The sequence below is a fragment of the Hirsutella rhossiliensis genome (assembly GCF_020360975.1).
Source record: "Hirsutella rhossiliensis strain HR02 chromosome Unknown scaffold00002, whole genome shotgun sequence".
In the NCBI taxonomy this organism is placed as follows: Eukaryota; Fungi; Ascomycota; class Sordariomycetes; order Hypocreales; family Ophiocordycipitaceae; genus Hirsutella; species Hirsutella rhossiliensis.
The window spans coordinates 294682-359549 of record NW_025408668.1 but is presented as its reverse complement, the minus strand read 5'-3'; the positions used below and the strand labels follow the sequence as shown (position 1 = coordinate 359549).

At 51.4% G+C, this 64868-nt stretch overlaps 9 protein-coding genes across 9 annotated transcripts; 2 read left to right on the top strand and 7 right to left on the bottom strand.

Annotated features, from left to right (window-relative positions):
• Positions 1-1805: 1805 nt before the first annotated feature.
• HRG_01592 (integrase core domain-containing protein) lies at positions 1806-4696 on the bottom strand (the record flags this gene model as incomplete). The annotated part of the gene is made up of 7 exons (XM_044860063.1): positions 1806-3143; positions 3538-3794; positions 3865-4096; positions 4190-4215; positions 4273-4429; positions 4472-4524; positions 4591-4696. 7 exons carry the CDS (start codon positions 4694-4696, stop codon positions 1806-1808), a joined length of 2169 nt encoding a protein of 722 aa, XP_044723696.1.
• A 3368-nt stretch (positions 4697-8064) lies between these two features.
• Positions 8065-11780, bottom strand: HRG_01591 (PIF1 protein; the record flags this gene model as incomplete). The annotated part of the gene is made up of 10 exons (XM_044860062.1): positions 8065-8138; positions 8193-8665; positions 8811-8908; positions 9103-9873; positions 9956-10040; positions 10154-10486; positions 10547-10615; positions 11059-11063; positions 11122-11629; positions 11710-11780. The coding sequence occupies 10 exons, from the start codon at positions 11778-11780 to the stop codon at positions 8065-8067; spliced, it is 2487 nt and encodes an 828-aa protein (XP_044723695.1).
• A 6050-nt stretch (positions 11781-17830) lies between these two features.
• HRG_01590 (ATP-dependent DNA helicase PIF1) lies at positions 17831-22223 on the top strand (the record flags this gene model as incomplete). The annotated part of the gene is made up of 16 exons (XM_044860061.1): positions 17831-18235; positions 18278-18307; positions 18398-18504; positions 18601-18848; positions 18930-19000; positions 19043-19317; positions 19696-19841; positions 19938-20004; positions 20047-20305; positions 20358-20630; positions 21314-21375; positions 21424-21487; positions 21542-21747; positions 21814-21835; positions 21929-22085; positions 22138-22223. The coding sequence occupies 16 exons, from the start codon at positions 17831-17833 to the stop codon at positions 22221-22223; spliced, it is 2478 nt and encodes an 825-aa protein (XP_044723694.1).
• A 4361-nt stretch (positions 22224-26584) lies between these two features.
• HRG_01589 (MOZ/SAS family domain-containing protein) lies at positions 26585-27944 on the bottom strand (the record flags this gene model as incomplete). The annotated part of the gene is made up of 3 exons (XM_044860060.1): positions 26585-27052; positions 27124-27716; positions 27785-27944. 3 exons carry the CDS (start codon positions 27942-27944, stop codon positions 26585-26587), a joined length of 1221 nt encoding a protein of 406 aa, XP_044723693.1.
• A 1678-nt stretch (positions 27945-29622) lies between these two features.
• On the top strand, positions 29623-30667 carry HRG_01588 (uncharacterized protein; the record flags this gene model as incomplete). The annotated part of the gene is made up of 3 exons (XM_044860059.1): positions 29623-29988; positions 30351-30501; positions 30594-30667. 3 exons carry the CDS (start codon positions 29623-29625, stop codon positions 30665-30667), a joined length of 591 nt encoding a protein of 196 aa, XP_044723692.1.
• A 704-nt stretch (positions 30668-31371) lies between these two features.
• Positions 31372-32013, bottom strand: HRG_01587 (kinetochore sim4 complex subunit FTA2 domain-containing protein; the record flags this gene model as incomplete). Its single annotated transcript, XM_044860058.1, has 2 exons — positions 31372-31641; positions 31693-32013. The coding sequence occupies 2 exons, from the start codon at positions 32011-32013 to the stop codon at positions 31372-31374; spliced, it is 591 nt and encodes a 196-aa protein (XP_044723691.1).
• A 1786-nt stretch (positions 32014-33799) lies between these two features.
• Positions 33800-34622, bottom strand: HRG_01586 (uncharacterized protein; the record flags this gene model as incomplete). The annotated part of the gene is made up of 3 exons (XM_044860057.1): positions 33800-33823; positions 33903-34526; positions 34608-34622. The coding sequence occupies 3 exons, from the start codon at positions 34620-34622 to the stop codon at positions 33800-33802; spliced, it is 663 nt and encodes a 220-aa protein (XP_044723690.1).
• A 15847-nt stretch (positions 34623-50469) lies between these two features.
• On the bottom strand, positions 50470-54764 carry HRG_01585 (reverse transcriptase (RNA-dependent DNA polymerase) domain-containing protein; the record flags this gene model as incomplete). The annotated part of the gene is made up of 8 exons (XM_044860056.1): positions 50470-50694; positions 50948-51141; positions 51190-51619; positions 51686-51707; positions 51753-51814; positions 51939-52398; positions 52612-53234; positions 53502-54764. The coding sequence occupies 8 exons, from the start codon at positions 54762-54764 to the stop codon at positions 50470-50472; spliced, it is 3279 nt and encodes a 1092-aa protein (XP_044723689.1).
• Positions 54765-56090: 1326 nt separating this feature from the next.
• HRG_01584 (nucleoplasmin-like protein) lies at positions 56091-57909 on the bottom strand (the record flags this gene model as incomplete). Its single annotated transcript, XM_044860055.1, has 6 exons — positions 56091-56153; positions 56316-56404; positions 56450-56826; positions 56890-56962; positions 57389-57501; positions 57569-57909. 6 exons carry the CDS (start codon positions 57907-57909, stop codon positions 56091-56093), a joined length of 1056 nt encoding a protein of 351 aa, XP_044723688.1.
• Between the last annotated feature and the right edge of the window lie 6959 nt (positions 57910-64868).

Sequence of the window (64868 nt, the reverse complement as noted above, 5' to 3'; positions counted from 1 at the left end):
CTATCTAAAAGGGGGAGGAGGCCACGATGCTAGCTTTGTGGCCTCAGCCGTACACGTGACTGTGTACGTAAGCTAGGTAGATGAGTACAATAGACTAATACCATTCCCACATTACCCGTCAATACCCATCCATAACTTATATCAGACGCCTAATGCTCCATTATGATTTGGATGACAGTTTTATCCTTTTGAAGTCAAGTTCTTGCATCATTGCACCCTGCGCTTTCCCATCTAAATACTCAGGTCTACTCAGGTCAACAATCTCGGCTTTAAGCTTCAGCATCCGACATCTGATAAATTAGTTTGTTCGTACCCGGACTTCAGGCTGATGCAATCCGCCGAGGGCGCTGAGGAGCGGAAGCAGCGCAAGAAACTGCAAAACCGTCTTAACCAACGAGCACGGAGTAAGTGCGCGAGCTCTGAGTCCCCAGCTTAATGTATTGGCTGGTATTGAAATCGTCGATTCTAATCGTCGCAGGATCGCGGATAAGAGAACAAGAAACCCAAGCCAAAACAGACGACCCGCGCCCATATCAAGTAGACCGATGGCGCTACACCTATCAACACGCCGCCGATACCGATGGCGGTACGATATCTGCTCGATCCCACGAGCCGCATGACTCTACAGCAAAGTTTGCCCTAACTAACAGAAGCAAAGAGCCTGTCCCAACGAAAGCAGGGGAGCGGGACAACAAGGCCTGGCTCGACATCCTAGTGGCAGCTTGCCAGTTTAAGCCTTCCCCTACGCAGGATCATCTGTTACATCTGATTCACGTCAACGTACTGCGCGGCCTCTTTGATAACAAAGTTGTACTCCTGGGCCTTACTTCCTATCTCGCGAAATGTGACGGAACTGAGGGCTGCAGGTCATTCCTGCTGAACAAGCTTTCCTGGTCGTGCAGTCATCATGTCAACTGCGAGTGACCTTCCCAAGTCTCTTCGCCCGACGCGGTTACAGAATACCGTTATGCACGCGACATGTATCGATCTACTACCCTTTCCAAGTATTCGCGATAATCTGATCGAACAGGAGGGTCGCTTTAGCTGGGCAGAATTCGCTAACGACCTGGTTGGCCATCTTGTCGATCCTTCATGCTTTTCGGGACCCCAGTGCAAACAGAAGCCAAGCATTGCAGAAGAACCAGCGCCTTATTACGGGGACGAGGATGACCTCACTGCGAATCGGAATGGCATCATTGTGTGGGGTGCCCCCCATCGACCTGAAAGCTGGGAAGTTACCTCTGGTTTCCTGCGAAAATGGGGTTGGTCTCTAAAAGGCTGCCAAGAAATAATTGAGTCGACAAATCGTTGGAAAATATCTCGAGGAGAAGAGCCGCTTGTGAGGTCTACGTGTAAGGCGCACACACAACTAAACAGAGAGTGAGGAACGGGGGTCAATCATTCAATTCATTGATCTCTGACGAGCTCCATCAGGTGCTATGCAACCCTACTTTTATAACCACGAGAGGCCTCCCAGCCCCGTGCTTTTCCCTGGAAAAGTCACTCCAGCCAGTGGTTGGAATCAACCAGCCATCTACCGTGGTCAAGCACTTTAGGCGCGTGACAGGTTGCCCCTTCCTCCTGAAGAGTTCGTCCCGAACTCTTAAGTTCTTGTCAAGACAGACTGGTCGTAGTCCGCCAGAAACGCTTTATCCACAAAGTCGCTTCTGGACACCCAAGAGTTCTCTTCATCTCCATGTCTTTTCCATTTCACAAGATACCTCCGACGACTTTTCGGCCCTTGATGATCGAGAATCTTTTCAACGTCATAGGTAGACTCGGGTATAAACGGATGATCCTCAGGCTCAATAGGCTCTTGATTTCGAGTCCGATAGAGCTCCAAGCTGCTGACAGGCAAGACATTGTGAATCTTGACTGTTGAAGGCAGGCGTAGGCGGTAGGCTAGTTATGACCCCAACGACTTGGTCAATCTGGTATGGCCCGACGTACTTGTCAGTCAGCTTTTTGGTCGGACGTCTCAACGGAAGGTTCTTGGTGGAAATAAGGACCCAATCACCCTCCTCGAAGGACATTTGCTGTCGAGTCTTGTTATAGTGTCGCGCTTGTCGCTCCTGGGCTCTCGTGATAAGGAGGGCCGTACGTTCGTGAAGTTCTCTGAGGCCTCGGACTCGGTCCATGGCGCGAATGCTGAAGGTTTCGAGTTGTCCCTTGACATGACCCTTAGACCGTGGCTGATAGCCCATCAAAACCTCGGCTGGAGCTCCTTTCACCGTGTCATGGTATGAGGTGTTATACGTAAACTCCGCCAATGGCAACTTGTCCATCCAATCTGACTGCTCTTTGTTGCAGAAAGTCCGTAAGTACTGTTCGATCGTCTGGTTGACCCGCTCGGTTTGACCATCAGTCTGAGGATGAAAAGACGTGCTGAGGCGTCGCTTGCAATGAAGCAAATGGCAAAACGTGGCCCAGAAGTGCCCCGTAAATAGGCTCCCTCGATCGCTGACAATGCCATCAGGCATTCCATAATGCTTGAAGATTTCCCTCAGGAACACATCTGCCAAGCCATCACTGGATATGCGCGACGACACCGGAATGTATCGTGCGTAGCGGGTCAGGCGGTCGACCACGACCAGGATACTGGAGTAAATCTTCTTCTCACATCGGACCGGCGGGAGGTCCGTGATGAAGTCCATCGAAATCTCTTGCCACGGACGGCTTGGCGCCGGCAGTGGCGCTAGCAGCCCGTACGGCTTATGATGCCTCGGCTTTGCGAGCTGACATTCGCGGCAGGTAGAGACATAACGACGCACGTCTCGACGTAATCCGGGCCAGTAATACTGCACCTGAATCCGCTTGCAAGTCTTGGTTCCGCCTTGATGGCCGGCAACCTCATCGTCGTGAAACAGCACTAGGATCTCGTTTCTCAAGCCCACAGGCACGAAGATCTTCTCGCGGTAACACAACAGCCCCTCGTCATTGGTGCTCCAGACTTCTGACGAGAGCCCACCGGCGGTAGCGCTGTCAGGGACACTAACAAGCTGCTTCTGCTGGACAACAAAGGCGTCCCCTTGCTGTGCCGCCAGCAGGGCCTCTTGGAGTGACTCCTGTAACGCTGGTGCCGTTACAGCGGTGCCTCCTCCTGAGATGTCGTCCTCGACGTCCTCAAGACTCGTGCAACACGCCTGAGACGGTCGAGCTTAGCTCTTCCATCAGCGACAGGGACAGCCAGGTGCGACCTGGTCTGATCGCGTAATTCGACAGCCTGTCTAGAGTGCACACGGTCCCTACCCGCAGACTCACAGGGAAACAGCCGATCAATCTTTTCGAGGGCGACGGGGACAGCCGGTCGCGAACCGGACTGCTCGCCAAATCCGACAGCCTGTCTTGAACACGCACGGTCCCCTTCCGCGGGTTCACAGGGAAACAGCCGGTCAACATGTACAGGGCGACAGGGACAGCCGGTCGCGAACCGGACTGATCGCCAATACCAGCAGCCTGTCTTGAACACACACGGTCCCCTTCCGCAGGTTCACAGGGAAACAGCTGGGCAAACTTTTCAGGAATGACGGAACGCACGGATCTCGCAGCCCGGCCGTTCTCATCACCCTCGTGGTCCGGCCGTCTTGATAATCCATCCGCAGGATTCTTCAAGCCCGGTCGGTAAAGGATCTCAAAGTCAAAGCTGCACAACTGGTCCAGTGCATTCATCTGTCGATTGGTCAGCTTAGTTTTGGACATAAAGTACTTATGGTTCAGGTGGTCCGTCAAAACGGTGATCTTCTGCTCCGTATAGGCAAGGTAGTGGCGCCAATAGCGGAAAGCTTCTGTGATAGCTAGCAGTTCGCAGTCCGGGATTGCGTATCTTGTCTCTGCGTCCTGAAGCTTCCGCGAAAGGAACGCTACGGGGTGCCATCGATCGGTGTGCAGTTGAGAGATTATTGCTCCGATAGCGAACTGAGACGCATCCGTTTCGATTCGTATTGCCTTGGAAGGATCGAAGTGTCTGAGAACAGGCCCGTGTGAAGGCCGTCTTGAGATCTTCGAAAGCCCTCATTGCTTTTGGATCCAGCTTGAAGGGCTTCGATGCACCCTTGCGGAGACGATCGGTGAGCGGAGACACGATCTTGCTGTAGTTCTTGATAAAGCGGCGGTAGAACCCAGTAAACCCTAAGAAAACCTGTATGTCTTTTACAGAACGGGGTGCTGGCCATTCTGTGATAGCATGGACCCGTTCTTCTTCCATGTGGATTCCTTCTTCGTCGACCACGAACCCCAAGAAGGAGACTTTCTTCACCGAGAATTCGCATTTACTCAGATTGGCGTAAAGTCCGGCTTTTCGCAACCTTTGCAGGACGTCCTTGACATGACCTTCATGCTGTTCCGGGTCTTCACTGAAGATGAGGATGTCGTCCAAGTAGACAACACAGATGATGTCAACCAGGCCTTCCAGTGCATCGTTGATGTATTGCTGGAACGAGGCGGGAGCGTTGACCAGCCCAAATGGCATTACCTGGTATTCGTAATGGCCATAGTGGCACCTAAATGCTGTTTTCCACTCGTCCCCTTCGCGAATCCGGAGTCGGTGATATGCGTCTTTTAGGTCAAGCTTGGTGAAGACTTTAGCTCTACCCAGTCGGTCCAAGATCCCCGAGATCAATGGCAAAGCCGCTCGGTTCTTCTTGGTCACCTTATTCAACCCACGGTAGTCGACACATAACCGTAGTTTCCCTCCCATTTTAGGAACGAAGAGAATCGGAGAGCCTGCAGGACTGATTGATCGTCGGATCCATCCTTTCGCCTGGGCCGAAGCGATGTATTCGCGTAATACCGCGATCTCATGTTCTGACAGATTATAGATGGGTCCTGGAGGGGGTATTTGCCCATCCTCGAGGTCGATTGGATGGGAACGCCCTGAAAGAGGGGGTAACCTAGCAGCCTCTTCCTCCGAGAAGACGTCTGCCCAATCACGGTATGCTAAAGGCACTTCTGGCGGGGCTGCGTCTTCTAAAGGAGTCACCGCTTCGTTGTTGTTCTCGTGGATAAGGGGTATACCAAAGTGAGATTTCGCGAGACGCCTGATTTGTTTCGCGCCGCGGACGAACGATGTCCTTTGCGGGGGCGCAGCGAAAGCCCAGGTAAGGTGATCTGCCCTCTCCAGCAACAGACTGATATGTTTTAGCCAGGGTTTGCCCAGCCAAAGTCCTTCCTTGTCAGCTACAGATGAGACGAAGCAGAAGACCCGAAGAATTTTCTCGGTTCCCCAGCTATCCCTTGCCTTGAGCAAGACGTGGATAGTTCCTTTTGTGTCAATCCGGCTATGGTCTGCCGTTTCGGGTTCCTCAAACGTTGGTTCCACTCGCTGCCAATCACGTTGAGTGAGCAGCCTTGGAGATCAGGTTGTAGTGGCTGCCTTGATCAAGCAAAGCCAGCCATGTTTTGGACCACCGGCCATCCTGTCGCAACTGGTAGGGTATCCAGTTCTCACCGCTCTGAGACAGGAGCCGGTGTGGTTCCTAATCCTTATCCTCCGGTTCTTGTTGAATCCTTCGTATCCCATTGGCACCCGTAACCGGGTCGGAGTGACGGGCCGTAGTGTGTCTGCCGTCACCGCATCGTTTGCAATCAGGCTCGGTGCACTTTGGTCGTATGTGACCGGGCTTCCCGCATTTGAAACAGGCGCCAGGCTTCTCCTTCCTTGAAGATGCACCCTCTTCACCATTCGTTTCTGTCGACCTCGGATCACCGGCGCTACGGTCGGGTTGGTAACCCTTGTCATGGAAATCGTCGTCATACTTGTCACATGTAACTGGAAAGATGCCATGTATGTGAGGGTTATGGAGAGTCAATTGGCCTTGACCACTGCCCAAGTCAAGGGGACAAAGGTCCCAGTTATTTATATACACAAGAACGGTGCCCATGTAGGTTGGGACGCCTCCTCGGCTGGGGCGGAGTATCGCTTGACAATACTCATGGCCCTTTTCTACCAAGTCGTTCCACGATTTGGGGTAGTTTTGGGATCGAAAGAGATCCTTGATATCTTTGTTACAGCAGAAGAGAAACATCTCAATGCGTAGCCAGTCAGGAACAGTTTGAGGGAACTCGCTTTCAATCGCACGATATTGCCGAAAGAAGTCCCGGAATGACTGGCCGGGCTTTTGCTTAAGCTTGGTCAGGCTGGTGTATGCACTCCGGGTGCGACCTCGGGGATTGTTGATATTGCTCCAGAGCCAGTCCTCCATATCTCCCCACGTCATGTTTTCTTCACTTCCATCGAATTTGAGTCGCAGATTGTCTAGGAAATCCCTTCTCAACGTCTGGCTGAGATGGCCCGACGCTAGCCTGATTCTCCTCTGCTCATCCTGGTAGTGGCGGGGGTGCTCCCGAAACACCCACTGAAGGGTTCCGACAAAGGTAGAAAGCTCGGCTGCCGAAGTGCCCCGGAACTGTTGAATCTGTACCTGGTTTTTGTTCTTGGGCTCGTAAATGGGAGAGCGTTCCCGAATCCTTTGCCGCGGTGGTGGGCTATACTCTGGCGACCTGGACCGTCGTCGTGAGCCACGTTCGCCCGATTTTTCTAAGAGGGCGCTCAGGAGCTGCTGTATCTGCTCCCCTTGCCGCCGCGAATAGTCGATCTGCTGATCCAGCTGTTGCCGGATCTCTCCTAGTTCGGTTTGCGTTCCTGAGCTCCATTGAAGGCCACGTTGGAGGTGGTGGGTTCAGCCTGTTGCCCCACATTCTCACCCCGCTGGAGCCTACCATGCGACTCTTTCTTTTCTTCGCAGCTCTAGCCGCTGCGAGCTGATCTAGCCGTTTTTGTGTCATGATTTTTCTTCTGTTCGTCGTCGGCGAAGGTCTTGGTTCAGCCTCGCCGCTATCTGATGGAGATTCCGTTGCATCCGATTCCTCCACAGGGGGAACCTGCGCCGAAGATGGGAATGCTGTCTGTGATGCAGATTCCGCCACCTGAGATTGGTGCATGTGGCGCTCCACTGCTCTGGCCAGTTCTGGAGGAAGCTGCGATAAGTCCATGATTCAAGCCGGTCCCGTTCAACGGTCTCTGTGCCCTAAAGGAGAGAGATCAAACTGTAAGGCGCACACACAACTAAACAGAGAGTGAGGAACGGGGTCAATCATTCAATTCATTGATCTCTGACGAGCTCCATCAGGTGCTATGCAACCCTACTTTTATAACCACGAGAGGCCTCCCAGCCCCGTGCTTTTCCCTGGAAAAGTCACTCCAGCCAGTGGTTGGAATCAACCAGCCATCTACCGTGGTCAAGCACTTTAGGCGCGTGACACTACGTGAGCCTTACGCTGGCTTGTCATCGGGGTTGAATTGTGGGAGATCCAGGCGAACTTGGAGGCTTGAGGGCCAACGCACACCCTAAAATCATTTTTGACACTTCCATCGGAATCTACACCCTCGATTCGCCCTCGACGCGATGGCGCGCCGCGCTCAGAGCGTCGGAGGGGTGGACGAGGTGCCGATGGTGATCGACGGCGGCAAGAAAGGGTTGGTGTCGCATATCAAGCCTGCCTAGGATGATTATTCATGAAGTGGCGATGTTACTCGCAACGCCGCTGTTGCCTGCTAGGCAACCGATACTGCGTAATCACGCGACGGACCTTTCATTTGTGTATAAAGAGCTGCACAACTCCGTGCGTTCGTTCGTTCGCTTCTTGTTCTTCAGATAATTCTCATTCAATTGCCTGATGCCATCTCTGACCCATGTGGAGCCAAGATGTCTGACAGGCAGCGATGCCATCTCTTGACTGACGCACATCTTGAACGTAATGGAGGATGGGTTGCCATTTTTTGATACGCCGAGAAATTTTGCCTTGTTTTCTTATATTAAGAGGAATAAAATGTTCGTTCAAATGCTCGCAAGGAATAGAAGGCTCTTTTCATCCATGTTATACCGGTACATGTTTTAGGGCAGGGTGTCGAGTTTCTCCATTTTCGTGCGCGTCTTTCCTTGTCAGGTGTGAAAGGGGAGCCTCGCGCACTGAAGTTCAAGCTAAAAATAAACCTTACATTCAGACGCATAGGTAGGTTCTTTTCAGAAGATGCTCGTACCGTCGAATCACGTTCAATCTGGCTCATTACGGGTGCGTAGAATGATCCCCGAAGCCGGTCATCACCCTCCGCAACGCAGCTCGGCGATCGCTTTCCCGGACTGCGATTGTGGTTTGTACGCCTTGGATCATTCTCTCCCTTTCCCTCGACGCACTTATCTGCTGCGACTTGATAGCCTTGACCTGATCCTGCGGCGGTAGTGCGGCCCCGGAAAATACCCGCCCTGGCATGCTTATGCACCTCAACCCTTGTTCGGGAATCGCGATGGCCTCGAGCTCGGCCGTTGAGCAGAGCGCCGATTGCTGGAATCGACAGAGCTGCCGCATCATTGCCATGAGCTCCGGCGACTTGGCCGTCACCTGATTCGTGCCCACTGCGCCTCGGACGACGTCGATCAGGCGCGTTGCGTCTCCGATGTTGTTGGACCGATATGTCGCTGCAAATTCTGCGCCCGCCTCGCCTGTCTCGCCCTCCTCGACGTGGGCGACCGTGGAATCGCCATCGCCGGATGAGGCCGCCCATTGCTTGGCGTCGCGCTTTGCGTCTTCGGCTGATCGTCGAAGCAGCTGCACGTTGTCGACGAGACATGATATTCTCGGGCCAGCGCCTCGCGCCCGCTCCCAGATGCTATTGATCTCACCTGTTTCTTCGCACAGAAAGGACTCCCACGGCACAAATAGCGCAAGATGCTGCACGGCTGCCCTTTAAGGGGGAGGTGGGGGAGGTTAGCCACTCTGATGATGCCTGCCGGCAGGGCGGTTGCTATACACACCTCCGGTGGCACGACTCCTCGTCGTCGTTGTGGCCGAAGTCCTTGCTCAGGTAGCCATCGAGGCAGACGGTAGCATGCTTGCCCGGCCGCCTGAGCACCTGGACCCAGCGTCTCCTGGCGCCCATCCATCCTCGAAGGGCACCTCCCCAGGCCGCACAGCTCTCATCCTTACTGGTGCGTTTTAGTCTAACGAGCGATATGTAGTCGTATAAGCATAGCCCTCGCAGGAGCTCTCCCGGTGCTGGTACGCCTCAACGTGGGAGATCCTCAGGCCTGCTTCTTCGACAACGACCGACTCATTCAGAGCATCATCTATGGCCGCCGCGCCATTTGCTCGTCGGAGATACGGCCACCGTCGAAAGACTTCCCAGTACAGCAGAGATGTGTTCAGGTACGCCCAGGCGCTGCTGTTGGTGAACTCGGCCGGATATCCCAGAAGATGAGCAATGACCTCGACCTGAGACAGCTGACGCTCCGTGAACACACGATTCGCCACCCTCATCAAGAACTGTCGCGTCCTGTTCCCCTTGGCGGCGTCATCGCCAACAGCACCTCCACCGTCGTCCTGTCCTCCGTTGGCCGTGCCGTCACCCGTTGAGGCGGCCAGGAGGTCGGCCGCGGCCGCCACACGCTTCCACACCGGGTCCTCCACCTTCGTCGCGTAGTTCGTGACATAATACATAAGGGCCATGGTCTTGCGCTGCGTCGCAATGAAGGAAATGTCGTGGTTGTGCCGGAGCCCAACAGCGATAGCCTTGTTCCATCGATTGACCATGCTGTGAGTCCTCCGGATCTGCAACACCCCGTCTGCCGTGATGGCGGTCTTGTCGACCAACCTCCATGGAGACTTAAACCGGCATAGATTCCCTTTCCGCGCTCCTTTGCCCAAGGAATACTTGACACAGGTCGGGCTATGCGTGTGAACCTGTGTAGCGCCGGCACAGAAGTTGGCCTCCTCGTCAAATGCGGCCGAAAACTGCTCGGTGTTGTCCAGCAGGGAGGAAATATCGGACGTCACAGATCGCTCCGCTTGCACGGCGCAGAACCCTTCCTGATCCAGATCCTATCTTGCACGTCAGCCTGGCCCCGTTTGTCCATCGGACGAGCAATTCAGGTTCTCAGTGACACGTCTTAGCTATTCTTACCTCGGAGAAGACACTATCGACGTATCGTATGATTCGCTCGCGATACGCCGCCTGATCCTCCCCGTGGATGTCGGCAAGCATCGAGCTGAGATGCGCGTTTCCGTGCAACCAGAGCAAGCCGTGAACATGAAGCGCCCCTCGTTCGTTGGTCTCCACAGCGCCATACGGTAGTACTTGCCGATGCGCCCGAATACCGACTCTTCTCCGACCTTCACGTAATGATCGAAGAACAGCTTCATCTCCCGGTGGAAGAATACGGCGGCGCTCATCGGATCGGACATGGCCAGCCTTGTCCGCTTGTACGCACTCCCAAGGCCTTCTAGGAACTCCTCGGCCGCGCCGGGATCGCGTGTCCGATATGCCGCCAGTCGCAGCTTCACCGGGTTCGTAATGTCGTTTGGGTTGATGGTGAACCAGATGGCCGGAACGCCGTAGCCAACGATGAGCGACTGGATTTTCCGCCGCATATTGAGCCGAACCTCTCGACATGGGTTGCCGGTGGCCGTACAGCGAGAGGCTCCTGAGAAGCTCCTTCACGCCCTCATCGGTCGTCTTGCCCGAGCTCTCCAACTCGACCTCGCCGCCGCTAACCTTTGCGCGGTCATCGAGCGGGCAACGCGCTCGACCTTGCCGAAGTCCTTCCTCGCCACACTCAGCATGCTGACGCGGCGGTTCCTCGACCGCACCCCCATGTTGAAGACGAGAAATGCAAATATGTGGTGCAACGCAAACCGGCCACCATGGCGCCGGAGCACGATGTCGGCCCAAATCCGGAGGTTCAAGCTTCGGGAGGATACGATGTCTCCGCTGCCGCCCCTGCCTCAACAGCTCTACCGGTGCCTCGCAAGTTGGTAAGGGCCTTCCCGCCTCGGCTATGGCCTCTTCGGCCAGCCTTGGTCCCCAACGCCAAATGGGAACAGGGTCGGGAACGTTCTGGCGAAGAAGGACGTCTCAAAGGAGTCGGCAAACTCATCCCCGCGAGACTCGAATGTATGGCTCACTGCCATCGTCGCCACGCCCTCGACCCCACCGAGGATCCGACCCACGTTCTCGGGCCCGCGCGGCCGTCGTCGGCACCTGCGCCAACAGCGTCACAGGCAAACCGCAGCTTCTCGACATCCGCCACGTCTGGCGGTCCGTCCAGCAAACATGCCGGAAGACGTCACCTCGTTGATTGGTCGAACGTTCTGATCGGGGCTAGCACCAACTCCATCACGACCCGCGCCTTCTTCGTTGGGCCCGTGCCCTTCAGCCTCGCCTCCCGTTTCCTGCCTTTGCTTGAGCAGAGCGAAGAGTTCCTCGATCTCCACCGACCCCTCGTCGTCCATGGCGCGCTCCGTGGGCGGCACAACGTGCGCCGTCCGCGTTTTCTCCCATGCGGACGGCTCGTTCCGCTCCATGCGATCATACACCAAGGCCGGCACCCCGTCTATCGGGTCTCCCCAACTCTCCATCTCCGCCACGTCGATCTCGATCTCGGCGTAGTGGGGGTTGCTCCTCTTCAGCCAAACAAGAGCCCTCTCGACGACCCGCCGCCTCACCGACAAGAGACTCGACAGGTCGCTCGGTGCCGGCTTCTCCACGCCCTGCCACGAAACGTGGATCTCGTCCAGTGCTTGCAAAAGGGGGTGCGGGAGCACCTTGGTCGCCAGCTCCTGCACGTTGTTGGAAACACTGTGATGTGGCCCTTGACGTGCCTCGGATACCTCACGGCCTGCCTCTGCCCGCCCGGAATGCTATATCTCGTGACAAACCCATAGCAGGAGTTGAGCGAGACGAGCTTCTCTTCGACCAGCGTGAGTCCCTTGAGCTCGTCAGGGAACATGTGCTCACAGCCAAGGCGAGTGTGAAGATGGACCGCCGGCGACAGACTCCCGCGCGCCAGGCATCGGGCACACTCCGCACACACCGACACGGGCTCGCCTTCGGGAAAGCAGCTCCGGCATGAAAATGGTGAGCGGCCGCCCTCTGGCACGCAGCTTGACAGCCATTGATCCCATCTGATCTCCTCAGCTCTTTTCTCGTACGCTTGCGGTAGCTGTCATGCAGGTCCGTATCGGCAACGTGCTCGCATCGTGGAACGCCTGATAAAAATCCCGCACCGTCGACACCTTCCTGTCGTGCGGTATTGGCGTACACCACGTCTGATCGTTAGACAGCCTCTCCTTCATGGCGAAGTCTTCCTCCAAAAAACGCAGCACACTCGCCAGGTCTTCGGCCCGCAGCTCCCGACTCCTCTGCCTTCCGATTCCACTCCGAATCTGTTTTCTCGGGCGCTCGTCCGGACCAGGAAGACGTTTTCTCTTCTCCCGCCTCCGGGGCCGCCTCCGGGCCGCCTCCGATCCATGATTTCTTCTCTCCGTGGCTGATTCGCTTCTTCGCAAGCCGTCGGATGCGGCAGCTTGGCGACGACTGCCCGACTACGTGCGCATCCCCTGACACGCCATCCGGCCCTTTGCACTGGACAGGCACCGGGCCGTGCTGGCGAACGTTTTCCATGCCGAACCTTGACCTCAGTCCTTGCCCTTTCCAGCACTCTCCTCGTTTTTGCTGCCGATCAAACTGCACGGGCTCCCCAGCCGCCACCCGCGATGAGCCGCCCACCTCCCTTTGTTGCAGCCTCCGCCCGCTCAGCGAAGCGTCCGCTGGCTCTGCCGCGGCGTCGCCCACCCCCACAGGAGACGGCCCCGGATGCTGCGCCGTACCTGCTGCGTTGGAGACACCCTGCGGCCTGGTACTCCCTTTACCCGCCAACTCCGTCCCCGACGGCGCTTGGGCAAACCAGACGCAATCGCTGCTGCTAATTGCCCGTTTTCTCTTAAGTTGTCGAATACCGGTTCCCTAGGCTGGATGGATCGAAGCTTCGGTACCTCCTTCGAATGAACACTCGGGACATCGCCCGCCGCCGCCGTAACACGTTGCTCCTCATCTTCAGGATCTCCCTCCTGAGGCAGAAAGTGCCGATGAGGGAGCGGACGATCAGAGTCCGCTACCCCCATATCTCCACGTTCCCTAGGCAACAGGGGCCTCGGAAGCTGACCCGGTGACTGATGTTGCGCGGAACTTCCGCTGCTAACCATATTATGGAACTTCCGTGCTCTGTTTGACCGCAAACCGCCTCGCGGCGGTCTTCTCGGCAACGACCTCGCAATTGCTTCTGCGTGCTGTCTCCATGCGGTGTCTTCAACCACAGGTTTCCTAGGCTGAATCGGCCGGAACGTTGATGCCGCATTCGCCCGTGATTCGTATCTTCGTAACCGTCCCAGGCCCTCCCCCCGTGCTCTGCGGCCCCTCTCAGAAGCTGCCACCACATCTACACCGGCTCCTGTCGCACCATCTCCGAGCCCCGAACCCGACCCGCTCACGTTCTCACCCTCTTCTCCATCCCCGACTGACAACGAACAGGCTTCAGGGTGAGCAACCGCCTCGCTTAACTTCACTGCAGGACTGTCCGCCATGCTGCTGCCTCCTCGACGTCGACTGCCGTAAATTGGCAACAGGCTATAAAGCATTGGCTCCGGAGCACCTCCACTTGGACAGTCTCGCTTGTTGACGACGCTACTTCTCCCGAATGGGAAGCTCCCTAACCATCACTTCCCTCATGGCCGTGGCGTTTCTTCCCTTATAGCTTCCCTATGCTTGCCTATGGTACCGAGGCGATGCAATACTACCCTCTATATTCCCCGTTACCATGCCTATCTATGTGCGTCCACCGTCCCGGCCTCGCCTGGTCTCCACGTGCGACCTGCTACCCCAGCTTTGCCAAAGCGACCCTTCCATCGCCGTGCTCTCTTTTGCGCACTCCAGCGAATCCTGGCCACTGCCGACCTCCGGCACATGGAGATGGCCGCGACAACCGCCTGCCGCACACTTCAAACCATACTCTTCAGCCCTTCCAACACCATCCTACCAACCTTGCGCATCAGTTCACCATCAATACCCGCCAATCCGCCTCGTCGAGCAACAGCCACAAGGCTGCCGGCGATAACATGTCCATGACGTCCCTCATGCAGCCGGACTACCCTTCTAGATTTGCTCCCTCGCCAGCACCAATGTCGCATCAACGGCCTTAATGCTAAAGCGATAGCCAGGACCCCTGCCTGTCCTCTTGTAGTCGCTAGCCACCGGAGTCTCGACTTGCAAACCCTCTTGGAAAGTTCTCGTGACCAACTCGCATCCTCCTCCTCAGGTCGACCCATATATCCGACTTCACCGTGTCCCAATAGTAGACTCGACACGGTCGGCACCCGCCTCGCTCAGCCGCACGCAATGCCCATCCAACTACCGACGACCGTCAAAAGGAGTCCTGCAATACTACCATAACCTCTTTCTTTCCTTCACTCTCATTCGTTATTGCCCCCTTTGCTATCTACTCCATGCAACGATGACACCGAAGGGGACTACTGGACTTTCTTTCTCCGCAGTCTTACCCACACTAACCTTACCGTTCGCCGACCTCCAACTTCTCGCAACATAGCCATCACCCCTACTCAACTTCCAACCCCCGGCTCCCTACTTCACTCACGACCACAGAACCAGATGGTCGAGACTGCTCGAGAACCTCGCCAGCTCATTCCCGCATACCCCCGCTTCTGATCTATCACCTAGGTAGCATTCACTGACTCTCAAGTCTCCCCGACCCGAGCCACGAGCCCTCTTTCGAGCAGCAAGAAAACCTGCTTTATAGGATGCCTACCTCTACTCTTCCTAACCCTCCTTTACACTTCCACGGTGACCACATCTGCCATGTTCTCACGATGTCGGCCTCCCAGCTCAACGTCGATACCTCGTCCTCCCGCGGCAACCTCTTGACAGCCAGAAAATGCTGGCGCCGACATGTCCATGATGGCCTTTGTCCAGCCCGGCTGCCCGTCTAGGTTCGCCTACCAGAATGAGCATCGTGTCAAAGGGCTCAACGCAGAAACCCTAGCGAGGGTCTTCCTTCCAACGCCCTCATGGCTGTCGACTCCAGAGTATGCAGCAATCCGGTCAGATCCTGACAATCCATCGACCTGCATCTTCTTGAGCCTTAATATTTCCATATACAACCAACAGATAATCCCCTCGGAATGGACCGAGCAGTGGTTCTTTATGGTCGGCCGTGTTCATCCCTTTGCCCTGACGTGGGAAATCGAGCGACGTGATAGCTTCGAGTCGGAGGATGACAACATTACAGAATACACCATCCCGGCTCTCATCGTCCGCGACCACAGCTAGCAGCCGTAGGTGTATGCTCCAGACCTCCGTCACCACTACCATCTCTGACGATGGCCACAGAGTCATCCTCGCACCCTCGGCTCGGCGGATGCCTTCCCAGCGATACAACCCATTGTCTCCTTCACGGGACCTGTCATCGGTTCCGGCCGCGACCTTCTGCATGGAAACTCGGCTGCGGCCTTGACGACACCAGCTGAGCTGTTGCGGCTTTGTCCAGCTCTCGACCTTTATCTGTCCTGGGATTCCGGGCAAACACCCTTCAAGGGCTTTCATCCCTTTCAACTTTTCGTCATCTTCCCCATTCACGCCAATCCTTGGACCTCCCTATGCAAGAAGATGACCGAGAGGCGCGATAGCCAGTTCCAGCCGAACGCTCTCCTCACCTGCACGGGCAAAATCGCCGGCTTACTCGATCACCAGATCATGACACATGCCCCGGCCTTCGAGCAAGACTATATCTTCATCGTCGTCCCCGATACATGGACTTTCCTTGACAGGGCCATGTCCAACCAGGCTTCTGCGACACAGCTACTGCCGACGACACCCAAGGGCTCAGTCGGCAACCCTCGGACTATAGCGATGCGTTGGCCAAGTTTACCTCTACCAAAAACGCAATGCCGCCCCAAGCGGCGCCTCCCACGCCGCCTGCATCTAGGTCAGTCGATCCTTATGATGACATCAAAGCGGTCATTGCCCGATCCCGACCAAACCCCAACCAAGAGACCGCGACTTTCTCCAGAAATTTCCACCATAGTCGCCGCCTGTGATAGTCGAGGCCCCGCCAAATCCGACACTTCCTCCCTTCTGTCCCACGAAGACCCCGGAGACTCAGAGACGGACACCGAGCCAGTCAATCACCCAGCCACATCCGCCTCTGACCCTATCAGACCTCCGGCGTCAATCTCTTCCCGACCCCACCGCGCCCGACATCCGCCCAAGAATATTCTGTAAAGCAACGAACGAAACAACACAACATGACAAGGAACATGTTTCATCATCCTCAAACTCAAGTGCGAAAGGCCCTAATGGGATATTTCCTTCTCCTCTTGCTCTCCTTTTCACAAAGACAATCCAGTCAAAACTTCTCCAATATACTCCTTATTCTGTTTATATCCACCACTTATAGCACCTGTAAATCCTCAGAGCCTTCCACTCGCCCACACATGCATTACCCACCCACAACTCTCTTCACCCCTGCCGCCTCTCCACGCCCTTTGCGCCTTTGCAAAGCAAAATCTCCTTGCAGCGGCCTAGGCTGCCTCTCTGACGCTCTGTCTCGATTTCACTCACGATAATGCTCTACGTCTCTCGCCGGATCTCCATCTCATATCTCTTATCTCACTCTTCTTCCTGTCTTCCTCTCACTTCCCCTGTCTCCTATCTCCTGTCGCCAACTCTCTCCTCTCCCCGACTTTCTCCTGTCGCCATCGCCAACTTTCGTTCCGAAAGGCCTCTTTGCGCGAGCCGCGGCTGGCGAGCCTTCCCCTCGTTCAGCCCGAAGGGCGTTTTACTCAGTCAGAAAGAATCGAGCATAAAACTTCTTCTGATTGGCTAGTTGACCTCCCCTGTCCTCAACTCGTGCGGGGAGTGGTCGGCTGATAACGCCACGAAATGAGGCCCGCTACGAACCCCTGAGCGTTGACTAGGTAACTAGCTAACCCTGGCCAGCAAGAGCTTTCAGTTCTTCCTGCTTTCAGTAATTCGCTTCTGGCTGAATACGTCCTGCGCCCCTTACTCCGTACTCCTACACCTGTTGGCGGCTGCTTCCCTTTTCCGTCGAATCTATGAAACCCATCAGTTGCTAACGGTATCTAGGCTCCCCATATCACCTCAACACCCCACCTAGCTGTCAAGATTTCCCGGCTTCTCAGTCTCCGAACAAGCAGTGCAGTCTTCTCCTTATCCGGCGGTCTATGTGGACGAATAGACAGATATATATACAGACAGATGGAGAATGACATGCCCCAGGCAGTCCGCAACTGCCGTACCTGCAAGCAAGACCTGCCCGAAGCCGAATTTCGAAGCGTCAGGGACCCTACGAAGATTACAGGACAGTGTGCTGGCTGTAGAGCACGCAAAAAGAAACGGGTAACCGAATCCCGAGTCGCGGTTGCCGCCATGCGTAATATCGCCTCAAGGTCGATGCCACGCAGAGCCACGAAGAGGACCGATTCGCTAGCTAACTTGACGCCTCCGAGGCGAACAGCGCCAATGCCCGGGTTTGTGAACGGCCTCCAACTTCATGTCACGCCTGCTTTATTCCGACTGCCTAGAACTCCGCTAGGGCCATCTACCCCGAGCATTGTAGAGGAGCCTTCCTCTGTCCCTCCTACCCTTAGCCTGCCAACAGTAGTTCTGGGCACGCCGATTCCTCAAACACCGATTCCACCAGGCACACTTTCTACGGCTTCTATTGTGCTAGACACACCTTCACAGGAATCACTTCCCACCACTCCTTCATTACTGCCACAGGGTCATCGCCGCGGCCGCTATACACGTCAAGCCACCTTTAACCCCCGTTCACGGCCACAGCCTCAAGGGCGACAGTTTGATCAGATAGTTGATCCGCCTTTTACAGGGAACCTCGACTCACCTGCCCTTAGTGAGGAGGATGAAGCCCTTGTGCGGGAGTTCTATACTGCCCTGAATGACGACAAGATGCAAAGCTGCATTCGCTGCCAGGAGCGTTGGTTCGATATGAAGCGAAATAGCTTGAAAATCTGCAGTCGCTGCATTGGTCGAGACAGGAAGAAAGCCCCTAACGAGCCCTACTTCTTCAGCGCTGCGAATCACCTTGACTTTGGGGAAATCCCCGCCAATCTACCTGATCTAACGATGGTCGAGGAGATGCTCATCGCTAGGGTTCACGTACACGTGAAAGTCCTCCAGGTGCGCGGCGCTCAGTATAAATATCGCGGTCACGTTGTCCACTTCCTTCGCAACGTTGGCAGGCTTTTTGAAGAGCTCCCAGTCCTAGCTGAAGAGCTAGATATCGTCCTCCTGCGGCCTCCTAATATAGGGGGCGACCCTCGCTTCCAGCAACAGTTTGCTCGCGATTTCCGGGTACGTCGCTCATGCCTGTCGGCCTGGCTGCATTACCTACAGCGTCACCACCCGGGCTATCGCGATATCGTTGTGAGCCAGAATCGCCTGCAACGGGTTCCACTTGATGGCAGCATAGTTGCTTCCATTGCCAGCCAAGTGGCTGACATACCTGACGGCGAGGTCCCCCAAGGCCCCGTTGAGGAGGTGGTGGAAGAGGACCCTAGCGAGCCCGATGCATCAGCGATCCCGAATTTGCAGATCACTGATACCGAATTGAACGCTCTGCAGTCTCGATTTCTTGATGGGACCCCTAACCCTGGGACCCCTAACCCTGGGACCCCTAACCCTGGGCGCATTATTGGTCTGGAGTATATGCCGCGTAGCGCGCAGACTCACCACCAGATGCCACTGCCTTCCATTCGCAGGACCCCTATCGACGAATTCAACCGTTCCCAGCCGCTGTTATCGCTCGCGTTCCCTACCCTCTACCCCGACGGCAAGGCCGACTTCGTGGAGCCTCGTTTACGGAGCATCACGTACCAGGACTACCTTGGCCATGCGATGAGATGGCATGACGGGCGTTTTGCCCGCCATAAGACGTGGCCTTTCGTCGCCCTCAACACGATGCTACGTGCGCAGGTCCGAAAGCGAAGTGACTACTTCGTCAAGCAACGCGACGGCCGCCGTCAACCCCTTACCCGCGCCGACCTAGAGGAAGCCATGGCCGAGCCTGACGAGCCGGAGGCTCAGGCGCTGATCCAGTCAATCACGCGCCAAGCCGCGGTAATCAGGGGCACCCGGCCGTATTGGTATAAGCAAAGGAAGGAATTGGAAGCATATGCCTATAATCTAGGCAAACCTGGCCTTTTCGCTACTGCAAGTGCAGCCGATTACCACTGGGAATCCCTATACCGTCATATGCCTAGATTTGACGAGTGGCAAACAGCTCCTGAGGTGGCGCGGATGGCTCTATCACGACAACTGCTGCGGGACAACGCCCACATTGCTGCTTACCACTTCCATAAGCGTTATACGCTATTTAGAACTATTGTCCTCAAGCAGAAGTTCAACCTAACGGACTCTTGGGGCCGCTACGAATGGCAGGGCAGGGGCTCCAGTCACCACCACGGCCTATATTGGCTAAGTGGCCACCCAGACTTAGATCCCGACAACGATCAGTCCCGTGAGCGATTCGCCCGCATCTGGGGATATCACGTATCCGCCGTTAACCCAGAGCCACAGCGAATACAGGCTCCTGGGGAAGGGAATCCCCTCATCGGTAATCTATTGGAACATCCTCTTACCGTTCAGCTCCTGTCGATGGTACTCAACCGCGTGCAACGCCACCGCTGCAACAACTACTGCATGCAGCTCAATAAGCATACCAAGCTGGTGGAGTGCCGCTTTGGATTTCCTCACGGCCATCGCCTACTAGCCTCCCTTGACAGGGTTCCTCACTCTAAACACTGGAGCTTTAGGGGCGAGCGGAATGATGGCCAGATTAACCACTACAATCGCTTGCTTACCGTTGCGTGGCTAGCCAACACAGATGTTTCGCCCTGCACGAGTCTACAGCAAGTAATCGATTACGCGGCCAAATACTGCTCCAAGTCGGAAAAGAAGAGCGAGTCTTTTGCCCAGATTGGGAAGGCCCTGATGCCCCGGGTCAAGGACCACAACCCCCTGATTTCCTTTACGTCAAAGCTACTAAATCAGCTAGTTGCTGAGCGAGATTACTCGAAGCAGGAGGTTTGCCACTTGCTCCTCGGCCTGCCGTTACAGGAAGGGTCACGAACCTGCCTGTACGTCGACTGTCGTAATCCTGACAGGCATTCCCGCTCCCTCCGTATTGACGGCGATGAGGTTGACGAGGCCCCCAACATCTACGAAAAGTACATTCAGCGCCCAGAAGCCCTAAAGGACCTAACCTACGTCTCCTTCCTCAAATACTGGAATTTCCGCACTAGGGACCCTTCCAAGTGGAAGCAATGGCAGCCAGGCAACATTAACGGCAGGCCTCGTGTGCTGGTTTACTTTCCTCGCTATCAGGCTGATCCAGAAGGTCAACAGTGGCCAGATTACTGTCGTGTAAAGCTAACATTAAACCACCCACATCGGCGGGTTGATGATCTCCTCACAGTTGACGGCCAGCTTTTTGGTTCTCACGCTGAGGCCTTCTCCTATTGTTGGCGGCACCACAGTCATGGTGATGACCATTACGGTCGGCCAAAAGATGCTCCATTACAGCCCAAAGATGATCAATACGAGGCTCTGCCTGTGGAGGAAGAATTTGATGACGAAGACTGGATTCGCCTCGCCGCCCTTTTACCTGGGAACCCACTCACCCAGGAAGATCTTGACCTTCTTGGCCGCCGTGATATCGACGTCAATTACGACTGGACACGGCATGTGGGTACATATCCGGAACTTCGAGACAGCTACTGGAAAGACCTTATCGCCAGCCACCCCATGGCCAACGATGTGGAGGTCCTTGGCCCTCACTGGCGTAATACGCTGAATACACAACAACGGCTAGTGTACGACACATTCATGGGTCACTTCCAGGCCCAAAATCCTACTCAAAGTCTTCTCCATGTTGATGGTGGTGGCGGTACAGGCAAGTCATTCCTTATCAAGGTGCTTTCTTCCCATCTTCAGGCAGCCGCCCTACCGAATCCTAGCCCTATTTGCCGCGTGGCGCCAACGGGCGTTGCGAGTAACCAGATACAAGGAAGAACCATTCATTCGTTGCTACGCCTTCCAGTAGGAGGTACCTTTACCGACCTTTCCCCAGCCGACGCAGCCGCCCTTCAATCCCGCCTACGGCACGTCAAATACCTCGTTATCGATGAAAAGAGCATGTTGGGGCTTGAGCAACTCGCGCGAGTCGATTCCCGTCTGCGGCAGGCCTTTCCACAGCGTAGCTTCGAGTTCTTTGGTGGTGTGAGCGTCTTGCTTGTGGGCGATTTCTTCCAGTTACCACCAGTCCGGCAGAAGCCCCTGTATTCGACTAGCACTAGCCTGTCTTCGCTGGAAAGAAGAGGGCAGGTGGCCTACCAGTTATTTGACCGTACCGTGTTCCTAACCACGGTACAGCGCCAGGCTGGTGATGATCAGGCCCAGTTCCGTCAGGCGTTGCAGGAACTGCGTGAAGTCAAGTTATCTATCCCATCCTGGAACCTCCTTAGTAGTCGGGTACAGGCCAGGCTAACGCAGAGCGAGGTTGACAGCTTCAGGACCGCTTTGCGAGTGTATTCTACAAAGGCCCGGGTCAACGAATACAACCATGAGCATATGGTGCACCTCAATACCCCGGCAATCCAGGTGGAGGCAAATAATCAGGGCAAGGGCGCGGGGCAGGCACCAAGCGACAATGCTGGCAATCTATCTAACAAGTTCCCTGTTGCTAAGGGCACCAGGGTGATGCTCACGACTAATCTGTGGCAGCCAGCTGGCCTAGTTAACGGTGCCCTGGGTACTGTATACGATATTGCCTGGAACGCAGGCGCCGACCCATTGGAAGATCCCCCGTCCGTTATTATGGTGGACTTTGATAGCTACGATGGACCGCCATATCTAACAACTAACGAGGGCAGGAAAATCTCACCCATCCTCCCAGTCAGGCGTGATTTCCTAGTGGGCAACGAGACCTGCGCTCGCACGCAGTTTCCCCTGATCGTGGCATTTGCTATCACTGTTCACAAATGCCAGAGCCTAACGAAAGATCAAATAGTCACTGATCTCGCTACACGCGACTTCCAGGCCGGCATTAGTTATGTCGCTGTCTCACGGGTTACGTCGCTGCAAGGCTTACTCCTTGAAGCGCCTTTCGATCGTCAGAGCCTCTATAACCACACGCCGACGGAAGGTTATACGCCTGCGTTTCCTACGTATTGCATTCATGGCTAACTATGAGACAGGGATGAAGATGCGCCTCGCCGACCAACAACGGCGCCAGGCTCAACAGCTGACCGATCCACTATATCCACCACTCTACCGTGACTAAATGTCGTCTTCCTACAAGCTACAGGGAAGGGGGAGGGTAATATAGGGTATATAGTTAGGATAGGCCAGCCAAGAAGCGGCTGCTGCAGGCGCAAGGGGGTTCTAGGGGCTCTCCTCCTATGAAAGTCGGATTGCAGGTATACGATGTTTACCCTTCGGGCTGGATATTCAGCCGTTAAGCCCCATGCATTGGCAACTTAACGGGTGTTCGAAGTATTTTATTTCATGTAGTTCAAATGGTAGACTTTTGGTGGAGAATTTTTCAATTGCGCTACCGAAAGGTGGGTGTTACCGAAAGGGGGGTGGGGCATGGTAATGCCCTTGGCCCGGCTGCTGGGAAGAAAAGGAAGAGGGCCATAGGCACAGCAGAGGGCAGCATTTCTCTCAACCCGACCCAGAGCGTCGTTGTTGCCCTAGTCAAGCAACTACCAGAACAGACATACCATGTCTTCTTTGATAACCTCTTTCCTCGCCGAACCTCCTCAACGCTCTTCGTCAGCTAGAGATTGGGGCCACAGGCACAGCCCGAATCAACTGTGGCTTCTACAAACCCTTCGTGGAGGCGAAAGCTGACACAAAGGGGGACTGTTGGCCGTGGGGCACACTGAAGACTGCGCCAACCCCTGACGGTCAGGTACGAGTACTAGAAGACAGGCTCTCTAGTAATTCCCCTACTAATTCGTCTTCTTCTTCTAGGTCAACCAATTCGCTTGGAAAGATAACGCTCTTGTGCTATTCCTCTCAACAGTCTATTCCGGCGAGGAATTCGAAGAGCGAATTCGGCGCCGGCCGACAACAACGCAGCCTCGAGCACGCCCAATACAGCAAAAATTCGGTGCCGAGCCTGTATTACGTCTTCCTGTGCCGTCTATCTCTGCAGACTACATTGATCAAATGGGCGGCGTTGATATTGGTGACCAACTAAGAGCAGGAGAGGACTAGACCACCGTGTTTGTAGGGGAAATTGGCGGGCACTTGCGTGGACCTTCCTGCTTGAGACTGCCCTTGTTAACAGCTACCTTCTTCAGCTTTGGGGCCAGCCAAGCTGGCCGCGAATAACCTCACAGCGCGAGTGGCGGCAACGCATTGTGAGAGATCTTTGCGAGGCTTATAGCAAAGACGGTAGCTCAAGACAACTATTTCGAGCTGGAGACATATTTACGCCTATAACACAGCATAAACATGTCAATCGCGGCAAAAGCTCTCGCTGCCTTCCTTGTCAAGGCTTTAAAGCTGGGGAAATAAGATCACGAAGTCGGCGCAAGCCGTTAGGCACAGCTAGCAGCAATGCACGCAAGAAGCCGGGCACGAAGACTCGTAAGGGATGTAACCAGTGTGATGTAAGGGATTTCCCGGTGATCTGCCGGATCTGGCGACTTGCCGGATTGTGGCGACTTCGCACGCTCAACATCAATCGACGATAGCTCAACAACCACGGTGCCAATTGACGTATCACTTGAGTTCCTGAATTATCAGAAGCAGTGAAAGTCTAGGATATATTTAGAACTTTTATCTAGTGGGCAGTGCGCTGCGGTGCTGACATCAAACCAAGCAACGGCCAAAATAGGATGCCGACAGATTGTGTAAGTCATTTCGGCCAACACAGCAAAAACAGAACATTATTGACTTTCATCTTAGGCTTTAATCATGGGATTCTCCCTATTATATCCATAGTGCGGAACTTGGCTCAGGATACTGCCAAAAATGGGGGTTGGAAGGGCGACCTGGATAACCTCATTCTACGCACCCGTAATGAGCCAGATTGAACGTGATTCGACGGTACGAGCATCTTCTGAAAAGAACCTACCCATGCGTCTGAATGTAAGGTTTATTTTTAGCTTGAACTTCAGTGCGCGCTCCCCTTTCACACCTGACAAGGAAAGACGCGCACGAAAATTGAAACTCGACACCCTGCCCTAAAACATGTATAACATGGATGAAAAGAGCTTTCTATTCCTTGCGAGCATTTGAACGAACATTTTATTCCTCTTAATATAAGAAAACAAGGCAAAATTGCTCGGCGTATCAAAATGGCAACCCATCCTCCACTACGTTCAAGATGTGCGTCAGTCAAGAGATGGCATCGCTGCCCCCATTTCTCATCCACCAAGACAAGCCAGCACAAACCCTGGACTTTTGGTTGGTGAAACGTGAATCAAGTCGTCAATAAATATTTTTAACACGTCAAAAACGAGGTGGATGAATCACAATATTGGAAAGGAGCAGCTCGTCAGTACGTTGGACCGGTTTACTAAGGCGAAGCTCGAAACGGTCGTTCTTTTCGCCTTTTCGTTACCTGTGGCCACTTAAACATTTTATTATGGATTTTATGGAGTGGTGTGACGGGCACCGGATGATCGCTGCGGTGTTTCCTCCTCATTCCACTCATCGGCTGCAACCCTTGATGCATCGTTATTCAGCCTCTCTCAGCAGCGTATATGTATAATCTTGTTCATTTTACAGACAAATAAAAAAGGTTAATTAAATCGTTGAAAATGAAGCTCTAGACTGTGTTTTGGAACGCATTTCAGGAAGTAGTCGAGAAGACCTCTGTTGATGCTGGCCGCAACAGCCGAAGGCTGAGCAGCACCCTCGAAAGCCCTCAATGTGAGTTTTAAGTGATTTATATGAGAGCTTAAGTTAGAAGAGAACAGGTAGTCACAAGCACCAGCGCAGGCAGGGCGGTAAGGCTCCAAAAGATGATCTCTTCTGCTGTACAGATTGTAATGCAGACGAGGTGTTTAGCTCTGCAAAAGTGGCTCAAACTCGCTAAATAAATACAGCTTAAGGACCCCAAAAAAAAGAAGAGGCTCTGAAGAAGGAGACCTGAAGGTTTCAGCAACAGAAGAAGGCGGCGGAGCAAAAGCTTTCGCTCTACAGAAGAGGAAGCAATGAGAGGCGGAAATTGGGAGAAAACGACGGATGACGGAGGCCTTGAAGCAAAATATGGAGATAAATTGGCACTATTAACAAGAGCTGAAGACTTTGACTATGGAAAAGCCCCAGAAAATGCAGAATGAGCGACGGGTGGCTTCTGAGGGTTGCGTGAGGAGTCAGGATGCTCACGCCGCAGAAATTGTCACTCTTCCGTTCACACCAGAGCGGACCATAGCATTGCAGGTACCAAGCCCACTATATAATAACGCAAATAACAAGGCAATGATAACTTCGAACCACATATCCTGTCCTCAAAGGCCCTCTTTAGCTGTTGATAGCGATCGGAAGGTAGTGGGTGCATTTCGGGGACTTGCGCGATCGGAGTAACAGAAGACGACCTCGATGACTGGATGACTTCAAAAAATATTGAGTGGAATCTTTGAGCATTATTAATTGCTCTTATGAGATTTTAGAACAATTCAAATAGTATTCGTGGAGTTATTCTCAGTTCTTTACTGGAATGCAAGGGAGAAGTAGTAGTAGTAGTAGTAGTAGGATTTATTTCGCCCGGAGGGAGGTCCCTATAAGGCCTTTACACTGTCTAGAGTACAGTTCAACACGTTTGTTCCTTGACTCCCCAAGCCCCACAGATCATCTTACGCTGCGCCAACCATTCCACTGTTCGCCCCACGACAGACCTGCTTGAAGGTCAATTTCTCCAAGTGTTCAGCATCCTATTCCCAGCAACTGAAGCGCGATGTGTCGAAGTTGAAGCGTGGTTGTGTTAGTCACTGATGGTGGTTGGTACGCCGATTGTGTTCTCTCATGACGCTGTTCCCTGTTGACGGGCGGGAACCCGGGTGTACCCTGTTCGCTCAGGGGTGCCTCCAGCCGGCTTCGAACCGACCCCTCTGCGACGCAGAGGCTCCAGACGTGTCACCACTACGCCATGGATGCAAGGGAGAAAAAACCCGGCGAATCACCCGATCCGGCAGATCACCGGGAAATCCCTTAGCTATATGTACTAAGCAGGATTGCTGGGACTTCTACCATAGCCAAATTTGCTAGTAAAACAATGTACCCCTAATCGCCTAGTGGTCTTATTGGCTGAGATCCCTGTTCGTGACCCCCTTGCTCCTCCTCGACACTCAAAGGGATGGGCCATTCCACGAGCATGAAAAGTGGGCTTTCATGAGTGATGCATGGGGTCAATGTGACTTTACGCACGTGCACTTGACACAAATTTATCGGCAGAACGATAAACATTTTTTAAAGATGCTGTCGGATCTCACCACGAGGCACGCACGAGGGACAAGTCGGATGTGAAAGCTGATCCCGCAGAGAAGGGGTAAAAGAGGTCTCTGTTACTGTTACAAAAGAGAGAGTAAAGAGCGTTGGGTGTCCACTGACCGAGCTTAAATAGCTGTCAGGAGGGACCCCGATATCTGCATACACAGGAAACAAGTATCCTCCTTCCAAACAGGGTCAGCTCGATGCGACACCTTTTCTTCCACCACACATATCGTTGCGGCGCATCTTTACCAGCCCCACGTCCTGCTCCAGGCTGTAAACACTGGCGGCTTCCACTGTATCCTGGCCGGGTCGAGAGATCTTTTGCTTCTGCTTCTGTTTCTCCCTTTGCTTGATGAGCTTGTCGGGGATGACGATCTTGTGGTCGCTCTTGTGATAGACTTGCATATTCATTGCTTGCAGGGTGTGTTCGACATCCTGAGTCATCATGGCTAGAGTTTTGGAAATCACCTCTATCGTCACTCTGTCGTCTCGCTCGTTGTAGCCTAGCAGCAGATCGAGTATGTTTTCGGACCAGTACTGGCGATAACTCAAGAGGCCCAGATCTGAAAGCGGCTTTTCCGGTGATCCTAGCTTGCCTTCGATCTTGGATAGCTCGTATGAGAACTGAATCAGCAACCTTCCGTATCCCTTCCTCTGGTGCTGCGGCAGAGTCATGATACAAGCCACGTTGTATCCGTCCGCACTCTCCTTCTCTTTGAGAAGTATCCTACGATATGGCAGCCCTTGTCGCTCCGGGTCGACATGACGTAAAAGAAAGGGTCGACGTCGTAGTACAGTGTCTGGTGATCGAGAAACATTTTAGACAGTAGGCAGAGATTCCGACACCATGTGCGTTGACGACGGCCATCGATTTCGAAAAAGGACACGTAGTCGTCTCTGTATATTTCATTACCCGGTGGGTGTTGCAGCGTGCACTTTCTGCGATGTCGCAGGAATGCCTTCTCGTCACCATAGTAACTCAAGCAGAATTCGCAGATGAAGATGACGTCATCCTGGCTGAACACTTCTGGATAGGGGGAAAAGTACCACGGAAACAAGTCGTTCTTCCCGAATTGGACTCTCGAGATATTTCGTACTCGCGAAATTTCGGCGGGGTTTTGACTCATAGAACCTGAGGTTCTCAACTTCTCGATTTCCTCTTCGCGACTGAACCCGCTTTCTTCATAATTCCTTACTTCCTCCTCGTCCGCGTCCAGCTCGTCGGTGGCGGCCGGCGTAGCACTAGCCCCGACGCTGGTGAATGTCTGGGGATCGCCATCGGGTCCAATCGACGATGATTTTCGGGTTTGAGACTCCACGAATTCTGGGTGTGACGGAGTCAGCAGATGGATCTGTCGTCGCTTTCCAAAAACATTGTGATGGTGGGCACACCTGTCCAAGGATGAGGAGTTGTGGCCTCAGAGTGAACCGACTGCTCCCTCTTTCCGGGGCGTTTTTGTGCCTTCGTCGAAACTGGGGCCTTTTTCGTTTGTACTGACGGCGCTTTCTTGGATTTTGAATCGTTCAGGTTGCCTTTTCTGGATTCGGCCATTCTACATCCTGGCTGAAGTCGATTCTGGCCACAGGAACCCACTCATCCAGTCGCTTGTTAAAGTTGTCGAAGTTGCAATAGAAATGCTTGCCACTCTTCGTTTCTTTGATACTGAGGATCTCGGCTCGCCGCGGTTGGCCTTCCTTCTCCACCCAGGCAATGCAGCCCGTCCTCAGAGTTTCGGAGACGCCTTGCCCTTTTCTCGCGGTGCGTCCGACCCGACAGCCGCCTCACCACTCGGCGTATCAACCCTCATGATACGGAGGGAGGGTGCCGGAGAAGGGTGCGTGGGCGACTTTTGGATGGACTCGTAGCTGATGCTGGAAACTCGATGCCGAGGGCAGGTGGGTGCTGGTAAATTATTCATCGCTAGGCGGTCAAGACTGGAAATCTTATCAGCCCCTGTTAGAAGCATAATGAATGAACCATGGCTTTGCTGCATGCATACCTAGGTTAGGTTCCTGCCTGCAAGGGAAAGGATTTGAATAACGAAACATACACCCCAATTTCGAAACATGCACCCCGAGCTAAACCCCATTCGGAAGAGCACCAAATTTTGGAAGTAACGAAACATGCACGGACGATTTCGAATCATGCACGGAGACTTAAACCCCATTTGAAGAGGACCCGCCCACAACAATTTGGCGCGCGCGTTCCCAACGCGATGGCTGCCGCGGCCACTGTAGCCAACGCCGCCGCCGCCGCCGCCACGATGACTACGATCGAGGGCTCAGGCCTGAGCCTATATCTATCCAGGACACACTTTTTGCACATATTCCGAGGCTCTTGAGGCACTTCGGAATGATCAGCAAGATCAAGGCTACGTCGTTAACGTTGCAAACAGCAAGACTTCCGGGAAGGCTAAGCGTAAAGCAGCCACTATTCGGTGCCAGTGGTAGGCGCGACGAGGCGGCCACGGCGTTGGGAGGCGCGCGCCAAATTGTTGTGGGCGGGTCCTCTTCCAAATGGGGTTTAAGTCTCCGTGCATGATTCGAAATCGTCCGTGCATGTTTCGTTACTCAGACGGGACCACACCGACCTACGCCGCTATGGCCCAGAAGGATGGTGCAGGCAGGGCCCCTGCCGGTCCGCCTCGACCCACGGCCCCGGAAACGCCTCCGGTCCAGCCGCCTAAGGATGACCTGTCCGTGGGGCTTAAGGTGTTACGCATTAATGTATTGAAATGTCAGTAGCTTTTACGTCTAGGCCCTATAGGAGAAATCCTCCGGGTGAAATACACATACATACATACATACAAGGATGACCTGCGTGTCTTCATGCGGCTCGACGACAAGTCCCCAGCATGGGGCTACCAGGACATGCCATCAGAGCTCACGTAGCTAAGACTCTCAACCTAGGGATAGAACGCATGCCACAGATCGCCCGGGTGAAGACTGGATGGGCTATTCGGGCCTCAGACCGGGAGGCGAGGGACCTGCTTGTGGAACGGCAGGACGACTGGGCGGCCCGGCCCGCCTCGGAGCGGTTGAAGGCTTCCAGAAGTGGCACACTTACGCTGTGGCTGACTGCCCGAGGCAGCTCACGGATATCTGGGGCCGCCGTGGACTGGCCAAGCTATCAAAGAAGGATCAAGCCCCAGACAGGCGCCGAACCAATTGATGCTCCATGTTGCTAAGAGACACTCCGAACGCTCCGTCGCGACCAGCCTACTGTGACGATGACTGTGTCCTTCGAGGCGGCGATACAGAGGAGGTGGCGGCTCTTGGGCACCAGCCGACTAGCCCGACTGATCGCCAAGATTGGGATCACCACTCCCGCTACGCCTGCGACCGAAAGCAGGCCCGCCGACGATGTGGCGGGAAAGACCACCGTGATAACGACTGCAAGCACCCGCAGAGGTGCGCGAACTGCGCCGAACCCTTTCCGACAGACCGACCATAAGGAGTACCCTGCCAGACCCAGGCGCTCACACGGCCAACTCGTGCGGCTCACCAAGATCGAAAAGTACGCCGTAAGGAATATCGGTTCTCAGCAATATCAGCAAGTCAATATGGTTCTGGAAGGCGCCGAGACTGACGATGATGTATGCAATATCATGCGGTGGCCGAGAAGGCGAGTCCGTTCAGGCCGCCTATACAAGTAGGCGAAACGTGTGACGGCTTTCGTTGAGCACCGTCACACCCCGTTTGCGTACATGACCCACATGTTGTTAAGCCACGGCCCACACGTACGGAAGACATATTTAGGGAGAGGACACCCGGCTGTATTGTTCTGTTCTCCTTTCTCTTCTTCAGAGTAGAATCTTCGTAATAGAGTCCACAGCCTTCTGGCTCAGTCCGTGACCGTCACAAAACGTTCTATGAGACCCAGACGGAGAAGGCAAACGTGCTTCGGACAGAGATCCTGGAGAGGCGCGTGACTGCAGACGACATCACGGACCCCTAGGCGCCGGAGGTCCGGCAGAGGGCCCTCGACTGCAGCGTCGTGCTCGCCGACGCGGCTCACTCGTGCACTTCCACTGGAAACATCTCCCCGGGAGTCGACGGCATCACAGTTCGGATGTTGCGTCGGATCTGGAGCCACATTCGGCGAAGCGGTGAGGGAATTGTATAAGGGCTGCATACACCAGGGCCACCACCCGGTCTGCTACCGCCTGGCGGAGGTAGTGATGATCCCCAAACCGGGCAGGAGGGACTTATCTGCCCAAGAGGCTGGAGGCCCATCTCCTCCTGGCCTGCCTCGGCAAGGACTCGAGCGTCTGATAGCCCGCCGTCTGGCCTGGGTCGCGATCACGCAAAGGGCCATCCACAGCCAGCACGCGGTGGCCTGCCCAAATGCTCAGCGCTCGACCTAGCGTTAGCATTGCTTCACGACCAGGGCGATATTGCCACGTTGATCATGATGGACATACAGGGCGCCTTCGACAGGTGGTGCGGAATAGGCTCCTCCTGCGACTGCGGGAAGCCATGCCTTCCGACCTTGCACCTAAGCAAGATTCGCTTCTCAAGTCATCGTCCTTCACGACATTGATAAAAAGCATAGCCGGCCCAATGCTTGTTACACGCCGCTATAGGCTTTTAAACTCGTCCGAATCCTTTAGACGACTGGGCAACTTATGACAGTAGTCCCGGTTCTTCATGGCGCTGACCTTGCGAAGGTTAGCGATGCCGTTGCCCGTTGGCCATATCATCAAACATCGCCAAATCCCCCACCCTCTCCTCCACCGCATCAAAATGCATACACCTATCGTAGTGGTTCAATATAACGTGCGGTTCAGTCCAAGCAGTTCCGAAATCAACAAGCTTCCCATCTCTATAGTTATCTTCCTTTATATCACGGACAAATATCCCCATCGAGTGTAAAGATCGCAGATCTCGTAGGTTGCGCGGCAAGCTTTTGACACTGACCCCGGAACCTGCACTTGCAAGATCTTCAACAATGGCATAGATCGGACGGATTGGTGTTTCTAGGGCGTTGTCCTGTTCAACACTGAAATCAAGGTTCCACTCATCCTCCAGTTTTCGGATGTCTTTTTCCTCCAAGTGGAAATAAAGCCGTGGCATGGAACTGCAACTTGATGCGGCAGTAATCGCCTGTCTTGCGCCTGCTTGATTCGACCGTATGCGCGGCATTCTGAGTAAAAGGGCATAACATGCCATTCCAACTCTTCTTCAGTGCAGCGGATACCCGCAGTGTAAAATTGGTGGTAGTCATACGAAATATCGTACGGCATAAACTAAGGCATAGTTAACCTCTCGAGCTGCCACAGCTCCTCACCACTACTTACCACCTTCAAAGCGTAGTGCTTAGACTCGATCTCAACCTTGAAAACATGTGCCATGATCTCAGAGTGGCCCGAATATGGTTCCAAGTGGTCATCGAGCATATCTTTCCAGGTGATCGATGCGTTGGCGAGTGCAGAGGGATGCAACTTCGGACCATGGCAAGGCGGAAGTCCGTCTTGAACGTCCATGTCCTCGTCGAATAGACCATCAGCACATCTAGAGGTGGCTGTAGTCTTCCCGGGGGCCCTAATTCGAGAAGATTTGCTCCGCGTCCGCTTTGGCTTTCTTCCGTCGTTTTGTTGTCGCCGTCCTTGTCGTGCCATGTTGTCATATTTTGCTCAAAAAATAGAGCACATAGTAGAGTGAAATTTGGAAATAATGGAGGCGGGAAATGAAGCCTGTGATTGATGGCGAGTGGATGAGAACAGAGCTGGCGAGGCAAAGCTTCCCTGACTTGGAGAGAACCACGGTTGTATTGCAGTGCGCGCGTCACGGTCGTCAGGGGCTGGCTGGATGATTGGAGGTAACCAAAAACTCCAACCATTACGCCCAGTTCTTGTCCCAAATGCAACGCATGTCTCATTGAGGTACTACTTCTTACTCCCGTTGTGCCGATATGGGCATCGCGGTTCCCGTCGCACCCATCCTTCCCTGTCAATTTCGCCTTCCCCAGCCTCTTTGCACGTCTCTTTTCATTCAGCCGTGCAGGATACAGTATATCTCGCTGATGCTACAGGCTAGAGCAACAAGGCAATATGAGGTGCATCAAGTGGCCAGAATCCGGCCTCATCGTCGTCTTGCACCTCCCACGCCCTCCATTGCAAACTTTACACCCCTTCTCCCCGGCGTTAAATATCCCAGCCAACGACACCACGGAGCGGGTAGCTACGCCGGCTCTAGCCGAGTCGAGACCGCCCCTCAGACCGCCCTCTGGTCATACCGGCTTCCCCGGGCACGATCCTGGGGCCGACCTTCCCTTCCTACGAATCCTCTCCGAGATGCGACCGACCATGCCTTGCAGATTGGAGACGCAATGTGACCATCACGTCGTGCAACCACCTGTTCACCAACTTGACCCGCTCCTTGAAGCTGTTAATCCCGACGTGAGCATCCTGCCCCTTGCCACGCAGGCAGCCTCCCTGCAAGCCTCGCCACTTTCCGTTACTTCAATATGTATTGCCCTGCTTCGGACTAAGCTGAGGGAGTAGAGATCAGGGGGTGAACCTGCCTCAGGTCCACCCCCTGACCCTCACTACGGGGGATCCTGTGGGCTAGTCTGGCCTAAGACCACCTAATCACTTTGGAAGTCTGTCCCTACTCTTGCTTGGTAGTTGGCTTGCTGATGACGTTAGAGAGGGGATGAGTCGGATGACCGGCGCATAGATGCAGAATCTGACGGTGTTCCAGCCAAGGATGAGCATTATCTGATGGAAGGGTGGCCAAAGAGTAAGGCCAATTGCTAGGCATTCTCTCTTAGGGGCGGCTTGCAGGCATCAGCCAAGCACTAGTAGATCACAGTTCCGACAGAGGAGGAAGGCGCATGAGTAAACCGGGCAGATAGATGCCACTAGACGGCTAGAGTCGCATTGCTGTGACTCACGAGATGATTTGCTGGAGCTCACATCAGGGGCTACAATGAAGCTCGACAGGGAATCGGGAAGTCTGTTCTACTCTTATATGACGGTGTTGGTGAAATGTTGTGTCAATACACATCGGAAAAAGGGGGTCACCACAGCTAGATTCAAGATGCATGTTCTATCTCTAAAGGGGCAGTCTGAAGGGGCTATTTATACAGGAGGCCTTAGGAGTTCTGGAGACCTCCTGAGTATGGGGCTCTACCCGTGCATACTTGGCTGTGCCCACGCATAAAGGGGTAGCTTTCCTTACTCAGGAAGTCCTGATGCGTTACTGCTACAGAGGCCAGGAATCCCTTTTCCAGGTCCTCCCTAACGGGGCTGCCCTGGTCCACAGACAGAAGGATATCAAAAAGCTTTAGTGAATCGGTAAGGGCATGGCCAACAGTGCCAATCTTCAATATATATTTAAAACAACCAATGGAATCGGCGATACGCCCTGCAGACCCTCGTCAACGCGTGTCAGCAGGTGCTCCTAGGGAATCATAATGCGGTACCACTGCGTTTGGATAAGTCGGCACAGAATAATGCAAGTGCATTACCGTACGGCCGCCAGTAGACGTAGGCTGTGTTGTTACCATGGCTTGGCCGGGACTGTCGTGCATCGACGGGGACGGTTGCCCGCCATAGACGCAGCCTTGTCGCGTGGTGCTCGCGCGACTCAATGGGGTTGTCGGTGGATACGGAGAATGAACAGCCGATTCCATGACTGCAGTAGCCATGCCCATGTGATGTTGATAGCCGTACGAGGACGTCACGAGCTGCGACGGCTCCCAGACGGACGAACTTGTCGTCGACCCTCGGTGGTGGAGGGTTCCGAATCGACTGTCCCGACAAATATAGGAGAAGTCTTCATCTAGACTGGCCAGTTGTCGCGGCATCAGGAGCCGTTGTAGCGACTGGACAGCGGCACTAGGGTCTTCGGCGTGAAAGGGTTGGCCTTGGTTGGAATCAAGTGGCAAGGTGCCCGACTGCAAGAAACGGGTTATTTGGTCGTCGCTAATGCCATGCCTGTTGAGGAGCTCCTGGAGCTGCTTGTTCTCCTCGGCTACTCTTCTCGCGGCCATCTGGACCTCGGTAGAGGCCTCGATGCCCTGAGTCTCGTATTCTCTGAGTCGCCGTTTGAGGTCCTGGACATATTCTCTCCGTCGGGCGCGCGATCTCCTCTGGTTGTCTCGAATTCGGGCTAATTTGTTCTCGCGCTAGAGCAGAGAAAGAAAGGGACTCTGCTGTTAGTTAAGGCCGTTCCAGTCTACGGTATCACCTGGGTTGATGTCACTTACCGCGAGGGTTGACATTTGGCTTGCAAGCTTGTTTGGGGCCGCCCTCCTTGACTAATGAACGGGGAAAGGATTGTAAAAATAAGCGTCTCCAAGTAGAATATCTGTGAGCGTGTAAGAGAACGAGAAATGCGAAATTAACAAGTCATAGAGAGTTGGGGGGAAGAGCTGGAAGAATTGCTCCAGCGGCTCCGATCACTCGAGACGCATGCAAACCATGGCGCAGCCTTTGCAGCCTTCACGGATATTTGGACAGGTGACGGTTGGATATGCATTTCGGCGTCTCAAATAACTACACGTCCTCATGCGCACGTCCTCATGCGCCTCGCTGACTGTCCACCCCAGCCGATCGAGGGGCAGCGACTTACGAAGTACAATGGAGAGTGTGACATTGTCTGGCGCGGAATGCTTAGTAGTTCAGGATTCCTCGCGAATTCCGCAAAAAGAGGTCATAGACAGGCGACCTCCAACTTTAATTTCAATGATCTATTTTGTAGTGTTCTCTACTGCGACGGCGTACAGCAATGTAGCTACGGCGCAACGCAAGGTAGCAGTAGCCAGTGTTAGAAGACGAGTTTATATTATTACATGCTCGTTCTCGCCGTGGCATCTTCGTCCATTTCTCTCAAGCTTTCACTCGCATATCTCTTTAGTTTTATAAGGTCCATTCCCTTAGCTGTCTTCTCAACAGCTTGAAAAAGCCGTCGCTGCTCGGGTTAGTTCCCAATCCGGGTTGCTTCTGGGACAACTTACAAATGCGTTCTCCGTCCCCTCGCGATCAAAACAGCCGTCTTCGTAGAGGACATTCCGACGAGAAATCTCCATGTTCTCGGCCACAGGGTATGGAGGGTCTCCCCCGAGTGTGTTTGGGGGGATGAGCACTCTTGCGCAAATACGCGTGCTCTCTCCGAATTCTCTTCAATCTCTTTGAAAAGTTGCCGCATGATACCAAAGATAATTGTTTGGAAGGTGACGGTAGGGACCTCCGTATGCGTGCTGGGTAAGCGACTGGATGTCTGACGGAGGCCCTCGGATTGAGATTTCATGGCCTCTTCGATTTGTGCCATCTGGGGCTTGTGCTGAGTCGCATTGTTCGACTCGCCCGCGGCGTTGCCTGATTCCCTATACCATTCACGTCAGTAAATGTTCGCTGCCGCCATGACATATCACGAAGCCGTTCTTACTATCGTCCTGGCGCTCGGGCTTTGGAGCGGCTGTCGTGGCTTCGGCGTGTAGGTTGGGTTTTGCTGGGCGGAGAGCCTTTCGCACTTGCGTAGGAGTCGAAAAGAGGACGCCGAGGTTGTGACATTGTCTCGTTTAGATTCGCTACCACGAGCTCTCGCATGTGCTCTTAGTAGCGCGTGTAAGCCGTAAGTGCCGCAAGATACTCACGACCTAGAAGTCAAGCGTTGAGTCAAGGAATGAATGGAAGACGTAGTTGGTAGCAGAGCTGGGAAACACGACGTGAAAGCCGGACAGGTAATCATACAAACCAGCAGTCTATGGTGGCGTCTAGCAAGCGGAGCGTGTAAATATCGCCATGTCTCGTTTTCCCACCCTAAGGGGTGTCCTGACGGCTCTCTAGAGTCGCTCCATTGGAGCTGCGGCTAATTTTCATGCATTGTGAAGTATTGCTATCTCGTTAGATGCAAATGTAGGTATCGCGAAGGTCGCCGTCATCTTCCCGAAGTTGATGCCGACGTGGGCAGCCCTCCCCTTGTCGCGAGGCTCCCTCCGCTGCAAGCTTCGCCACCCCCGACACTTCCCAGGCATGTACATGTACATTGTCATATATTGGGTCAACGACGAGGGAAGAGGAATTAACGGACAAGTCCTGCCTCGCGTTCCCTCCCTGAACCCCGGCGCAGGGGAGGCTGCGGACTAGTCTGCACGATTCGGTTCGCCCCTGCGCCTACGGAGTTGGCTACTCGTAATTTTGCAGCATTAGCGGATGCGATCGGTGCATTGATGCAGAAGCTGAACCTGGTCAAAGACGCATAAACCATCTCAGGGGTGGCCGGCAGGCGTCAGCGAAGCAACAACGGACCACAGCCCGGAAGTGGAGGAAGGCGCATGATCCCACCCGACAATATGTGCAATGAGATGGCCAAAGCTGCGCCTTGGGGATTCTCGGGATGATTCGCTGGCGCTCTCGTCCCGGCCAAGGCAGCCCGTCTCATACTCGTGTAGAAAGTAAAGGAGGTAGGCACCACCCCCCTTTGTCCCGGTTTCCATATCTCCCATTTTCTTGCAATTCTCCGAAAGCCAACGAGGCCCTCCTTCCCGCCATGTCGACTGACACTACCTCGACTATGCAGGGGAATATGAGTTCCACTGAATCGATTGCCTGTGGACAAACTGGTCATCTTCGTGCTCGATATGCTTCTTTGTCCTACCTCGCCCACATCAGAATTCTCGGATACCGAAAGCCAACTCAACGGCACAAACTGTCGAGACAAATATCCGCAAGACGAGATTGCAGTGTCACCTACACAAAATATTCAGCCCTTGTTTGCACCTAGCGATCTTGAAGAGAGTGGTTACTCTTCCTTTTGCGACGATGACAAGGAGAATCGTCCTCCTACTGGGCTCGTTTTTCGAGTCACTGTATCCGATACTTGCCATCGAGTAGAGGCCAGAGGTACAGTCGAGAACGAACAAGGCAAACAGGTTGAGATGGAACTTGACCTCCTCTCTGCAAGCCTGTTAGAATTACTATCAGCCTTTCTCAGTCTTCTCCTTCGGACTCGTCACGACACACCAGGCAATGCGAGCGGAGAGACCACGGCGGGATATCCGGGGGTGTAAGTACAGAATGTCGAGCGCCTAAAAGAAGATGGCAAAGCCATGGGCAAGGGCATAAGCGACAGCGGATTCACAATATCCGGAGGAGCAAGCAACCAGCCGTGGAGGAGTGCTGAATTGTTATATTTTCACCAGCCCTTAGAATGGTAGTAACCTAGTCCTTAAATATCTCGTCTAAGAAATGCTGGTTCCACAAGCTGGCATTTGCATCCTCGCTAGCCTTCATGCGAGACTTGTCGGGAATTGCCCTCGGGTCACCGAATTATGTGAGGCGTATCGATGATCCAAGACGGCGTCGGGTGTGAGTGCCTGCTGCCTTTCCAACACGAGTCCAAGTCTAAGTGAGTCGGTCAACTCGGTCATGAGCATACTGCGGCGAGTCGTTCGTGGCGATAGAACTGCCCGGGTTTTCCCGGGTCGCATGTGACTTGAGCATGCAGAAAATTGAATCGAGGCTCCTCGCTAAATCCCTTGTCTGAGGTTGACTGTTGCTTTCTTACTCTCCACCATAAGCGTGATGAGTGATTGCCGCTGCCTTTCCTATGTTAAGGTGTCGTACGCCGGAACAGCCCCACTTCATGCTTGGCGAGCCGCTTTCACTGCCATCAGAACTGTAGTCGTTCACGGCGAGCTCGTCGCCCCAGAACTTGGACTTCGATTGACACTTCATTTGCGGAGGTAAGTTAAGCATATTTGGACGTCTGGACACTGTCTACAGCGTGAATATTAGGGCGAGACGAGCCGGTTGTCCTTAGCGAGCTCTTCTGCGAGTCCGATGAAGTCCTTTAGAATATGTCTTTCAGACGACTGGTGGACATTTGCGTGAACTAACGTGGGTATTTCCGTCGAGGAGAGTGTAACTGAACTAAAGAAAAGATCATGATTGACGTGGAAAGCAGGGCTTCCATATATGCTTCGGAAGGCACCTTTGCGTCGCGCATCCAACTTGGAAGGATTACTTGGAGCGTTTGCACGACCTGAATGCAGCATATTCCTGTGGCCCAAACTTGGGACGCTTAAATATAAGGAATTGGCCGTAGACGGAGGGCGTACAGTGATGGAATTACCGTCTGTCTGATTCAGTGCCCTCAGGATAATACAAGGTGCTCCGTCGACCGTTCAGTACCGGGTCTGTCACCACAGACAGCTGCACCTCTCTGTCTACCCGTTTCCTCTGGTGTTCTCTCATCATACTGTCCAGAGGTACTGCTGGCACAACTAAAATCGCCAGACAAAGTCCACACTGACCTCCAAACTGGTGTCTCACCCAACCAGTCACAGAACATATCAGGAGCACAGATGATGCTAGGAACACCAATCCGCTCACTGCTCCAAGCCACGGCATCCCCTGGTTTGACGTCGGCTGCTCTGGCTGAGGCTGGTTAGAGTGCCGGTCAAAACGACGGAAAGACTGTGTCTTCCTCCATATCGCCATAACCATAATAACGGTAACCAAGTGAGACACCATTGGAGCAGCGCACCAGTATTCGACGCCGGATAGCGGGAATTGCCAGACGGTCGCCCCAATAAAGGGAAGGTGAAAGACTAATGCTAGTCCAAAATGATGATTCTCGCCTTGGAGGGTCAGGCACAACAGCGCTACAAAAATAGGCGTAAATCAAGGGATCGACAATTTGAATAAGCTGTAAACCATGAGTATATCGGGGAGATAACCAGACGGGCCTGAGTGGAGAGTACCTCGATGATGTCGACGCATAATATTGTGACTCCTTTCCAGGCTGTGAAAAAGGGGTAGGCAAGGACGCCTGGTAGGAGTGCATTTCTCGCACTGCCAAACAAAGCGGCGAATATTAGTCCGGAACCCAAGAGGAGACATGCTGTGGGAATCAACGCCCATGTTCGCCTACGCACAGCTTCTCGTGGCTTGACTCTGATCAAATTTTCTTGTGGCTTGACTCTGATCGAAGCTTCTCGCGGCTTGGCTCTGATCATCCAGTACAGGTAAAGCGCCAGAAAGACCATGGTCACGGCAAACACGACACCGGCCTCGGTGACCTCCCTGACGGTAATCTCGTCCCGCATGTCGAAATGTGGCAACCTTGAACGGTGGAGAGAGCGTAATTTAGACTTAGAGTAATGAGAAAATGAGCACCGGGCTTGCCCGGAACAAGACGTGCTTTATATAATGTTAAGTCGTAACAGCGAATTTGGTACTTGGAAAGTAGCGCTTGGATGAAGAGAGCCACAGGACGTTGTCTAGTCGTTTGGCGAATGGGCAGACATGCCTAGGGTGAGGTTGTAATGGGTGCTTCGTGCATAGTGAGGTTACACCGTCATTGCCCTGAGAAGAGGCTCTAGTTAATATGATGATTTACGTATATGAGGCGGGTGAGCTTCCCCCCCATTAAAACGGCCCTGGTCAGAGTAGAGTGGCTGGAATGGCACGTCTTCAACTGGTCAATGCGGTTGGCTCACAGTTACGAGGCCATCCAGTATCTCGGCATCACCAGCAGTGCATACAACCTGGTTCATGCACTCTAGCTTGCAAGTGTCTAAGCACTCCTTGACTAGGGGTCGGAACGCCATGGACCGGCACAGAGGGCAACTAGCCCAGGGGCCGTGACGACACATGAGCTCTCTGGTGGAGATGGACCAAACAAGGATGGCCAAAGACACGGCAAAAGGTGTCGTTGATATGTGACAATTCCGCAAGATGGGTTTCGTACTGGCGCGCAGAGCCAAGAACTTGGCTCTCTCCTGGTCGGCCTTACAGGGGCCATTGGTCGTGAGCGTCAAGAAAAGGCAGGATTGTCAGGCGGCAAGGGAAGGAACAGAGAATAGATCTCTGAGATGGGAAAAGATAATTAGATACTGGGCAATTTCTTCGGCTTTTTCGTCTCTTCAAGAATCATCTCCATCGCCCTTTCTAAAAGTGCTCTACCCTTATCGCTGTCCAACTCATCAACAGAACACGGTTCTTGACCATCCATAAAAACCGCGCTCGCACCGCAACTCGCCAATTTGACAAATCTTCTGGACTCTTCATGCCATGCTTCGCGCATACTTATTTCCATTTCGGCGCTGATGCTCTTGAAAACTGGAATGCCTCCCTCACCCAGCCTGGACGGCCCCAAAAATATCTATCCTCACTGAACTTTCGACAATACCAGTAACGGAGAAGAGATGATTTATCTTTGAGGCCGTGGAAATTGTGGTGGAGTCTTTTGTGAGGTCCTGCATACACCTCTTGCAATTTTCGGTGATGATTTCAAAGGGTTGAACTCAAGTCGGCACGGCTGGTCATGGCTGCACTTCTTTTGATCAACATCATCGAGGTGACCGCACCTAATCGAGCCCGGGTGATAATATGTGATGCCATTATTTTATTGAAGGTAGCTTGACAGCGCTTGTTCGAGTAGCAGAAGTTACCGGTTTGTCTATGCATGCGCCATTCGATGCCTTTTTATGTCAGAATTCAGCTCCGCAGCTGCCAACACTCCCGCTGTGCCTTGAAAGTGAGGAATAGCTGAAACTTCACCCAGATGCTGTCGTATGATTTGATGTCTCTATGGTCATGTCCTTGGTCGTATCATCTGCGGCGTGCATGCAGGGTGCAAGCTCAATACAAGATCAATCAGGTAAGACGTACGGCTCCCGCAGAACTACTGCATCCACCGAATGGCTTTAATAACTCGAACCCAGCCTTCTTTTCAACCAGACGAGGCCGCTAGGCGCGTAGGCGGAACACAGCATGCTAAACAGACATTTATCACAGCGGTTTTGCTCGACGTGGGGGTGGTGCACTTGCTGTCGGCTCTTACCATCAGCCACATCTAAACAAGGCATCTTGGGCCAGCTCAGTGCACTCACTCACTCTCATCAAAGTCCCAATCTCCAGAAGCTAGTACTCCTATTCTAGTATCACCAAAATAATTCGAACTTTGTCCCTGAGTTAGGGCCCATCCAGCAGGATGTGTCCAAAACGTCTAATGTCATTAATCACCTCGCTACAAGAAATGTACTATTTTCTCAGCGCGTCCGGCAAAATCACGTTTATTATTACTGGACTGAGGTTTATGAGTACGATGGAAGGAAGATGAAGGGCAGGCACACATAAAGCAGTGGGGTAACGGTACTGGCGACAGGAGTTCCTTGGGGGCTATGCATATGGCCATTTGCCAAACCCTCCTGTCATGCCGTTGGCCGGGCCAACTGCGGCGTACAGGCAGGATGAAAGGCTGGTTGTGGGATTAATCGGACAAGAGGTACCCTGGGGTTGCCGCCGAACCTCTTCGGTCATAAAACGACCCGTGGTGAGGCAGCTCAGGCTCGTCGCATCAGCTGTACGTGCCCCAGCTTAGTAACAATTAAGTATACGAGGCCGGAGCCGCCCTGGCTTCGTTTTGTCCATGCAGCCTGCAGGCCCCGGCCTTGCATGGGACTGGGCTGGGCCATGCCATGGCCATCCTTGCCATCCTTGCCATCCTTATCGTACGATCGTCTCGCAATTACACAATTCAACAACAACAATCACAATGTCATTGGATCGTACAATTCCACAACCCGACGATTAGGCGACGTGCCGTTAGTCCCAAGTGAGTCCCCGCAGAAGAAAATGCGCTGATTGGTCTTCTCTACGTCATATTCCACACCGCGTCGTAACATGTGACATTGCGTTCCACTAAATCACGAGCCGGCCACCTGGCATCTTCCAACGCACAAGGCATTCATGCCCAACAGGTAGTGCGCCATTCCCAAGTCCGACTTCGTCCTTGACTAACCTCCGGTTGAACACGCGAGTGAAGTGTCAGGTCGCTTACTGGGATTCAAGGTGCACGACAAACTCATCGATCGGCGAGGCTGAATCTTCCATTGTATGTCCAAACACAAAACTCGGCAGGTGACACCAAGCCAGCCAGCCATATAGGACCACGGTCAAGCTCAGACTGCCTCTCCTTCTGCTATCGCTCTCGGGCCCAACACTACTGAAGAACGGAAGGTGTTTCTCTGATGGTTCGAAAGCCCTACCAGATGCTTGCCTTGTGTATCCCGTCTTGGCTTACAAATTAACAGTCGTTCCAAATCGAACCGTTGTCCGACACGCCGATAGACTTCTCAACCGGCACGACAAGTCCTACACTCGTTGAAGGCAAAGGTCAGAAAGTATACTGGCGCAATTGCTGGGTGAAAGTGTATCGGAAGGGCCAGTCCGAGCCCTACGAACAACATGAAAAGTGTACTGGCCAGGCGATGGTTCCAGGTGATGTCGAGGTTGCATTTGGTGGATATGGCGGTAGCATAAAGAGATGTAGTCGATCGAGGAGGGACGAGCATTCATCCGAAGAGTTTATGCTTGATTCGCAATGCCTCCTCTCATCAAGTGAGAGGTTGATTATAACCCCATCGTCGGCTCGGTGCGATATCGTCATTGTCACACATTCTGTAAGAGGGTTGCCTTGCTCTGCCTCTTCTTTATAGGCCCGGCTTGCGTTGACTGCGTTGTATATGTCGTGGCCGAACACATCCAGGATGACATGCCTCTTGCAACCACGGAGAATGAGGTCCGCGCCGGGGATGATCCTCAGCCCTGTAGGGAGTACGAGATATCGGTTCTTATCCATTGACTCCACAGGAGCATCGAACAAGTTATTGGCCAGACGCTCGACTTTGTTGCTCGTTACTTCAAGCTCATCATTGATCTAGCTTGTCCCCAAAGGAGGAACCGTCGAAGAACGACATTGTGATGGCTGCCGCCCAAGAATTTCCGCTGCTTGGCATGCGGTATCTTCTAATTGCACCAGCAGTGAAAGTTGGGAAAACGGTCGCGACCCTCAAAATAGTGGGGTTTCCGAGGTCGAAACGACAGCCGTTTGTGCAAAGCTCGGATGTGAAGTTAGTCCCGCTTGTCGATGGCGTTGGGCTCGGCATCTCAAGTCGAGGATCATTATCGTCACCTATCGCGCCTAGGGTATTCGTTAAAGGGATATCTTAATCTCGTGGACTTATACTCTAACTCACGACGTCGTTTCGATGATGGCGCCACAACACCAATCTGATTTGGTTTAATCGCCTTGTTGAAGACTTCTTGGATTCGCTTCTCGACATCCGACGGAATCGAATCACGTACTTCCCCCGCCAACTTCCTTTGGTCATCGATTGCGATGTTGGGGAGGCTGTCGAGCATCTGGCTGACTGCAGCTTGACCATCAAAGTGAGAACCACTTTTCGCGGCCCGCTTCGCGAGTAAGTAAACCAGGCTGAAAACCCGCCGCCGTCCAGAAAGATACGTTCACATGAAGTCTCCTCTTGTTCTGTCGCCGATTGGTACGCGTTGGCGAGTCCTTCGGCGTGTACGTGAATTTTAGATGTTGTGTTAGTATGTGGGCGCAATTTCGGGGCAAGATGTCTGCCGCACGAATGCTCTCGTTCGGTGGGCTACCTTCCATGGCGTTGGCAATGGGTTACGATCTAACAGTCAGAAGGGTGGGTACGGACACCGGGATTGTGGGATTGTAAGTTTGTGAGTTTTTGAGCTCCCGAAACGGCGGGGGTATATACGTCAAGGCAGGGGAAGAGCCTACGTGTTGCAACCAGTGAGATTCGACGGCGTATTGGTCTCCGCAACAATGCGCGCTAGAGTTCAGCGCTAATGCATGGGCGGATCTGATGACTGGGTCACCGGTTGCAGGTGACATCGACGAAGTACCCTGGGCAGGAATTTTCACCGCTCACCAGCATACTGGGAAAACACCAGTTCGCTGCCCGCTGCTGCGCAACTCCTTAATTATTTGAGGTTTCATAGAGTCTGTATCGGGCTTAAGACCCATGCGCTTTGCTATCTGTATGCTTCGCTTGTTAGATGCCAGCATAGACTCCTAGGTCCTATCTCCAAGCTCTGCTACCAAGTCTGTGTCTCATCCAAATCTTCACTCAGTCCTTAACTTCTGAATGAAGCCTTTGGTGTCTCAATATAGGTAAGTGTCTGATCATTTGTACGATAGAGCGCACATCGCAGGAGGGTATCACGTGCGTCAGCAGGGAACAACGTTTACCCGACACGCGCACAACCTATCAAACCTCACAGCATGGTCTAGATAGCGAAGAATAACAAGAACAACACGATCATCGATCAAAGACCCAACTGAGCCTCAGTTAGCCTATCCACACTGATCAGTTGTTACCTTGGCTGGTAACCTCAGAGCAGCAAGATAGAAGAGACTTCCTCAACGCATCCTCACGATCTGTGGCGCTCTGCGAAGAAAGAAGTGCTACAACGCGAGACTGACTACGAAGACCCGACCGGCGCCCACTCTATTCAGTCAACCGTGCCTAGTTGTTTGCCTCAGCCGCTGACCTCTTAGGCGTGCCCTATCGCACATACAAATCTCTGGTATCCGCTTGATTATCAGCTTCATTGATCACTCTCGATCAATTTGACCTCTCTTGACACCTTCTTGCCCTATTCCCTCGCAGATTTTCCTGTCAAGCCCCATCCGACATCATGAGCAGCAGCGCAAGCGTACCAGCGCGAACGCGAACGCACCGGCGCTCGACATCAACGAATTCCTCGATATTGCTGAATTCAACCGTGGCCTCGCCACAATCTTCAACATGGACCTCTTCAACACCCCAGTCAACGAGACTTCCGATGAGATCCACTATAATACCTTCGTTCTCGCCCGCATCGTTGATTATAAAGTCTCCTCAACATGTCAAGGTCTCGAGCTGCTTGGATCATTCCAAGAAGACTTTGAGGATTGGGAGGAAGACGACTTCAAGAAGGTCGATCCAAGGGTCCGTAAGGTCCTACGGAATACCCTAAGGTTCAGAGGAATCTATACAGGAAAGCTGAACGCAAAGATCACGGCATTCCTAGTAAATCTGAAGAACCGTGACCGACTTCCTGAGTGGGATGAAGACGATCTTCGTGATGCCATCTTATACGAGAAAACGGCCGCCTACCGACGCCAACAAGAACTCCTCAGACGATCGCCATCGCTAGCAACAACCCCAACCAACCCAGCACCAACCCCAGCACCAGTCACTCCCGATCTAAACCTCCCGCAAGACCCCCAATGACCAATCCCTACCCTGTCACGATCGAATCAACAGCAGCAGGAACTTATGATCAGACCAGCTATCGACCGCGAAGCTTACCGGACCGTGCCCCAGTCCAGGTCCCCAATGAAGACCTCGATCCTGCCATCGCCAACCAGTTTTCTAAGCTATGGGATCGAAAGCTCAACTATTCAGGTGACGCCTACGATATCCTAGATGATAAGATCCGTTACTTTCTCGATGCCTGCCTCACAGCTAGCATCAAACCGTCACAATTCCACGCTTTGTTCTCAAATATCCTCACGAAGAGCAAAGAACTTCTTCGTGCATCAAGTCAGCCGCGATTCAACGTTCGCGGAGATGTATCAGAAGATGAAGCAGCACTTTGATACGGAAGTCAATAGGCAACAGTATCACACTGACTGGACCTCGATCAATTTCACAGCTTCGGAAGGAATCTCCCGAGAAGCCTCTCTGTGAAATCCTCCAGGCTCTTCTTGACAAATTGCAGCTATGCCAGAGAGCTCTTGGGAATAGCTATGGCGGCGAAGACCAGCTAATTTCAACGACAATTCGAGCATGCCGTGGCGTGCCTGAATTAGAATTCGCCCTCTTCGTGCCGGCTAAGACCTTCGAGGACTATCTTCACAGCTAAGATCGTCACTCACAACCGTCAGCCAAAGACAGCCGGACAGCCCAGTCAATATCTTCAAGATCAAGACCAATTCTTTACTGACCGCCGCTATCAGCACCCGCTGACAAAAGGAAGAAGTGGACGAAGCGCTGCTACGTCTGCGGCAAAGAAGGCTGTTTTTCAACGAAGCATCCGGATGACGAGAGAAGAGGGCCAAGGAAAGATATCTTCGAGAACGAGGATTTCACGGCCAGAAGTCATCTTCCCGTCCATTTACTACGTTCCTTGCCGATTACGAGGGGACCCAGATGAAGATCAGACCTCTGATTCTGCTGACGATGACTCTGACGATCAAAGCGATAGCTTCTTTGCAGCTGCCTTCCTATCTAATAGAGCTTTTCGCCACCGCATTCACACCGTCGAGGAGAATCGATATGCGAGGAATCACAGCATTTCTTGCTCGATCGCTACAACCGGACCTCTTTCCAAGGGATCCTGCCTGACACGGGTGCAGCGAAGATATCTACAGCTGGGATCGACCAATTCCGCGCGCTCCAACGAGATGCCGACGGTCCAGCTACGGAAGAATGCGACGATCGCAACGGTCAGATTCGGTGGAAACGAGCCGACGAACACGATCGGGATCACAACAGTCATTACCCCGATTGGAGAAGTCGTTTTCCACGTTATCAATATGTCAACGCCCTTCTTGCTATGCCTCAGGATATGGACCGTCTCGGTGCCTATCTCAACAACGTCACGAACGAATTGATCTGCGGCGATAAGAGGATTCCGATCGTACGCAAATGGGGTCATCCGTGGTTCTTCCTACGGAAGGATGAAGCCGCTATTGCCTTCCTATCCGAAGCCGAGCTTCGGCGCCTACACACTCGCTTTGGCCACCCGTCAGTACACAAGCTACATAAGCTACTGACAAGCGCTGGGCATGATGTTGAATTCGAAGCAATCGCGATGATTCGAAAATTCTGTCATTTTTGCCAGATCAAGGCAGACGCACCGCGCAGGTTCAAATTCACGTTAAAGGATAACTGCGATTTCAACTACGAATTGATCGTCGATGTAATGCATCTTGACAGCCGGCCAGTCCTTCATGCCGTTGACCTAGCAACCTCTTTCCAAGCCGGACGATTTCTTCAGAATATATCGGCTAAAGAGACGTGGGAAGCACTCAAATTGTGTTGGATTGACACATACCTAGGCCCTCCAGATGTTATCACGCACGACGCTGGTACGAATTTTGCCTCCTCTGAGTTCCAAGCAGAAGCGAAGCTGCTAGGAATAACCTGTCACCAAGTGCCCGTCGAAGCCCACTGGTCAATTGGCAAGGTGGAGAGATATCACGCCCCGATTCGAAGGGCATACGAGATCTTGAAAGCCGAGCTAAAAACAGCATCAGCTGAGTCGTTGCTTCAAATGGCCTTCAAATCCGTCAATGATACCGCCGGACCTGACGGTCTAGTGCCCACACTACTAGTCTTTGGTGCCTACCCTCGGATAACGATGGATTCGCCGCCTTCTGCTTCCGCGATCACACGTGCGAAAGCCGTGACGAAAGCTATGGCAGAGCTACGCAAGCTTGTAGCTAAAGGAAGGTCAATGACGCCCTCAATGCCCGTAATGGGCCCAACACGATTGAGAAGATGCCACTATCATTGCCGCTTGGTAGTGAAGTTCGAGTATTTCGTGAGAAAGGAGGATGGAAAGGCCCATACAAGGTCCTAGCTGTGACAGACACAGAGGTCACAGTTGAGCTAGACAACGGGCCAGCTAAATTTCGCAGCACGGCTGTCCAGCCCTACTTTCGCCACCCGGATTCGCAGCAGCAACGAAGTCACGATGTTCTACAGCAGCCACACGCTGACAATCAGACTGCTGACAATCAGGCTGATAGCATCAACGTTGAGACCGAAGTGCCTAAGCCATTCGAATATCCCGAGCCGGAGAGACCACGCAGACGCGGCAGACCAAGAAAAGTCCCTCGAGATCAGCAGCAATACGATACCTTCGTTCCTTCTAGTTATTTCCTTAGTCTTAGCCCTTTTTCGTTACCTCGATCTCAATTTTCACCCGCTAATATGTTTCTATCGCATAAGGAGTGCGCCGCCCTCGACCTTGCCGTAAAGTTACGTGCAGAGAAAATCACTACCGCCGGACGACCGTTTGAAGCCTCTGATGACCTCGAAATCACGAACCTGCTAGGCGCAGGCGTCATCGTGCCGAACGATACGATATGAATAAGCATGGAAAACACAGGCTATTCAAGTCACGAATGGTCCGGGAGGTCAAGGCAAGAACACTGCTACACCGTACGAGAAGTCTCGTCTTGTGGTACAAGGATATGGTGACGACGAGAAGCGTGAGATCCTCACGCAGGCTCCAACAATCTCCCGTCCTGCCCAGCGGGTAGTACTCGCTCTTTCCCTTTCCTTTGCTCTTTGAAGATGTCTCTTGCTATCCGAGACATTACGATGGCCTATACGCAGGCATCGACCACTTTGAATCGCACTATCCTCATCTCTTTGCCACACGAATTAAAAGAGAGATACCCAGGGGGAACCATCCTTCGTGTGGTCAAGCCATTGTACGGAATCGCTGAAGCAGGCGCACATTGGTTCAACACATATCACGAACATCATCGGACTCAATTGCAGATGGAACCATCAACATTTGACCCATGCTTAATGATCACAACCGCAGCGATCAACGCGGATGGCTTTGGCGTTGCCGCACTCCAGACTGATGATACGTTATTGGTGGGCACAACAGCGTTCCTACAACGAGAAGCTCGTGAGTTACGCTTTAAGGCTAAGCCAAAACGGATCCTACAAGAAGGCGACACCTGTGACTTTAACGGTAGCCACATCACTATGGAAAATGGGTGTGTTATCGTCAGACAAAAAGGTCAAGCCGGTAACCTCAACGTCGTTGATATTTCCAAGGAAGATCGAGCCCAACGATACGTGGAACAACGTGCCCGTGGCGCCTACATAGCCTCAATTTGTCAACCAGAGGCCAGCTTCGATTATTCAATCGCTGCACAATCACAAGATCCAACCGCGGAAGATTTTAAGGCGTTGAACAAGCGAATTCAATGGCAAATTGACAACCCAAGGAGAGGTCTTCGTTTTCTACCGATTGATCTAGCGACCGCAAAGATCATGGTTTTCACAGATGGATCATTCGCAAACAACAAGGACTTAAGTTCTCAAATCGGATTTGTTATTATGATCGTAAACGAGACCGCTTGCTCGGATGACGCATTCACGATCCGCGGAAACCTAATCCACTGGAGCTCAACAAAGTGCAAGAGAGTCACCCGCAGCGTCTTGGCTTCTGAGATATATGGATTAGCTTCAGGCTTCGATTTGGCATATGTGGTTGCAGGGACGATCAACCAGATTACAAGCCGCCTTGGATTACCGCAAATCCCGCTCGTTGTGTTGAAGGCTGTGTAGCGGATTGAGTGTTCATTGAAGGTTGAAGAAATCTGTGAGTAAATACAGAGAAATGCCACCTTAATATATCACTTCCAAGCTAGTGTCAGAGGCTCCTCAGAGAGCCTTTCAGGGGTTCAGGGTTTCTGATGACCCATTTCAACACTCCCACTCGCTCTGAGGACGGCTCTGACAGACAGGCGAAGGTGCTGTGCAGCAGTGTGCTGTTTCCTAGGGCCCTCGCTAAAACCCAAAAAACACCTCTTTATGGGTGAAAAATATTGGGAAAGAGTGCGCCACTTTAGGTAACGTGAAATAGTAATGACCCTTAATGGGGGTGACCTCCTTAATATGCCACTTCCAAGCGGCTGACAGAACCCCCTGGGAGCGCCTTTCAGGGGTCCGGATGACCCACCTCAAACTCGCTTGAAGGGCGGCTCTGTCAGACAGTCAAGGTGTCGTGCAGCGGCAACGATAGTCCTGTCTTTGGACTGCGGAGGATGACCAGATTGATCTCGCGGAGTGGCCATCAGAGCTCCGTCAGTGTGGCTGCCTTCTTGCAGAAGGGTCTTCGCCAATGGAGGGCCAGATTGATCTCGCGGAGTGGCCTCAGAGCTCCGTCAGTGTGGCTGCCTTCTTGCAGAAGGGTCTTCGCCAAGGGAGGGCCAGATTGATCTCGCGGAGTGGCCTCAGAGCTCCGTCAGTGTGTAGAGGCTTGAGTGCCTAAGGAGGGCCGAAGATGCCTGTGACACTCCCACTCGATTAGAGGCTGAGCAGTGTGGTGCTTCTAATCGGACTTGACGCCTAGAGAGTCCCGGAAACGGAGGAAGGCATCTCGTGGCAGGGCCTTGAGTGAGCCCATCAGCAGGCTGCTTGGTGCCTTCGATCTTGATAAGGCTGACGGTCCCTTCTGCAACCTTCTCTCGGATGAAGTGCCACTTAAGAGATATGCTTAGTGCGAGTGGTGCTGAGGGTTGTTGGCCAGATCTATAGCGCCCTTGTTGTCCTCGTGTATGGCTGTTGGCCCAGCCTGTGGGTGGCTTAGGTCCTTCATTAGGGAACGCAGCCAGATGGCCTCCTGGGCTGACTGGGTCAGAGCCACGTATTCGGCCTCTGTGGATGAGAGCGTGACACAGGGCTGCCTCTGGAGGTCCAGCTGATGGCTGCGGAGCCGAGGCTGTAGAAGAAGCCTGACGTCGATCGTCGGGTGTGCAGGTCCGCCGCGAAGTCTGCGTCAGTGTAGCCTTGGATCGGCTGCAGTGGTCCTCTAAGACTAGCACATAGTCAATGGTGCCCTTAAGATATCTCATGATGCGTTTCACAGCTGTCTGGTGCTGGGGCGTTGGGTTGGCAAGGTGTCTGCAGCAGGCGCCAACGGAGAAGCAGATATCGCTCCTAGTGCCGAGCATCGCATACATCAGTGAGCCTACCCTCTTGGCATAGGCGGCCTGGTCCTTGGGAGGGGCGTGCCAGTCCTCTGCGGGTGGTTGGAGCGGATCTGCGGCCATAGGGGTGTCCGTTGGGTTGCAGTCTGACATGTTGTAGGTCCTTAGGATCTTTTCAATGTAGGCTCGCTGGGACAGTTCGATCCGACGCCTGGCCCTATCTCTAGTGACTTTAATGCCTAGGCAATGGGAGCAGGGACCTAGGTCAGTCATCTGGAAGCGTTTGCTGAGGGCATCCTTGATCCGTTGGACCTCCCGAGGACAGGCTCCAGTGAGAAGTAGGTCGTCGACGTAGATTGCAATGATGCTCTTGCCACGGACGAAGACGCTGACGTCTGCCGCAATGGGCCTGTAGCCTAGTGTCTCAAGAAACTTGGTGATGGTGTGGAACCAGATGCGAGGCGCCTGCTTGAGCCCATAGATGGCCTTCTTGAGCCTGCAGACGCGGCCAGTGCCGTCTTCGAAGCCCTCTGGCTGCTCGAGGTAGACTTCTTCGTCGATGTCCCCGTAGAGGAAAGCGGTCTTGACATCCATTTGCTCGATCTCTAGGTCTTCAGCGGCGGCTATGGCGAAAATTGTTCTGTAGCTTTCTGGCCTGACCACTGAGGCGAAGGTTTCGCTATACCGGTAGTCGATGCCTTCCTGTTGCTCGTAGCCCTTTGCAACGAATCTGGCCTTATGGCGGACGATTTGGCCGTCGGGCCCTCTTTTCAGCCTATAAACCCACTTCCCTCGTAGGGCCTTCCTGCCTGGCGGGAGGTCAGTGAGCTCCCAGGTCTTGTTGACCTGCAGGGACTGGATTTCGTCCGCCATAGCGGCGTGCCAGTTCTTGGCGCTATCTGACTGCATGGCCTGTTTGAAGGCAAGGGGCTCGTGGTCTTCCATTGCTGTGAGATGGCCATAGCCATTGCGAAGGCGTGATCGAAATTATAGCCATAGCGCAGAGGGGAACTCTTTGTCTGGTGGACCTTCTGACCGACGGCCTGATCGGATCAGCAGCGGCATGGATAGTTGAGTAAACAGATGGTTCGGGGCTTGTCTCTTCCAGCAGGTCGAGCAGGGCACTGTCGTCCGACTCGTCTCTATGGGACACTATGTTGTCTTCAGAGCTGTCAGACAGGTCTCGCGTGGAATCTGAGGTTTGGCTATCTTCAGGCTCGGGCGAGAGCGCTGTGGAAGTTGCTGGTGTGTAGAGAGACGCGGTGTCGGCTGTTGTATTGTTGCCGTTGCGAAGTGTCCGAGGCGGACATTCGGCTTGCTGGCCTTCCTCCCGGATCAGCTGGCCAAGGCTTTGGCCAGTCTTGGGCCTCTTGGGCTGTCTTTCAGAGACCGTAGGCTTGGCGACGTGTTCGACAAAGATGACGTTGGGAGACACGAAGACCCTGTTGCTGCTATCAAGCAGGATGTAGTTACAGTGCCCTTGGTACCCCAGCATTCTGCACGGGATACCCTTAGGCTGCAGCTTCCTGCGTTTGGCTGCTGGCAGTAGTGCCCAGCCTTTGATCCGATGACTCGAAGATGGGTAACATCAGGTTTTCGCCGTGCCAGGCTTCGTACGGTGTGGTAGGTAACTTGGCTGTAGGAGACAAGTTGCGGACGTAGGTGATGCTCTGGGTACGTAGGGCCACCATTTGCGCTCGAGGCCGGACCGAATTAGCGTAGGGTTGAGCTTCTCGCTTAGGACCCTATGGAAGACCTCAATGGCCCCGTTTTGCTGGTGCTGTTCCGTGGCGGCGTAGATGACTTCGATCGCCTTGTCGGTGCAGAAGGCATCTAGCAGCGTGGAGCGATTTTCACCTCCTAGGTCCATCCGCACGTAGAGGCATCGCCTGGTAGGCGTCTCATGCTTCTGAAGGAACGCCTGGAAGATCGGGAAGAGGCTGTCTTTGGTGGCCACGCTAAAGGTCCATCCGTACTGAGTGTAGTCGTCTAGGATGGCCACCCAGTATCTGCTGCCGTCGTATCCAGTGTCCGGAAACGGCCCACAGATGTCAATATGCAGACTTTCTAGCGGCCAGGTTCCCTTTCGAATAGAGTGCCTATGAGATCCTTCCTTGATCTTGCCAATAGCGCAGGCCTCGCACGGGTCTTGTGGCGATTGGGGTCGCAGACCAGTGGACATCCCTTGCAGCCTCTTGATGTTGCGCTCGCTGAGGTGGGCCAGTCTCGTGCCAGATGCGTAGGTTGGGATCTTGGACCTGCGAGGTGACGAGGGCAGCTGGGTCGCTGCTGACGACAGAAAGGTTGCTATGACGCCTGATTTCATCAGTAGCTTCGTTCCAGAAGGTCAGGTCAGGATCCCGAGTACGCAGGCTAGCCAGTGCGGCGTTGATGTCTCTGTTTGGCTCGTCAATCACGTAGACACCATTAGCCACAGTGGCCGTCAGCACAATCTGGCCGCCTTTAACGATGGCAGCGTGCTCGCCATTGCCAGGATCCAGCACCCTGCTTGCCGAGCTGTGACGGACACCAGGTTGACGCCTGCGTCAGGGGCACAGAGGGCGTCTTGGAAGGTCAGCATGTGGTCTTTCCCACAGACCTTCACTGGCAGGTCATAGCTGCCGGCGCCCATGGGCAGGAATTGGGCTCCCTTGGCCCCTGCGTAGGGAAGACCAGTGTACGGAGCAAGGGGCCCGAATTTGCCTCGGCGGCAGAAGATGTGCTGTGAGGCGCCTGTGTCGAGGATGTGGATCTGTGAAAGCAGCGTGTGCTGAGCGGCCAGTGCTGCCGGATCCAGATCATCACGCACTCCCACTGGATTGGCAGCACCAGGAGGGGCGAGGTGTATCGTGCATGGGAAGGTGAAACGGGGCATAGCGAGGTTGGCAAGAGCCTGTGACTGCGACTGTGGTTGGTCATTGGCTTGACCTTGCAAGTAGGCTAGGGCGGTCTGGATATCTGTGATGGAAGGTGTAGTGGAAGATGTAGTGGGCTCCTGCCTGCCGCGATGATCCTGTTTCTTTTTGAGTCTCTCTGCATGTCTCTTGTCGAAGTCGGCCTTGAGCTCTGGATGGACTCTAAAGCACTTATCCACGGTGTGTCCTTTCCTTTTGCAGTGGGTGCAGACGGGCGTCTCTGTCTCTCGAGTCATGGCAAGAGCTTGACCGGCGGTGGCGCCTCGTTGCTTCTGGCTCTGTTCTTCGTGTTCAGCAGCGGCGATGGCTTCTTCGAAGGAGACTGCTGGTCTTTTGACCGCTCCAGCAAGGTCCCTCTTTGGCAGCAGGTTGTGTTGCTGATAGAATGCTGTGAGAAACACCTCGTAGGCTAGACCTAGCCCTGTGAGGAACTTGCTGATGAACTGGGGTTCCCCGATTTGACAAGAGACGTCGAGCTCTAGCAGCTCTGAGCGGGCTTGTCGGAGTTTTTCGGCGAAGTCCATGACATCAGTACAGACATCGAGAGTCAGGTCCATGTACTTCTTATCCAGCTCCTGGAAGCAAGCGCTGCCACTGGGCTTGTAGCGCGCCTCGATGGCTTGGAGGATCTGCGCGGCCGTTTCTAGGTGCTTGACATCCTCACGGGCTAGAAAGCTAAGTCGGTTGCAGAGGACTGCTTTAACCCTGGTCTGTCTGTCTAGCCAGATTTCAAGCCTATCTTCGAAGACGTTTTCTGACTCTTCGTCTCGCTGGGCTGGCTGGACGGCTTTCCTACCGCCCGGAAGAAGGTCTCCGTACCCTGCCACGGTTAGCAGGTCCCTGATCTCCCTGTTCCAGGTGATCCATCCGGTTTGTGAAGACAGCTTGAGGATCCCAGTGACGCTGGACATCGAGAGGCTGCTGCCTGAGGAGTTGGACGTGCTCATCGTTGCTGCTGAGGATGCTTTGCAGCACGTGCTTTTTGACCGTACGCTTGCTAGCTATAAGGAAGACGAGTGTGTTGGGCTGGCAAAGGGCTCTGTGTCTTGTGGAGGAGGCGAGCGGGCTGCTGAGGACGATGCCTTTGCACTTGACACATCGCGGATCCTTGGATGGGACCATTTTCCCCCTTGGTTTCAGCCACTACCCCTTTTCTTATGCACACCTTCAAATTTCAGCCCCTGCGAGATCAGTAGTGTTAGGAATTGTAGGAGGATTGGGTCAATGTGGCTCCTGGGTGTATTCGGCACAGTCGTAAAGGGGAGATTGTGTCGATTTCAGCTTCGTGATAGCAGATTCGATTTGTCTGTATGTGCAAGAGAGGTGACTGTCATGGTGCGCAGTGGAAGAGGCGCGAGAGCCTATAGGATCTTTGCGGTTATCGTGCTGCTGTGCTTGCTGTGTAGTTAGCTGTGTGATTAAGCTGTTTGGTCAAACTCATCTCTTTGCAGTTGGCCTCCGGGCTCATAACCTGTTGAAGGCTGTGTAGCGGATGAAGTGTTCATTGAAGGTTGAAGAAATCTGTGAGTAAATACAGAGAAATGCCACCTTAATATATCACTTCCAAGCTAGTGTCAGAGGCTCCTCAGAGAGCCTTTCAGGGGTTCAGGGTTTCTGATGACCCACTTCAACACTTAGGACACTGTTCCGTGTATTCGTAGAGCATGGTTCCGCAGATGCTCCATATGGTCCAGTGGCAAATCGCAGATCGAACATCTAATCTCATCGCCCTCGCGTAAATTCGACAAGTGCTTGCGTCGGAAGTGCTTGGACAGGTCTCCAGGAGTGTAAACTCGCGAATGAGAACCTCCACGGCCCCATCATCTGATGTCAAATCAAGGGCCTTGCCGACACAGATGAAGCATCTTCGAGGCCTGTCCGTGACTGTCTTAATGAAGGTGGACATCAGAGCCGTGTGTTGAGGGCTGTTGATAGGCGGTTCGTTCATGAGAGTAGGCCTAGTTGAGTCGACCGACGCTCGAGCGCCGCGGATCGTCTGCCCTTCCTCGACCATACAATAAGCTACGATGGCGGCGATAGCATTGTCTCTCCGTCGATATTGACCTTCGAGCGTGTTGCCAAGTGGAGCGGCGAGGGCCTCAACCAATCGCTTTTGAGCCGGTCGCTGAGGACAAATGGGAGTGTTCACAGTCGCTTGTTTGACAAACCCAATACCTTGCAATTGCCCTCAATGTCGTCCACCGCCTGTCTGGCAGTCCATTCATCTCGAATCTTCTGCTTAAGCACCCTCTTCAATCTTTGCTTCTCGTTCCTCAGTCGACGGCGGAGTTCCATGTGCTTCTTTGAACCTGGGCGATGATGCCGAAGGTCTTGCTCTAGTCGCTTGATGATAGGATCAGTAGACACGGATGCTATTTGTTCAGCTGTGAGATCCGTGGGTCTCCGCTTGCTGATAGAGTGGCCGACGCTGCAGGCCTGCCTTATGAGCGCCTGCTGTGTTTTTGTCGCCGGAGAATACCCCAAGTATCCGCGCAAACCTCCCGTCCCAGGTAGTGCTTCTGAAAGGGATTCGAATTGGCGTGATCTAGAGCAAGATTTCGCAGCGACTCGCTGATATCGGCTGAAGCTGGAGTAAGCAACAAGGCTATCGTGATAGGAGGACTTGACGAACCACTTCGATCGAACTCATTGGCCGCATTATAACGCAAGTTGTAGGGGATGGTGGGGTATTCCAACCCCAATATTTCGCCAACCCTTCTGATCCATTGTGCAATCATCTGGTAAGAAAGAGGCTTGTCCTGGGATAGCTCATAGCCGGTAAAGGTTTTCATAGCCCGTCGGAATATATATGTGTCTTTTAGATCGTCCTTGAGCGGCAGAGGTAGCTCCCGCTCCTCAGGGTGGATATCAAGATTGGCAAGCTGTGCGGGTGAATTGAGACTTGTTGCTCGGAACGCGCGATGGCGGAAAAGAATGCCTAGCAGGAAGATGTGAGGATTGAGTAGCAAGGAAGGGTCGGCTAAGGTCTCTGGAAGAGGAAATGTTTTCCTAGATTCGCGTCAGCGCCATATCCTACGAGCAGATGAAGCACGGCGTTTCTGGCGTCCTTACGCATCTTTGACACCGAGGTACGTTTTCGTGAAGGCTAAGGTGAAGCGAATCAAAATATTATGCGGTCCACCTTCTGGGTCTTTCACCAGTGCGAGCCGGATGTCTCCAAACCGGAGACGCAGGATGGATGTGGGGCGAGCTCCAGCGGGTGCAAGAAGAAGGAGAAAGAGAACAGCAAGGATCCGAAGTTCCCAAGCCTGAACGATTTTTTGTCGTGCTAATTGTCGTTTCGATTTGCTCCTTGAGATCTTCGATCGTCATGCATCGATTCGCTCGCCTCTGGTCGCTCAAGTCATGTTTTTTGAGAGGTCTCGGAGAACCTGCAGGGTTACCTTTGACCTATTATTCGGAGGATCGGGCTGTACCTTGTGCATACGCCGATTTAGTTTCGGGTCGAGTTTGTCTCCAGTGGCTCTCTCGAAGACGAGTCGGAAGACTTTCCAGTATGTGCTCAAAGAGCTGCTCTTCCTCGTTCCTCGCCTTTTCCTGCCATCCTTACCGACCTTCTGGTTGAGGGACCAGTCAAAAAAGTTATACAAAAGCCGCAGGGAGCTGGACTCGGAGACAGACTCCAAACATTTTTGGGGGTCACAACCCAGCACCTCGCAGTACCTGAGGTAGGACCATTACATGTTAGAGGCTGGGAGTCATAAGGGACATGATGTCGTTGGTGACGTACTGGCGCCATTGTGCGTCGCAGGCATCGAGGAGCAGTAGACTACCGTCGCTATAGTCTTGAGCTTCGTAGGCGGTCTCGTTGAATTTCTCAACGGCTTCCCGGTAGTACTCAGGTGGATGAACGTTGCCACCGAAGAGCTGGACTTGGTCTTCAACGTCAGCGTCGACGAATCCGTCTGCGTCATCGAAGTTCAAGTCCTCTACATCCGTTGCCTCCGCATACGTATCCGAGTGAAGGGGCTCAACTTTGTCAAAGAGACCACCATCGTCAAATTCGTTCTCGGGGGAGTAAGACGCGTCCGAGTCGTAAGGGATGGCGGAATGGCGTGCTCGGCGCGTCATGGTTGACAATGGATCGTATAAGTCAGCGGGATGCGGCTTTCCGTGAGCTGGCAAGAGGAAAGAGTTTCCACAGTAATGCTTGGTTGTGTAATAGGTAAGATGCTACCAAAATTTGAGGCGGAGTAAGAGCTTGGTATGACCTATGCGACGCCACCGTTCTGAGCGCTTTGTGGCTCCTTCTTTTGAGGCTAGAAAGAGGTGTCGGAAGGCACACAGCTTAAACGGGCCGCGGAGGCGTCCGACGTGGCTCTGCGGGCTGAGCATGATGGGTGACATGCCAAGTACATCGGAGATACTTGGAGGGATGAGCCCGGCGATACATTTGTCCGTTCTCGCTCTGGATTCCTGGCAAATTGGCCGCCACCTTTGGTGGCAGAGACCGTCCAAACGGGTGGTAAATCCGCCGTCTCATAGTTTATTAGAGTAATATAATAAATTATTTTCTTTTTTCTAGGCTTATTAAGGCTTATATAGGCTTTACTAGCTATAATTATATAGTTTAAAGGGTATTATATTAAGTAGGTATACCGCTATATAGTATATCTCTAGCTATAGCTCTTTTAAAGGCTTTTAGCTAAGCCTTATAACCTTTACCTTTTTCCTTTTTATTACCTTTAATCTCTTTATATAACTATTTTATATAGGTATTAAAAGGGCTAACTATATAACTTATATCCTTAAATTAGTTATATAATCTATTTATTTTATTATTAAAAGAGCCCTTTCCTTATTAATAACTAATATAGTTATCTTAACTTTATATTAAGTCTTAATTATATTATACTAAGTCTTAATTATATTATACTAAGTCTTAATTAACGCTATAAAGTTATTAAAGATATCTTTAATACTTATTTTTCTTTTATTATATAATAGAACCTTATAAATATATTTATATTATTAAATAAAGTAAAGTTCTTTTTTCTATTATATACTATTTTAGGGCTAGGGTAAAGGTTAAAGCTAACTTATACCCTTAGAACTTTAGGCTTTAAAGATAGTATTTTTCTTAAGACTTCTTTCTTAGCTTTCCTTATTATATATATTTAATAGCTATATATTATAGGGCCTTAAAGCTTAGTACCTAGGCTAGCTTTTAATATCTTCTTAGTAATCTTAGACTAAGATACTTAAGGCAGCGATATTATAAGTTACCTACCCCCTTAATTAGTAGCTTAGGCACTTATATAACTATAAATACCTACCTTTTATACTATAAGAGTATTCTTATTATAAATATCCTTTATTAATTATAAATAAAAGTATCCTAGGAGCTAGTTTTAAAATATCCTTACTATTATCCTTAGCTTAGCTAAGAAGACGCTTATTAGTATTTCTAAGATAAAGTAAGTATCTTATAAAGTTATCTTTCTACTATTAATTATAGGGATAACTATTATTTTTATTCCTTATACCTTAAAGGCTTAGTTTTTTACCTAGACTTTATTATTAGAACCCTACTTAAAGGTTCCTTCTTAAAACTATACTAAGTTATTAAAGAGGTTAATATCGGCCCTTAAGTTATATATTAATTTATTAGTAAGTAATAGCGTTCCCTTAATAGCTATATTTACCTTAGATAAAATAACTATATTAATAGTCTTTCCTAGCTTATTATTAATAATAATAGTATCTATTAGTTTATTTCCTTTAAGGTAAGAGTTAAGGGTCTAAGCTAGGTATTTTACTTTCTTATCTAAATAGTCCTTTAGCTATTTTTCGATATTTTACTTAGCTAGATTACTATATTTCTAGCTTAATAAAAGCTTCTTATTATATATTACTTATAGTAAGTAGTAATTCTCTTACTAGCCTATTAAGCTATTAACGTACTACTTATAGCTAATATATTTAGCTTAGGTACTTACTTTCTTAAAGATTTAACTAGTACTTTCCCTTTTTATAAGTAGTTATAACTTCTTTTTATAAGTATATTCTTATTTAAAGTTAGTAATTAAGTTTCTTAAGGGAAGTTAATCTTTAAAATAAATTTTTATTATTACTTATATATAGCCTTTAAGGCTATAGTAAGGCTAGTAAGGACCTAGGCCCTTACTAGTAGTCCTAGCTAGCTATAAAGTATAAGGGCTTATAACTAATTAAAGAAAGTATAGCTATAAAAGTAATAATAAAGGAATAGTTAGTTTAGTTCCTCTTATATAGTGATTTTCCCTTTTAAAGGCCCTAGGGCCCCTAGGTTACTTCTTTTTAAGCTACTTAGCTATTCCTATCTTTATTTTAGCTAAGAAGGTTAAAAGGGCTTCCCTTTCTTCCTTAAAGCTATAAAAAATAAGTAAGTTAAGGGCCCCTTTTTATCTCTTAGAGGTCTAGTAAAGGACCTCTCTTTCCCTCCTATAGTTTAGGTACCTTAGTATAAGGTGCCTAGCTATATACCTTCCTTAGCTATAGTAGTAGTTATTTTAGTCTACCTTATTAGTCCTTTTTAAAAAGGAAAATAAGAAGCTAGCTTTAAAGAGAAGCTAGTAAAAGGCTAAGAAGGTTAGCCTAAGCCTTTTTATAAGGTCCTTTTCTAGGCTAAGGGCTAAGTAGGGGGCCTTTTAAATAAATATATAGTACTTACCTAAGCCCTTAGCCTTAAGGCCTTTAGCCGCTTTAGTAGCTTAGAGTCCCTTTTAATAGTCCTTAATAGCTTACTAAACCTTTCTTTAAAAGTAGCTAATAAAGACTAAGGGGGCCCTTTAAGTAAGGGCCCTTAAGCCTTTTTTAGTAAGCTAGTTAGCTAGCTTATTATTAAAGATCCCTAGGTAGCTAGGGTATTAGTATAGCTATATATTATAAAAAGCTACTAAGCTAAATAGAAGCCTTTTAATATATATAGCTAAGTCTAAGAAACCTATAACCTTCCTTATAGCGGCTTAGCTATCTATAAAGATATAGGTATTTATAAAAGGGTTAAGGGGGCTAAGCCTTTAAAGCTAAGGCTTCTTAGCTAGGTCCTCTAAGAACCTTAGTATCGCGAATAGCTCTATATTAGCTACTTTAATTAAGGGCCCTTAGTTCTCTTAGTATGCTTTAATAAGCTTATTTTCTAAGCTTATTTTATAAAAAGAGTAAGTATTAGTCTTTATAAGGGACCCTTTAAAGCACTCCTTAAAGCCGTTAATATAAAGGCTAAGGGCTATAACCTAAAGTCTTTTAGGCTAGCTAGGCTAGCTAAAAGATATTAGTACTACTTCTTAGCTAAGGGCTTAAGGGCCTTTATTATTATAATAAAGGTATTAAGCTCTAAGGCCTATAAGGGCTCCTAGCTAGCTTTCCTTTTTTCTAAGTTATAATTAAGTCTTATAAGAGCTACTATGCTTTTAAGGAGGTAAAGGAGCTATATATATAGCTTAATATAGCTTAAGGCCTTTAAGTTAAAGCTTAAGTTAATAAGGTTATCTTATATAGCTAGGTTATAAGTTTACTTTATAAGGTAACTAGGTAAGAAGTATAGGGTTTAAAGGGTATAAGAGAGGTATACCCTTTTAAGCTATACCTTTAGTAGTAGTAGGGCCGCTTTAGCTTTTAAAGCCCTAATAAGGGATCTTTTAAAGGCCCTTAAGACCTTTAAAAGATCTTAGTTTTAAAGCTATTAAAAAGGCTTTATAAAGCTCTTAAGGGTCTTAGGCGCCTTATACTAAAGCTAGGCTTTATAGTTTATTATAAAGGTTATATAAGCTTAGTAAAGCTATTTAAAGGCTCTAAATAATAAGCCTTTTTATATAAAGGTTAAGTAAGATAGTCTTTTAATAGTAGCTTATATAAAGGCTACCTTCTTCTTAATATATTATTTAAATAGAAGCTTAAAGTTAATAAAGACTCTTAGCTACTATACTAAGGGCTTTACCTTAAAAAATAGGCCTCCTACTAATATACCCTTTTAAATAAGCTACCTATACCTATTAAAGTAAATAAGTTCTATCTTTAAGTAGTTAAAGTAAACCCTTTTTTCCTTAGCTTATTTAAATATATTTATAGCTATTACTTCTAGCTATTAAACGTTCTTCTTAGTTAAGGTTAATATTATAAAGATACTAAAGTTATCTATATAAGATAGCTAGTATCCCTTAGCTATTAGTATCCCTTTTATATATAAGAGGAATAAAATAAGGCTAATAAAGGACCCTTAGGGCACCTTTATTACTAGGTTTATAAAGGGCTAGACCTACCCTTTAAAGGCTAGCTAGATCTTCCCTTTAGTAAAGAAGTAGTCTACTTAGCTTATAAAGGCCTTAAAGGGGTTTAAGTTCTTTAAGACCTTTATAAGCTATTCCTTTAATATAAAATTAAAAGCGCCTTTTATATTTAATAAGAGAGTACTAGTAATAGCCTTCTTATTAAACTACTACTTCTTTTAAATATAATATAAAAGGAGGAAGGCTATATTTATAACTAACTATTATTTTCGTCCCCTTAACTATATAAGATTTAGAAGCTTAGCTATATTAGCTAATTAGGTTAGCTAGGTAGTATATAGCTTTTTAAGGACCTTTCCTAAGTAGTTAAGTAAACTTATAACCTTATAGGCCTTAGAGATAGTATAGTCTAGCTTATTATACTTAGGAAGTATAATTCTTATAGCTTTCTTTTATACTTTAAGGTAGTATCCTTAGTTATTATTAAGATTACGCTAGGGACCTAGCTAGAGGTATCTAGAACTTTAATATTAAATAAGAGGGAAAAACTAAAGTACTTAAGGGAAAACCCTCCTCTCTTTTAGTGCGGGTCTGCCTTAAATAAGGTCGTAGTAGTAGTATATGGGAAATTTACGCCGGCTACCGCGGGCTCCTCCTATAAAATCGCGTCTTAGCGTAGGCCCTCTTAGGCTATAGCCGCTACTATCCTAAGCGGCCGCGGCCCGGGCTCGCTAGCCCGGGCCTAGGGTTATAGGTAATAGTCTCTCTCTAAGGGCCCGACTCGCGGGCGCCTCTATTTACCCTAGCTCCCGCGTCGTAGCCGCGTAGCCGCGGTCGCGTTAGCTTATCGGTCCGTTAGTTAGTAGGGTAGGTAATATCCGGTTACCGGGCCGGGCGCTAGTATAGGTCGCTCCTAGGTAGGGCTAGCTAATCGAAATTCGGTTAGCCGGCTCTACTAATCGTAAATCGGTTCCCGTCTAGCTACGCGACTTCCTAATTAAGGGCGCGGCGGCCTATATTTACCCTCTATCTTATAGTTATTAATTACGCGCGCCCGGCTTATACCTATATATACCTACCCTCCCCCCTTAGTTTTATATATACCTCCTTTTATCCCTCTATTATCTATCTCTTTTATAGGCCTAACTACTACCTCGCCTACCTTATTTCTATAACTTTAGGTCTCCTTAATATTATATCTAGTTCGCTTATTATCGCGTCGCTATATCTAACTAAGAAGCTAATTTAGGTAGTAGCGGCTTACTTTCTTTAAAACCCCCTCCTTATAAGAAAGTCGCTATAGTAATAGGATAAAGCGCTCTATCCTATATTTTATATATATTAAGTATCTTACTAATAAGCTTACTTATAAGTCCTTTACTAGTTATTAAAACTAGTCTTATATATATTAATCCTAGCTTTATCCTAGGTTAGTCCTACCTTTAGTATTTTTACTAACTTTAATAGCTATAAAGGCTAAAGCGTATATTGCTTACGCTAACTCTAACTAGTCTTATTATTAAGTAAGTAACCCTTTCCCGCTATAGTACTATCTAAGTTTAGTACTAATCTATAGTCTAGATTACCTTTAAAGGTAAGGAGGCTACTAATACCCTTTACTAAGTATAGTCTAAGGTCGATAGCCCTTCCCTTATTAAGGGTTTAGTATAAGAGCGCCTTTATCGTACTATTTTAGAAACTTATATTCGCGCTAGTTAGAAGGCCCTTGCCGCTAAGGGTAAGGGCGCGTTAAGCGAGTCCGCCCTTAGTCTAGCTATAGTCGCTAAGAATATAAAGACGCTTGCGTTAGCTTTTACCCGTTTTATAGATAATACCCGCTATATATATAAGTCCTTAGAGAAGCACCTAGGTAAGTTTAGCGACGCTATTAAGACCTTAGCCTAGGTCGGGCCTAAGTCGCTCTTAGTTACTTAGTAGACTCTTATAGCGGTTAACGATCTCGCTAACTATTTCTATCTTATTACTAGCGATAGCCCTAACGCGGAAGATAGCGGTTTTAATCTTACTAGTCTTACTAGGCCCGTTCTAGCCTTAGTCCCTATTAATAAAAGAAAGGGTAAAGGTAAGGGCAAGGCAGTAGCCGCGTCTAAGGCCCTATTTAAGGCTAAGGCTAAGGTATCTATACCCGCGGCCGTCGCGGAGCTAGCTTAGGAGCTAACCGCGTCTCCCTTTAACGCCGAGCTATAGCTTAGTAGTTCTCTTAGCGCCGAGCCCGCCCTAAAGCGTCCCTATCTTACGTCGCTTACTAATCCTATTAACGCTCTTAACTTTATTTAGTAGCGTCTTTATAGCTATCGCGGTTTAGTCTTAGCCGAGATCGTTACTAGTCTTAACCTCGATTAGATCTATAGTTATAGTATAGGCCGTAGCGAACGCCTCTATACCGCCGCTAGTATAGGTCTTACTTTAGTATAGACCTTAGTCGTTACTTTATCTTATAAGCTAGCTATTTAAGCTAGCTTTAGTTTAGGTTTAAGGTTAGGTCTATTTAATTATCGTTAAGGTTCTCGTAATAGTAGTAGTCCCTATACTCCTTATAAGCCTTAGGTTACTCCCTCCTATACTCTACGTACTACCTTAAAGGGGTCTTATTATTCCCGCTATAATAATAAGGCGGATATTACTATTAACGAGCTAGGCTAGGGTTATAGTTTAAGGGGGGGGCTAGTTATTAGCTCTATCTTAGTTTAGTTCTAAGTTAGGTCTTATTTAGTTACGGTCTTTTAATAGTAGGTCTTATTCTATAGCTATTAAGGTTAGTTCGGTTAAGTTATATTAGTTTTATTTAGTCTATAGTTT